Source organism: Nuphar pumila, chromosome 10 (genome assembly GCF_984573655.1).
Source record: "Nuphar pumila chromosome 10, dmNupPumi1.hap1.1, whole genome shotgun sequence".
Classification (NCBI taxonomy): Eukaryota; Viridiplantae; Streptophyta; class Magnoliopsida; order Nymphaeales; family Nymphaeaceae; genus Nuphar; species Nuphar pumila.
Genome location: NC_143258.1, coordinates 80,964,198 through 81,036,286, shown reverse-complemented (window position 1 = coordinate 81,036,286; position 72,089 = coordinate 80,964,198). Strand labels below are relative to the sequence as shown.

The 72,089-nt window shown below is 36.7% G+C and overlaps 1 protein-coding gene and 1 non-coding gene across 5 annotated transcripts; one reads left to right on the top strand and one right to left on the bottom strand.

Moving 5' to 3' along the window:
• The first annotated feature begins 24,454 nt into the window (after window positions 1-24,454).
• LOC149827011 (cyclin-T1-3-like) lies at window positions 24,455-29,965 on the top strand. Of its 4 annotated transcripts, XM_090019112.1 has the most exons (8): window positions 24,455-24,564; window positions 24,827-24,961; window positions 26,293-26,656; window positions 26,799-26,880; window positions 27,972-28,106; window positions 28,468-28,643; window positions 28,758-28,909; window positions 29,041-29,965. In XM_090019112.1, exons 3-8 carry the CDS (start codon window positions 26,421-26,423, stop codon window positions 29,634-29,636), a joined length of 1,377 nt encoding a protein of 458 aa, XP_089875238.1. In that variant the 5' UTR covers window positions 24,455-24,564; window positions 24,827-24,961; window positions 26,293-26,420; the 3' UTR covers window positions 29,637-29,965. The 4 variants fall into 4 exon arrangements, with proteins under 4 accessions (XP_089875238.1, XP_089875239.1, XP_089875240.1 ...); XM_090019113.1 differs by lacking the exon at window positions 24,827-24,961 and having other exon boundaries at window positions 24,456-24,564; XM_090019114.1 differs by lacking the exons at window positions 24,455-24,564; window positions 24,827-24,961 and having other exon boundaries at window positions 26,600-26,656; window positions 27,474-28,106.
• Window positions 29,966-37,101: 7,136 nt separating this feature from the next.
• On the bottom strand, window positions 37,102-37,173 carry TRNAH-GUG (transfer RNA histidin (anticodon GUG)). Its single transcript has one exon. It is a non-coding gene; the product is annotated as a tRNA-His (tRNA).
• Window positions 37,174-72,089: the final 34,916 nt, after the last annotated feature.

Here is a 72,089-nt window from a genome sequence, read left to right as displayed (position 1 = left end):
ATTTTAAGTATTTAGTAATTAGGTTCATTTAAACATTTAAATGGAGAATTTTCTGGCATTTAATTAAGAATTTATGAAATATTGAGATCCAGATCTTAGAAAAAATCCAGATTGATCAATCCAAGTGTTTGAGATTGGATCCAGCTGGTGGACCCAATTCGAAGTTGAATTATTTTGTTTGTACCGAGGAGAGGTTCTAAACTCAAACAAATCCTTTGTGAGTTTGGAGACTCTAGATCCATTCTATATAGATATCTGTGTGATTCAGATGAATGCAAATAAGTCGGGGTAAGGTTTAGACTCATACAAGGGTTTAAACGAGACATTGAAGGAATTTGGATTTATTTGAAACCCAAATGGATCCTACTATATAGAATTAATTTTAGATCCATATAAAAGACCCAATGGATCTTGCTAAATAAAAGGTATTTTTGTATCCAATTGAAAACTCGAATGGATCATGCTAAATAAGAAGTATTTTTAGATCCAATTGTAAACCCAAATGGATCTTGCTACATAAAAAGTATTTTTGGATCCATTTGAAAACCCAAATGGATCCTGATACATAAAAAGTATTTTTGGATCCATTTGGATCCTGCTAAATAAAGAGTGTTTGGATCCATTTGGAAACCCAAATGAATCCTACTAAATAAAAAGGTAATTTAGATCCATTTGAAACCCCAAATGGATCCCACTAAGCGGTATCTATTTGTTAGCCCAAATGGATCTCACTAATAAAACAAAATATTGGATCCACTTGGGGACCCAATTAGATCCCACTAAGTGAGTAAAGAATTTGGATCCACTCAAAGACCCAAATGGATTCTATTAAGTAAAATTTGGATTTGGATCCATTTATAATGCCTAAATGAATCCTACAAAGAAGAGTATTTTGGATCCATTTAGAAACCCAAATGGATCCCGCTAAGTAATAAGTATTTTGAATCCATTTGTAAACCCAAATGGATCCATTAAATAAAAACAATTGTTCGGATCCACCTAAGAACCAAATAGATCTTCTTATAAAGAATAAATGTTTTGGATCTATCTAGGAGATCCAAATGGATCCTATTAAAGAAATAAGAGTTTGATTCCCAAACATATCCCATTTAACAAAAATGAGATTTGGGTCCGATTAGGGCCCAAATGAACCCAATTTAGGTATATATATGCATTAATATAAAAATATATATACATATAATAATATATGTATATACGAAAGTGGGTTTGGATTTGATGAGACCCGAACAGGTCTCACCAAATCCAACCCAAAGACCCAAAACACTTGGATTAGGTTGGGATCCAACCAGACCCCAATCCAAACCCAAAAATCCATCTCCCTTTTTATTTCAAACTATAGGGGAATATCATCATTCCAATAAGTTTGATTTCTTTTTGTTTCCTCTCCTCCATAGCCACTACCGACACCCTTGCTAGCGGTGCCACCCTACCAAGAACACCCCCTTCCACTTCCCTTCCGGTGGGCACCACTGCTCGACCGGATTCTCCTTCTTATGCTCTCCTCCCACGTGAACAAGGTGGCCGGACGGCCACCCATAGTGGCCAGATGCTGCTGGCCCTTCTCCTGCCATCTTCCTTCTCTAGAGCCACTGGAGGACCTGGGGCGATGCCGCCCGATCTCCCCTCTCCTGTCACCTTCATGGTGCGTCTGTGGGACTGGGGTCACCTCTGCCCCGTTGTTCGCAACACCTCACGGGAAGGGAGGTGGGGGTTATCACCTCTCCCGCCGCTTCCCTCTTTCACGGAACGACTGAGGGGTAGGGGTCACCTCCCCCGCCAACCGTTCGCCTACCCCTCTCCCTTATAAAAAGGGCTCAACCCCATCTCTCTCTCTCACAGGTTCTCTTTCAGCTCGCTCTCCCTCTCTCAATCTCTCTTTGCTCCCTCTCTCAACCTCCTGACCCTCTGTTCCCCTCTCTCAACTCTCTCTCTCTCTCTTTAGGTGACAGCGGCATCGCACCAGCGCTGCTGCCTTCTTGGAGCAACAACACCACTCGGGAAGAAAGAAAGAAAAAAAAAAGAGCAGGAAAGAAAGAAAAGAAATAAAATAAAAGAATGGGTGGGCACTACCTCAGGATCCGTGCACCTTCTCAAGATCGGTGCATTATCTTGAGAACTGCACCGCCTCTGCTTTATGCACGTGTTGCCCCGCCATATCCATAGCCACCTTATATCACAACTTTCCCCACCGCCTCTATCACTAGATACCCACGCCAGAGTGAAACCTAGCATTTATTTGTGTACTCTTGAGTCTTGACACAAAGAATGAGGTAGGGTAAAACTATGCTAACTTTGTTTATTTTTCTAATGCATGTGAGTGTATGGTCTCCAGGTCGATCTTTTCAAATAATTATATAATATATATAATTATATTCAATCTATATATATACAAATATACACACATTTATACAAAAAATGCAAAGGTAAACATTTATGAGTTTTCCTGAGATTCATGAGCTTTTGATGTAATTATGAACTTTTAAAATGTTTAGGAGCTTTTCAAATAAATTATGAAGTTTCACAAGCTTTTAAAATATTCATGAACATTCACATATTTAGAAGAAATATTTACAAGCTTTTTTAACAAATTATGAACTTTTACAAGATTTTGAAATATTCACAAACTTTTGCATGTTTAAAAAAAATGTTTACAAGCATTTTGAATAAATTACGAGCTTTTACAAGCTTTTGGAATGTTCACGAACTTTCACATGTTTAAAAGAAATGTTTACAAACTTTTGTGAGCTTTTGAAATATTTACGAGCTCTTGCATAATCACAAACTTTGGAAATGTTTATGAGCTTTGAAATAATTATCAGCTTTAGAAATAATTATGAACTTTAGAAATAGTTACTATCTTTTTATAAGCTTTGTAAATACTCACGAACCTTGAAAATATTTATAAGCTTTTGAAATGTTACGAGCTTTTGAAATAGTTATGAGTTTTTGAAATAATTATGAACTTTTGAAATAGTTATGAGTTTTTGAAATAATTATGAACTTTTGAAATAGTTATGAGTTTTTGAAATAATTATGAACTTTTGAAATAGTTACGAGCTTTAAAATATTTATGAGCTTTTTATGAGCTCCTTGAATGATTACGAGCTTTTCACACATTTACTTGCTTTTGCATAAATACGAGATTTCACACGTCTTCAAAATCTCGAATGAACTTTCACATGTTTTTATCTTTTGTAGGTTTCACAAGCATTAATGATGCACACATAATATTTCTTATGACTGAAATTACATGTCATTTTATAAGAAAAATTATAATGTTAATGCATGTGATAATGTACTTTTTGAAATATCACATGATGATATATGCATGCAATGAATGTTCAAACTCAAATACTAGAACTATGGGTCACAAAGTCCTGTTAGCTATTCTTGCATGTGGTAATGCTAAATAATTGTATTACAATACATGTATTAATATACTTTTTGAAATGCAACATGATGATATCTACATGCAATGAATGTTTAAACTCAAATATTGGAGCTATGGGTCACATAATCTTGTTAGCTATGCTCGCATGTTGAAATGGTGAACAACTGTATTATAATGCATGTGATAATGTACTTTTTGAATAATGGTGACATATGATATATGCATGGCTCTTGATGGAGCTTGGGGTTCATATAACTTGTCAGGATAGGTGAAACATGATTTTATGTCTTTTCTTTTTGACACATGAAATGATGCATGATTTTCACGTATGTTGGCTCATGTTGGAGTTGAGGATTCAAAAACCTGTATAGTGTCATTGGGCATGTGGTGTGTATAACATGTGATATATGTGATGTTAAAATACTACATGATGCATGTGATAACTGTTTATGACTCATGATAAAGCGCAAGGTTCATAGAACCTGTCTAGACATGTGGAGCATATCCTTAGATATTTTTTTTTATTATGCCATATAAAATAACACATGATTTGCATGAATGATGGTTCATATCATAGTCTGTTGTTTAAGGAACTCTTGTGGTACCAATTGAACACGTCAGTGCGTATGACATGTGAACCGTGTTGTACTATAAAGCATGAAAAATATGCATTTACTTGTGATTGCTCATATACAAGCTTAGATTGATACAAACACATAAAGTGAAAAAGAGTCATTGTACTATGAATGACACACACACACACACACACACACACACACACACTTAATTAGTTGGTTCACCTTCACAGGTGAAGCGTTCATTTGAGCTAAAAGTTCTCGAGCAAGCATTTGAATCAGTTGGGTACCTACGAATGAATTATGATTACTTTAAAAGGGTATTGAGTTACTGAATCCTTAATTGCCTAATGATGCGAGATATATGAAATGACAAAATCTTCTAATAAGAACCCCGTCACCCATTCAAATCTGTGGACTACCTAAAAAGATATCTGATACAAACCTTGAGTGGCAATATTATTTTTATGGGAGTAAGGCATCCCAAATGGTCAGCAGTCACTCGAAGGATAGGAGACTGAGAATATCAATGTGTCCTAGGTGATAGATTTCCAACTACTACAACTAGTTCGTGATGCATCATATTTTATGTATATGTCATCGCAGGTTTCTCCCAATTACATACCATCTGCTTTGAGTTGTGCTCAATTTGACACTCGAGTAAAACACAACTGATAAATAATATACCTCCTGAATGATGCAACTGTTTAAAGTGATTCTTCCCTTGCATACACAAGGGGGTTGTAATCAAGAGAAACAAAGACCTTCTTACTCATACAATTTTGAAATGAAAATATGCCCTAATACTATACAATTATATTTTTAATAAAGTTGCATGTTTCTTCATAGTTGATAACTCTGAAACATGTTGTATTGTTCTTGAGAAACTATATTATAATTGTATTATGCTTGGGAAACTATATTAGAATTATATTATGCTTGATGAACTGTGACATCTCATATTAAAATGTACCATGCCTTGATAAATTATGTTAGAATTGTTTCATGCCTTGATAAACCGTGACATCTCATATTAAAATGTATCATGCCTTGATAAATTATGATATCTAATATTGAAATATATCATGCTTTGGTGAACTACACTGATAATGTGTCGAATGTGCATGAGCGAATTATGTTATCATTAAATGTGTTCTTAAGGTTTCATGTCCTTATCAACTATGGACCCTGGCATGAGATCATGATTAAACATATTATACATGTTAGTAAATGACACACCACACCTACTTAGTTACTTTGCGAATGAATGCACTATGTTCTCTTGATAGATGTATATCACATATATGTATCACAATTAAAGTGTATTGTGGATATCTGATTGAATGGATTATGTTATTATTATTTTGCAACTTGTATTAACTTTATACGCTCACCACATGTTATAGTATAGACCTACTAGGCTTTCATGAGTTTGACCCATTTTATGGGCATACAAGCGATTACAAGTTTAGCTGCAGAGCGTATGCAAGATGTTGCGACAACATCGATGAGCCAATCATTTTCCTTTCTCAAGCACTGAATTTAGATACATGTTACTATTATTTTGGCGTTTGTAATACTATGTCCTTTTGCAATTAAAATATCCTAAATGAGTCATGTTATCTACATTTGAATTTAGTATAATCATTTTTTGTGTGAAACATAATCCGCCTGAGGTTTTGAATCTAAGTTTAAAAAGGTTTCTACTGATGATTATTCAATAAAAGAAAAGATTTTAATTTTCACGTGCTTTTCAAAGGTTAAAAATCTCATAGCATTATAGTGCTCACATGGAGACTTGAACTTGATGTAAGGGGATAACCCCTCATTGGGCAAAGTCTAGAAGTGACGGCGAAAGAAAGGGTGGTGTGATGCTAACAAACACCCTAATGATGTTCTAAACACTAAATCCTATGAACCTAAAGGAATAGATAAACAATCCTAGGAAATTGAATAAGCTTGAACGACAAACCAATATATATGTATATACATATATATATTTACTTATTTATTTCTCAAGTTTATGAACTCAATATTAAGATATTGAAAATCTAAGATTTTTGCACCAACAAGAAACTTAAATTATTGGTTTTCGATATGAGCTTAGCTAGGGACAAACATGAGCATGACAAATTAGGAAAACACACTGCAAAAATACAAAAATTTTGTTAGATAGTGAAGACCTATCCTAGATAAATAAGAGACCCTACTAACAGTTTAATTAACATGTATTAACTGTCAACTCAATATTGTTGTTCAACATCCAAAAATAAGCATAAATAATATTTATTCTATCCCACAATAGCAAATTATTGAAATTTGAACAAGATTCATGATCATGTAGATTCAAATCTAACAAGAATCAAGATAGACTTATGCATATGAATATATTGTTGTAGTTCAGAAAATTTAGATTGGTAGATTCTCAACACATTCAGATATTAGAAAAATAATGCATAAGGTTCCTGTCCTACTATCCCATATCAGAATCTGAATGAACATGAAACACAAGCCAATTGAGTTTAGTTGTGAATGAAAACCAATTAACTCTTGAAAAAAAAACTGTCATAAAGTGACACTCCATATGTAGTTAATCACAAACAAGCCAAAATAAATAAATCTCAATGTTCAGACAAGACCCAAGGATGTCCAACTCAGAAGGCTTCCTCTGTAATCATGCCTTTAACCCCAATCAAAATCCACTTGACGTCAAACTGGTTCCAAAAGAGAATCATTTGACGCTGAATTTAGGGAGGACATCCCACTTAATTCAAACATCAATTTCAAGCCTTAATGTAGTTTTGTTTCTCATAGTTGAACACAAAAATATTTATTCACAAACAAAACCATTTAGCATAAATTCCAATTCCAATGCACTTTCAGAAACAAGTGGGCAATCAAAAGAAAGAAAACACCAATTCAGTTCTCAATCGAGTATTTTCAGATTCACAAAAAAAGAAGAAAATCACAATAGATTGTCCTTAATGGATAGAAAAACATATCAAGACTTGAATTAATACGCATTTATACTTTTCTAGAAATCTATTTAAATCCAAAACAAAAACATTTATATTCATCAATCAGACATTCTTACACTCCTTAAGGAACAAAAAACTAAATATATGTAGTTTATTTATCTTTACACAAAAATTGTTTAAGGAAACATGTAATATTCCATCAAAATAAAAAAAGAGGGGAAGAAAAATATGAATTTGGTTATATCCTGCACGATGCCGACCAATGCAACAAGGGGGTTCCTTCCTTCTCATCCTTAGCACACACACACCGACCACTTGTTGTAGGTCGACACATGACCAAAGTGTCCTCTTTCACAATGCCTATCTTGGGACGATCATGGAGGAAACAATAGAGAGAGGCGTTCACACCCTCTTGTTCTTCTTCTTTCTTTTCTTCAAAAATAACAAAAGGTGCCTTAAACCCCTTTTATGTTGGGCTTTAATATCAAGGAAAAGTGAGAGGGAGGAAGATACATTGGAAATATGGAAGAGGGAGAAAGGTGACATGGAAGGTGAGTGTAACCCTCTAATTTTTTAAACCAAAATTTAGATTTTTTTTAAAATCTCTTTACATAATTTTCAAGAAAAACAACAAAAACTCTTTTTAAACATGGTTCGAGCCTTGGGCAGCTTACAATTTCTGACTCACACATGTAAGACTAAAAATAACTGAATCAAACCATCAATTGAATTGAAATAAATCAAAATATTAGTCTTATATAATCAGAGTTTACAAATTTTAATGAAATAATCAAATCATAAAAATAATCAAGTCCTCACAGAAGTCTAAAAGAAATGTGACTTTCTTGGCACACCCCGAGCCTCTCATCATCACTAGCCAGCTTGTTATATGAAATATTAAAAGTAGGGGTATTAACAATGACCCCAGTAGGAAACACCATACAACATAGGTATGAAAAGAATATAAACACATAAAGCATACATCTTTTCCCAAACAAACAATTCATAGCATGCCATTAATATAACATATAAGCACCACAAGGATCATGATTACAACAATGGTAAGTATAAGCATACAAGATTTCATAATTAATCATTCTTACCCTCAAGTAACAAACCTGCATCCACGTCATTAGTAATCAAGATCATAACAAGACAAAGCCATATATGCCAACATATGCATGAACTCAAAATCATATATGAGATGCATAGACATTTATGCCAACATTCAATAAAATATTTAAACACTTGTGAACTTTATCTAATGCATTGTTACTCTTTTCAATCTTGTAAAGGCACTCTCAGGAACCTACTCAAAATCAATAATTAAATAAAGGCTTATTAGGCTATGTATTTTAATTACCCTATTGATTCAAAGTGTCTGAAAAACATTCACTGAAGTGGTCCGTGACTGAGAGAGACTCACAGTGGTTCAGAAAATCGATTTTTATTGTTCAATATCTCATATTAAACCTTTTATCATTATCAACATGAGTAATCATAAACATATATCTTTAATCTGGTATATTAGAATTTACTTTCAGTGTTTATCCTTAAAAATTCATCGTATCTTGAAAACATATTCTATTGTAGATCACCTGATCTTGGGAATGTATAATCTCACACGGAGTTTCCACACTAGTCGGATTACTTGATCTTGGACAATGTATTTTCTCATAGAAATTTATTGTCCTAGCGGGCTACCTGATCTTGGATAATGCACATCCTCACAGAGATTTACCACCCTAGCTGGATCACTCGATTTTGGTCATGCACACCCTCACAAATATTTTCTTGAGAATAGTTTCTCAATAGATCTATTGCCATACATATATAAAAATAATTAATTACTTATAGGGTCAATAGCCACCAATTCAAGCACAAGCATGTATACATTCGTCATGCATCATATCATAGGTTATAATCATATGACAATTCAATATGTAATCACATGTTAGCATATCAACAAGGTTTTGTGACCCAATAATTTCATCATTGAGCTTAAACTTTTATCGCATGCATTTATAATCTCAACTCATATGACATTTAAACTTTATATACTACATCATCATACACATTGACATCATAACATAGCCACACTTAACATTATATTTCATAATATTTAAAATCAACACATTCATAAATTGAACCTTAAAGCATGTGTATTTGATTCATTAAATCAATTATATCTCATAATTCAAAACATGTGTATTTCATAATATGAAACATCTAAACCTCAAGTATACGTATTTCCAACGTACGTCATTCAAGTCATTCATACATGTATTATCAAAAGCTTGTAAACATACATAACAAAATTAGACCCATCAAAATTTATGGTCATACCCTTAGGTGTTAAGACCCAAGTGGCAGATCTTAAAATTCTATTTTTATTTGATCACAATAAATCATAGACTAAAACCTATTTTTCTGCTAATAGAACAATGTAGAAATCAGTTCTTTAAAGAAACTAACATCAACCTCAATCCGTGCGAAGTTTTAATTTCTCAAATCTTTTTTATGATAGTTATATGTGTTAGCTTTGTAAATAATCTAATTTCACTGAAAAACTTCAGTATATGAATTTTGTGGATTTTCTAGACCAAATCTTGTCTGAGACAATTTCAGATCCAAATTTTCTATAAAATCTTTAATTTCACTTGACTTGTGTGAGACTCTGGGGTTCACAAAAAATAAAACTTATTCTTTTATTATTATTTTTAGATTTATCTATATAATGACTATCACATATTAAAAAATCAACTATAAACATTAAACCATTAATTTATTAATCTTTTTGCAAAAACCGATTATTGAAAACTGCTCTACACATAAGACATAATTTTTGTCTTGTATTGCAGCATGCATAACACCCAATTTTGTACCACCACTGATGCCCAAATTTTTTTTGAAACACCTCTTAGATGTCTATAAAAGGATTTAGAGCTATAATTATTTTGCCGCAATGAGTCAGTTGAGAAAATCATGACAACATGTGCATCACAATCTAAAACATGATAAATATAAGAAAAATACAAGCATCAATGTGAAATATTGATTTTCAATCATGCACCAACTATATATATTATACTTATACACCATGTAGACTCATAAAAATGTTATATGATCATAAAGCATACATCAAATCCTATACTATCAATATATTTCATTATTTATGCACATAATATCTAGTTTAAGATGTCATACGAAATCATCATAGAATAAATAAAATAAATTTGCAAGAATATGATTCATATTGTAAACACATTTAAAAAAATAAATATTCATTCAATCATGCTCGAAACAAGGATATAGCAATCTTAAATCATGTACGAACACAAAACTATGTGTTTCCCACTACCCGATTTCCCAGTTTGGCTGTTCGGGTATAGTTTTTTTGAAAATATATTTTTAATTCTATTTTAAAGCATGATATTGATTTAAAAATAATTGTAAAACTTTTTTCTAACTTGTTTCAGATTTGATCCACTATGGATAAGCTCGTAGAATCGGCAAGACACACAATCTATGCGTTTGCATTCAATCTATGCTATGAGTAAGATGAATCATATCTTAATCGTGTTCTCAGATGAATTAATGCATTCGTCTCTCATCTTAGAACCTTGAAACAACTTTAATGACTGCTGAAAAAACTCCAAGATAGAAGAAGGATGAAGAAAAAAATGGTAGAGAGAAAGATTAGAGAATTCTAATGAGAATGAGAGGAGGGTCTTATGAGTACGTCTATTTATAGACGGACTTAAACAATTGTCTTATCTCTAATATAAGAGGTTAATATCTATTAAATTTTTTATTAATAAAATATAAATAAATAAATTATAAGTCCTAATTCATTAGATTTCAAAATTAATTAAGCTAGAGAAGAAATGTGGGGACTTCTGACCCTAACTTGGGCTTCAGTGATAGGATAATCTTTTAGGAGGCTTACAAACCCAAAGACTCAACAAAATTTAATATTTAAATAGGCAATTTGATAGCCCTCAAAACTTAGATTGTTATGATAGTCTTAGATTTAATTGTACGCACACAGATTAGCAAAAAAATTTAGTCGATGTTGGAAAATGTTAAAATTTGACCTATAATTAGCCATGAACTTCAGTCGATAATAAAATGCTCAAATCAATACCAATTTAGGCACATAGATAGTCAATTTTGATGCCCTCAAAATGAGGAACATCAAGGTTGACTCTGATTTAATAGGTGATCCATCGAACAATCAAAATTTTTATCGAATAATGAGGTTGTTTGAAGCATCCCACCCTATGGGTCCAATCCTTTGAGTTTGGATCCAAATATCTTGAGTTATATCCAACCCATTTTATCCTTAATTAGATCCAAATATCATGGATTATATCCAACTTCATTGGGTTGGATCCAAATACTATTAGTTAAATCTACTACCTAATTTAAGGTTCAAATTCATATTGAATCCAAATATGAATTGAATCAAAACACTAATATTTGGATCTGAATATGACCCATCCAAGATCCATAAAAACCCTTGGCCACCTTCTGAACCCCTGTGGGCCATCATGTTGACACATGGCACCTCATTGGGCTAGGCATGACCCTCTGGGTCTCATAAAAAACCTGAGTTGAGTCCAAAACATAGCCCGATCAATTTTGAAAAATCAAATTCTTGATCCGATTCAAGTGAAAAACCCAAAATAAAGGCTGGTTTTGAAAAATATATTTTATGAACTAACTTATATCTAAAATCGCCAAATCGAATCTCCTACCAGATGTACAACTCATAGCATATCTAACCAGAGTCCTAATTTAACTTAAACTCTTAAATTTGACATGAATTCAACTCGATTTTTAATATAAATTTAACTTGAATTTTGCTCAAATATAAAAGTTAAGATAAACAAATTCGCAGGTATTAGAGTGAGGATGACTCATAGGAAAGACACAGGTTGAGGATGGGGGGACAGTGGTTCTAACAGAAAAAGAAGGACATCTCTTAGGATCTTTTGTTAAGCCAATGCCCACGAGTCCCTTCTTGGTGGGCTTCAGATTTGGTTGGAACCCAACCTGGGTGCTAGTTTGGTTTAGATCCAGCCCAATGTTCCAAGGCGGGTTCAACTCATTAAAAAAAATGAGAAAACTACCCAAGAACCCACTTACACCCATCAATTGCCCGGACAGATCATAATGGGCCATCAGAACTAAACTTTAAATTAAAAATTACAGAAATTAAAAAAAAAACTAAAATATTAAAAACTTATTTCTGGATAAAATATGCTCAAAAATAAAATTTTAAAACAGGCATTTTGGTCTTGCGGCTTTATTTATGCCAGAAGTGAGTTCGGGTGCACCATTGTTCTTTTTTCAAACGTGTCTTCATGACATTCTTCTCAAGCTTGCCCAGATGCGTTACATAAAGAAAAGATTGGAGATGTATTGGATGATTTATGAGAAAGTTTCTAAAAAATGGAAAGCTTGCTTATTTCGGTATGAAAATGAGCTTACTTGATATTGGAAAGCTCTTAGTGCACGTATATAATTTTACCTTGCGCTAACAGCTTTCCATTGTTCTTGTTTGGTAGAAGCTGTTAGTGCACGTCACCTTGTGTCAGGAGTTGCAAGTTCAAATCCCAATGGTATGATGTATAACTGGTGGGGTCTGCCTAACCCCAGCTTGCTTATAAAAAAAACTAAAAATCGAGTAAACTAGTTTTCTATAGTTAAAGGATCCAGTTAAAATGTTTAGATGGGATCCAACAAGCGCTTAGGAGACCAGTTACGTGACACTAGCCTGGCAAGCATTGCATGGGGCCCACAGCAACAGATTGAAGGCTACATGTGGAATGTTGTCATGTCATTGGCTGTGTGACATAGCCAGTTCACTTATAGGGTGCGTTTGAATGCCTCCGATTTCAGATCCACAGGCATGCTGTTGTGGTGTTGGTGCGGCAGTAAAATCTAGGGTTTTGCAAAAAACTAGGTCTCAAATCTGAGGTTACCTTGGATTTGAGATCCCCACTTTTGTAAGATATAGAAGAAAGTGCCTTGGATTTGAAATCAAGGGGAGGGGGCAGACTTCAAATAGTCAGATCTGAAATCCGAGGCATTCAAACACGCCCTCAAGCGCCACCCGGGATCCCTTCTATTAAGATGAACCCGACTGGGTTACTGGTTGATTCACCTAGGAGGTGGTTGAAAACATCTGGCAACAGGATCAAAGTTGGATCAAGTGTGGGGCCAGCACTAGATCAGGCCATAAGTTCACGATGGATTCGTGATTGAACCTGGGTATCCAAACTCAACCCTAATTTTCCTACCACGTTGATGAAAAAATCAGAATCTTTGATCAGACAAAATTGGCAACTGTATCTCGTCCTTTGCAAAAGATTCTGTGACAAATTAAGTTTCCATGCATATTTTCCCTTCCAATTCTTGCACCGAAAAATCAAATGTGTGTTAGCCCCATGGGTCTTATCGAGTTGGTTAGGGCGAGCACTCTGAAGCCCAGAGGACTTGAACGTCACGAGTTTGATTTCTTCTAGGATCAAAACCATGACAGAAATTAAGCAATCCTATGGGCCCAGTCCACTTTCACAAGGTTCCCCCCCCCCCCCCTTTGGGCTAGGTCAATTAGGGCTTGGTTTTGGTGGATTCTTCATCGTTAAAAAAAAGAAGAAAAAAAAAGAAAAAAAAGAGAGAGAAAGCAATCAAATGTAAACGTCATGTGTTCGGGTGTCATGACTTTGATAGCGTAGGGGTCTGCCTGACTGCAGTTTTTTTTTATATTTACAAAGAAAAACTGTCTCCAGAAACATAGACCTAGCCATGCTGGATCTGCCAGCCGTACTTATGGTCATTGTCCCGGCTCCGATGAGCTTACCCTTTGCCCAAAGGGAGTCATCACTCTTCAGCTTGTACAAGGGGTGACACCCATGAGATTTGAACCACAACGGAAAGGAGAGTAGGGGCTGGTGCACTGGCACGTAGGGAAGACTGTTAGAATAAAAAACAGTATCATGTTGGAAATCGGATTTTCATATAACATGATATAAAAATAAAACATTTGAATCAAATTGTAACAGGGTTCAAGCATGTCATATACGATTTTAAACCAAAATCCAGACAAGATCAACAGATCAAACATTTGTATTGAACAGAATAAAAACAACAAAGAAAGCATGTTATTATTATGCAAAAGGCTAAGGCATATAAAAATACTCCTCTTAGAGAAGATTCACTCCCACATACGGTGCAAAAATGTATAACGTCTTTCCCCGAGGCTACAATAGCCTCGACGATCTGAATCGATGCACTCCGATGGTAGATCATCCTTCGAAGGCAACCTCAGCGAACGGTTGATGCAGAATTTTCCTTTCAGGGGAACACCCACAGGGAAAACGAATAGAGAGAGAGAGAGAGCAGGAAGAGTGAAAACAAAAATGCAAGAGTCACTTGCGTCTCCATCTATGTAACCCCAATCCTCTAACCACGTTTCATAACCCCTAAATGGTTACAAAACGTAGAAGAAACCCGTTACAAATTATGAAGGAACGTGACCCAATAACAGAACGATTCATTATCTATTTTTCGTATATCTTTATTTAATCCAAATAAAAACAATAATGCGTGACAAAAAGAACATTGGACTTAGAATGGATATGGCCCTAAAGGGCCAATTACCCGAACTTGAGTCCGAGCTCGGCCTGGTGCAGCACGACACGACACGACACGATGGGCGAACGGGTGTGTGTGTGTGTGTGTGTGGTAGGCATCTCATTCCCTTGTTCTTTGAAACAAGTGTTATAATCTCCATGTAGGTTATAACACCCACAAACTTTTTGAGATTCTTCAATATAGGATTATTTCACATAATCAAAGTCCAAAAACACTCCATAAAGGAGTGGTCCCCAATTATTTTCTTTATTTGAATTACCTTCTCATCTCTTTCTAAATCCAACATTCCCCCACAGATTCAAAGAATGAAAACATGAGGAAACAAAGATGCAAGATGGAGTAATCTGCAGCAGGACATATTATGCTTTCAGTAATGGTACCTTCTGGTTTGAACCACTACCTTAGTTGACTAACTTTACCCTCACAGGAACGAAGTGAACTAAAGTCTTAAACTTGAACCTTTGGTGTAGGAGTGTCCATTAGCAACAACATGATAAAGGTTCTGGTTGTAATCTTTTGGGGCGACACATTAAAGGCCATGTGCCCAAATTCTGTTTCATGAGTGACTTCAGGAATAACTCAATTCCTTAAACTGCGGCCACACAGTCATACTCACATAGGTGGGCTTCTTCAGAAATGCACTGCTAATATCTCACCTAGAAGACTTTGAACTCATTCAGAGTTTTAACTCTTCCTTAACTTGCAGCTACAACACCTTTTTAGAGTAATCAGAAGAAAAGACACAGATACATAGTATCATATTAAGAAGGTGCTATCCAGTTCGCCCTACAGCTTGTTATTAACACATTAAACCTACTTTGTGGGATCTTCACTCAGATAGGCTGGGTTACCACTGTAGATGAACTACTGATGAGTTTCAGTCTCATCTCCTCTCTGGATTTCAGGACTAATGACTTATCTAGTCCTTTTGTTAATGGATCAATTGTGTTCTCTTTGAATCCAACATAGTCCACAACAGCCACTAACTGAGATACCAGTTTCCTTACAGATTTTATTCTGACTTGGATGCGTCTTCTTTATTTTTTATTATATTTTATGCTTTTGATCTTTACAATTGTGGTCATATTATCACAATGCACATATATTGTAGGAATTGATTTGCTCATTAAAGGAAGTTCCTCTAGAAGTCCCTTTAACCATTCAACTTCCATTCCTGTGATATCTAAAGCACAAAGCCCAACCTCAAAAGTAGACCGTGACAAGATGGTCTGCTTTACTGATCTCCAGACGATTGTGTTGCCACTTAAGGTAAATATATACCCTATTACACTATAACTTTAAGAGTTTATGTCTATCCAGCTCACATCACTATATCCCTCAAGAACGACATGAAATCTCTTGTAATAAAAACTCAAGAAAATAGTTCCTTTCAGGTACCTAAGTACCTTATCCAATGCCTTCCAATGAGTGTAATTTGGATAACTTGTGTATCTACTTAATTTTGTCACCGAAAACGAAATATTCGGTCTCGTACAATTTGCAAGATACATCAAACTTTCAATAATCTGAGAATACCTTAATTGAAACACAGGAACACCAGTCATATTCTTATAAAGAGGAGTAAAAGGATCATACGGAGTTGCTACAAATCTTCCTTGGTTATAGCCAAATTTCTCAAGTATTCTCTCAACAAAATGCGATTGAGAAATAACTATTCCATCATATCAAATTTACTACTAAGAAACGATTTTGTCTCATTCACAATTCCTATATTGGAACCAAACAATAGAATATCATCTACATACATGCATAAAATGATACATGCATTACTTTTAACTTTGCAATAAACACATTGACAATAAAGCCAAATGATAAAATAACTTTATCAAACTTCTAATGTCATTGTTTAGGGGCTTGTTTTAGTCCATATAATGACTTAACAAGTTTAAAAACTTTATTTTCATTATCAGGAGCCACAAAACCCTCAGGTTGATCCATATAGATCTCTTCTTTAAGATTGCCATGCAAAAATGCAGTTTTCACGTCCATTTGATGGACCGAGAGATCATAAATGAAGGCCAGTGGAATAAACACCCTAATTGTAGTCATCCGAGTAACCAAAGAATATGTGTCAAAATAATCTATTCATTTCTTTTATTTGAACCCCTTGGCAACCAGTATAGCTTTGTACTTATCAATGGATCCATCTGGTTTTAACTTCTTCTTAAAGATCCATTTGCACCTAATAGTGGAGCTACCACGAGAGAGGTCAACCAGTTCCCAAGTGCCATTAGAGACAATGAAGTTCATTTCACTCTTTATGGTTTCTTTCCAATGCCTTGCTTCAGGTGAAGCCATTACTTCTTGAAAAGTGAGAGGATCATCCTCGATCAGGTAAGTGATATAATTACTTCTCAAATCCTTGGTAATCCGTGGTCTCTTACTATTTCTTAGTTCAACCACTTCCTCGAACTCATTTGGTCCAGAGTGGGAACAAGATGGCTCAACCCCCACATCTGTCATCTTTTTCACATGTTCAAGAATGAAACCAGAAAAAGGTACACCTGAAGAAGAAAGATTCTGAGGCACTCTAACTTTCATGGAAAATACATCCTTAAAGAATGTAGCTTCTCGAAGCTCAACAATAGGGTTTACATCAATGTCAGATATCTCAGACTTAATTACTAAGAACTTATAGGCATATTTGTTCTCTACATAACCCAAAAAGACAATATCTACAGTTTTAAGACCCAACTTCTTCCTGTTGTGCTCTAGGATAAGTATTTTTGTAAGGCATCCCCACACTTTGAGGTATTTTTAAGCTAGATTTCCTATTTCTCCAGAGTTTAGATGGGCTACTATTCTTATGCTTCTAGGAAACTCTATTCAGAATATGACAAGTCGTATTCATAGCATCCCCCCACATATAGGTAGGTAATCCGAAACTCTCAAGTAGAGCATTTATCATATCAGTTAGGGTTCTATTCTTTTTTTTTGCAATCTCAATAGATTGAGGAGAATATGAAGCGATAAACTCATGAACTATGCCAACAAAATTGCAATATTCATCAAGTTTGTTAGACATATATTCACCCCCTCTACCAGACCTCAATCTTTTAAGATTTCTACCAGTTTGTAGTTATGCTTCATTGCTAAGAAATAAGAAACTTATCAAAAGCTTCATCTTTTAATTTTAGTAGATACACATAACAGTATTTAGTGTCATCATCTATAAAAGTGATAAATTACTTTTTATGATTTCTAGTTAACACTATTAAACTCACAGATATTTGTGTGCACCAGATCCAATATTTCAGAATCTCTAACAATCATATGGAATGGTTTCCTACATTGCTTTGCTTGCACACAGATTTCACACTTTTTAGTTTTATCTATGAAATGTTCAAGAATCATCTTTAAGTTTATCATGCGTTTTACATAATTAAAATTCACATGACCCAATCTATTATGCCACAAATAAGATGATTCTATATTATAAGCAACATTAGATAATGTATCAAAAGAAATATCATTCTCTAATTTATTACTGTAAACATGTTCGACACAAAGTTTAAACAAACCATCATTTAAATACCTCTTGCCAATAAATGTTCCAGAATGTAAAATAAGAACTTTATTACATTTAAAATTAAATTCATAACCCTCTCTAACTAGACATGAACCACTTAAAATATTTCTTCTAACTACAGGCATATGGTGCACTTTGTCTAGAGATAGAACTCGTTCTGAAGAAAACTTTAGGTCCACATGTCCAATCCCTAACACCTTTGCAGCCGTTGAATTGCCCATAATCACGAATCTGCCTGCAGCAACCTAGCAGGAGACAAAGACATACTTATCAGCACAAACGTGCACATTAGCCCTAATGTCAACCAACCACTCAGTTTGACTCATAAACATGATAGATTTGCGGGTTAACAAAAATATATTCAGTACTGGTCCCAATGACCTTAATCACCATATTGACTTGAGGCATTCCATCTGTGGTCCCATGAGACTTGGCCTTCTTGGAAGGACATTCCTTAGCCCAGAGCCCAACCTGTCCACAGTTCAAGCACAACTTGTTCTTTGCCTTATTTTGGATTTTGGCCTTAGGTTTAAATTGGTTTTTCATTGCAGGGTTCACTTTTTGTCCCTTGCCTTTAAAAGATTCAGTTATTATATTCACTTTAGGGTGTTCAGTTGGCATCACAACCTGTTTCTGACTCCTATGCTCTTCCTCAATTACTATGGTTACCATAAGATTATCCAGAGGGATCTTTCCTCTACAGTGCTTGAGAGACTTGCCAAAGTCTACCCAAGACTTTGGAAATTTTTCCACGATGGTCATGACTTGAAACTTCTCAGGAAGTTTCATATCAGCCTCAGCCAAACTATGAAGCAACAACAGAAACTCATGTGCATGTTTAGTGACCGACTTGCCCTCAACCATCTGATATTTCAAAAACTTAGCAACCGAGTACTTCTCAAGACCTTGGTCTTCGGTATTATACTTTTTGCCAAGTTGATCTCATAAGGCTTTAGCAATGGTAGATGATGAACAATATACATCAAACAAAGTATTGAATAGAGCTAACAGAATACAACCACGACATATACCATCATTCTCTTTCCACTCTACAGTCGCATTAATAGCAGCAGGATCAGTGTTAGAAACCGAAGGGCATTCAAGTTTTAGAACATATAACAAGCCTATAGTCATGAACCAGATTTTCATGCGATGTTGCCAACGCTTGAAATTCTGACCGACAAATTTTTTAGGCATACCGATCATGTCTACTTTCAGTATAAAATCTGATGCAATCGATATGCTTAGAATCTTCTCTAAGACTTTTAGAATAAAAAACAGTATCATGTTGTAAATCAGATTTTCATATAACATGATATAAAAATAAAATATTTGATTCAAATTGTAACAGGGTTCAAGCATGTCATATGCGATTTTAAACCAAAATTCAGACAAGATCAACAGATCAAACATATGCATTGAATAGAATAAAAACAACAAAGAAAGCATGTTATTATTTTGCAAAAGGCTAAAGCGTATAAAAATACTCTCCTTAAAGAAGATTCGCCCCCAAATACGATGCAAAAAGGTCTGGCGTCCTTCTCCTAGGATACAGTAGCCTCGACGATCTGAATCAGTGCACTTCAATGATAGATCATTCTTCGAAGACAACCTTAGCAAACGACTAATGCAAAATTTCTCTTTCAGGGGAACACCCATAGGGAAAACGAAACAAGAGAGAGAGAGTAAGGAGAGAGAAAACAAAAATGCGAGAGTCACTTGCATCTTTGTCTATGTAACCCCAGCCCTCTAACCATATTTTATAACCCCTGAAATGGTTATAAAACGTGGAAGAGACTTGTTACAAATTACGAATTAACGTGACCCGATAACGGAACGATCCATTATCCATTTCTCTTATCTCTTTATTTAATCTAAATAAAAACAATAATGCGGGACAAAAATAACATTGGACTTAGAATGGATATGACTCTAAAGGGCCAATTACCCAAACCCAAACCGACCGGGCACGGTGTGTGTGTGTGTGGTAGGCATCCTATTCCCTTGTTCTTTGGAACAAGTGTTAGAATCTGCACGTAGGTTATAAAGCTCACAACCTTTTTGAGATTTTTCAATATGGGACTATTCCACATCATCAAAGTCCAAAAGCAAAGAGTAGTCCCCAATTATTATTTTTTATTTGAATTACCTCCTCATCTCTTCCTAATAAAGACATTTTAATAAAGCCAAATGAATGAGCCGTTTACCCATGTATGACTTAACTGACCAAGTCCTAATGGCAACTGTTGATGGTTTGGGTTAACATTATTTTTGTTCCTGATGCACTAAACTAGGCCTGATTAGATGGATCAAAGCTATTAAGACCAAGTAGTTTATAAGCTAGGATCAGGTTCTGAACTCAGAACCAAATAAAAATTAAAATCTTTTAATTTTACATCCATATTAGAAGAGCAAAGGCTTTATCGGTTCTTGTTTTTACATCTGGACCAAGTCATGCATGAGCTAAGCTTTGTAGACATTTTAATAAAGCCAAATGAATGAGTCGTTTACCCATGTATGACTTAACTGACCAAGTCCTAATGACAATTGTTGATGGTTTGGGTTAACATTATTTTTGTTCCTGATGTACTAAACTAGGCCTGATTAGATGGATCAAAGCTATTAAGACCAAGTAGTTTATAAGCTAGGATCAGGTTCTGAACTCAGAACCAAATAAAAATTAAAATCTTTTAATTTTACATCCATATTAGAAGAGCAGAGGCTTTATCGGTTCTTGTTTTTACATCTGGACCAAGTCATGCATGAGCTAAGCTTTGTAGCATAGTTTTCTTTTTTTAAAAGCAAGCTGGGGTCATTTATACAACTATACCATTGGGTTTTGAACCTGCAACGTCCCGACACAGGGTGAAGTGCACTAGCTGCTTCTACCAGACAAGCTGAGCTCCCATTGGTTGCTTTGTAGCATAGTTGCTAGTACATGAGGGCTTTAAAAGTTTCACCTACATTTTTATTTGAAACTCTAATTGATACAATTCAGAAAACATCTATATGTGTCTCCAATAAACATTAAAACATCTTTTAAAAGAATTGGTATGTATTTCTAAAAAGTGGATACAAAGTATATATTTTTTATAAAAATACCATTAAAGTAATTAAACATGCATGTGTAATTAATCATTATTGTATAATAACTTTTTTTATAAACCATTGAGACATTTTAAAAAACACACCTAAACAACACACCTAATTTTTTGAATTATTTTTAAAAAGGTCCCTAAATTTTTTCACCGTTAATAAAAAAACAAATTATCATCCATTTAACCTAGGTTACCACTAATCCAAGATGAGTTAAAAGAGTTAATTCACTAGTTAACCCTTAAAAGGCTCCTTTCATCGTTTTTAGGTGCATTTTGAAGATACGATATTGAGGGTAAAATGATATTGAGCCAGTTCGTATCCGATCCATTGATTGCCCAAGAGGGCAAAATATTTCTTATATGGACTGTGTGACAAGGCTACCCGACCCTATAATGTGGACTATAGAAAACTTACTAAAAGGAAACGGGTAAGGCATATATCCACCTCCGAGTCCAAGCCCTTCACGTCCTTATGATGTGTTTATAGTCACAAATTTTGCCCCGTACCCGACCGGACTCGATTATTTTATACATATATATTTAATAAAAAAAATCAAAATTCCACCGCCGCAGTTTGTAAAGACTGCTGCAGAGCCCGAATCAATCAACAAGCCCATTCCGGTTAATGACCCGATGCAAGAGCAGATGAAAGAAATGAATCGGGCCATCAAAGATATCCAGTCCAAAAGCAAGGGCAAGCAAACCTACTCTGGCGAAGATTTTTATCATGGTCTGGACGGGGATGACAATCTGGAAAATCTCCCTCGCAAGTTCCTTAAATTTGACGGAACAAGCAACCCCAAGGCTCATTTGGCCACCTTTTATACCGAATGCGGCCGTTTTAGGAAAGACAATCGGGCGTTATTCATTTGCTTTCCTCGCAGCTTAGAAGGGGTAGCGGCCAGGTGGTATGCAGACCACATTAATCCTATCGAACTAAGAGAGTTCGATAAGGTCGTGAACTTGTTCATTGAGCACTTCATGTTCAATGTCGAAGCCTCACCAACCCTCAATCATCTATACAATTTAAAACAAATGGAAAATGAGAAAGCCAACGAATTTATCCACAAGTGGAGAAGCACCTGTAACAGAATGAAGGTTCCCATCCCAGAGGAGCACGCCCTACAGATTATTCTGAATAATTTTGCCCAGCCTCTGAGGAACCTCATTTCTACTTCGCTCGCCAAATCATTCATCAAGCTAATTGAGAGAGCTGAATGGCTCGAGACTGGTCTGGACAATGACCTTTACGAAGAATATCCTTTTGTCAAGGGGAATCCTGACCAAAAGAAAAAGGCGCACGTCACCTATGCCACAGAATTGTCAAATCAGGGCAGCAGCAGTTCTGGCAGCAAGAAGAGCAAGAAGAATCGTAATAAGAATGCAGGGCATTCCAGGGCCGAAAGGACAAACTCTGCAGCCCAAAAGGGGAAATTTGTCAAACAACAACCTGCTCAGTCAGCACCGCAGCCAGACACAAAGCCGTCCGAAAAGCCGAAACACGAGGGTTGGAGTTATGACCAAGAGTTCACAGCCCTGGAACAGTCCCGCGAAGACATCTTGGAATATATGATGTCTAAAGGAATGATCAAGCTCCCCAAAGTGGCGGATCCTCCGGTCACTATGGGAAAGTGGACTGACAAGTTCTGCAAGTTCCACCGGACTGTTGGACATGACACAAAGCACTGTTTTGTCCTAAAAAACATCATCCAAGATTGCATTGACAAAAACCTATTGATTGAGGATGAAGAAGAACAGCCGGAAATCTTGTCCAAGCCATTTCCCAAGCATTCAGTTTCGGTCATCACAGAGCAGACATTTTCTCTTCAGGACAGTATCCAACCATGTTCTAATCAGGATATTCAGGATCAACATCAGGTCCTAGTCCTTCGCCAAGCGCAGTCTTCCGCCAAGAGGGTGGATATCACTGCATTTTCCAGCAAACCCACAAAAACAACGGCAGAAATTGCCAAAATAGTCCCGAGAATCCCGAAGCGCTTTATCAAGGCAACTTCAAAGAAAGAAGAAGCTTCAGGGTCAGTTCAGAAGCCAATCACTGCTTTATCCAACATTTCCATCCTGGACCTGACCCACGCTTCACTTGAGCACCAGCAAGTGCTAGAAGATCTTCTCAGAAAGATCAAAGTCAAGCGTAGCACCACTCTGCAAGATATGGCTCAGATCGTCAATCAAGCAATGACGAATGCACCGATTACATTCTCGGATGAGGATTTGCCAAAACCTCATTCCTTTCACAATAACGCTCTCTATATAGTGGTGCGAACCAGGGGCATGACGGTCCCTCATGTGCTCGTCGATGGAGGCAGCAGCCTCAATATCTGTTCTGAGATGACGACTAAGGCATTGGGTCTAAAAGAAGAGGAATATACCCCGGATCCGATCACGATCTACGGTTTTGATAACCATGAGCAGACAGCCAAGGAGAAGACATTTCTCGAAATCTTCATCAACTATTCGGTGCATACTGTACTCTTCCACGTGGTCAATGTGCCACCCACGTACAATCTGTTGCTTGGACGTACTTGGATTCACAACGCCAACGTTGTTCCATCAACCTTGCACCAATGCATCAAGTGGTCGAAGGGAAGGCATGATCACTACGGTCCTAGGAGAGGACCCGGAAGAGCGACTCCCACAGTGTAAACACCCCAAATTTTCACTCACCTTCTTGACATTTCCACCAATCATCATATTTCGGTTCTCTGGAACCAATGAAGGGCAAAATGGTCATTTTCCAAGATTGAACCTTGCAAAATTCGAACCTGGTTATTGGTTATTAGTTAAATGATCGGGTCTACCAACGGAGGGCTCCAGGAGGTTGGTAGGAGCTGCAAGTGTGGTGGGATGTTGCAGGTTCAAAACCCCAGTGGCACGTTTAATAATAACTGGTGCCCGGTGGGGTCTGCCTAACCACAACTCGCCTTTTAAAAAAAAATGATCGGGTCTGGGTCAACCCTGACCATGAACTGACCCGACGCGACCCATTTACGGCCCTATGTCAACCCCATCTTCCTCCCTCTTTCCAACCACCAACGCGATTTCTTCTCGCTCCTTTCCTGGATTTTCCGCGAAGTCGCCGGCAGGTGAGTTCTCCATCCCTTCCCTATTTGGATTTTTATCTTATCATGTTTTTCTTTTATATGCTTGTCTGGTTCTTCTCAACTCTCAATCTTTCCCCTCCGATTCCGTCGATTCCCCTTGAAAATCCCGCTCCAGAAATCCCTCTTTTTTCTTTACGGAGTAGGGTTTCTTCTGCGTGTTCCAAGTAGGGTTTTCTTTCTTCTCGCGTTTCCTTTTTTTTATTTCCGAAAAGTTTCCTTTTGTTTCTTATAATTTAGAAACTATTTCCCGTGGTTTTTTCATTATCTCGAAACTGTGGAATTTGGTTTTTGTTTGTTGTATCTCGTTTTTATTAGGTTCGGATATTTGGGATTCATGTTCTTGTAGTATTTGAAATTCCTTCTCATGGAATCTGTTGGTGTTCAGTAATTTGATTGGTTTCTTTCTCCCCGCTTCTTCTCTTGCAGTTGAGCGGTGTAATATTATTGAGAAAAGTGGTAGTTGGTTTTCAATAAAATTTTGCCTGTGGAGAAAGAATAGCTCGGAAGAATCGTCTGTCCGTGGAATTTGAAGTCCTCGTCCCCTTTTCGTGGGTTGTTCTGGTGCGTGAGTGATTGTGTTTTTGAGGATGACGTTGTTCAATCATTTATTTGTGTATTGAAGTTGCTAAGATTATGTGATCCAATTGTTTCAATTTGAATGATTTTTGACTACTTGCTACGGATTGGATTACGTATCATTCTCTAGCATGACGTATTTACATTCAAAAATTCATTCAGAAGAATTGCTTGTTGCCTGATGAGGCCATGAATCGAGCTTATTCATATGAATTATATGTTCACATTCTGTTATGTTGTCCGGAGTGATATCGTTTAATGGTTGATTTGTGCACTGCATTTGGTAATATGAAATGTTTCTTGGTGAGGGATTGTTTGTTATGGGTTTTGAATTTTGATTGAAGATTGGTTTTACATGTTATCCTAGCATAGCAGATTGCCAGATTCGTTTTCAGCAAATGTCAAGTATGGTGTGGTTCTAATTGATGATTGCTGATTGTCATTGTTTTCATCCTTTTCTGGGTCAGTGAGTGTGTTTTCCTGATGTAACGATGAAGGATGTTGGTAAGGGTGCTTTCTGTTCAAGGAGCTCGACGATTGGAAAAAGATATTTGAATTATTTTCTTATTTGTTAGTATTATGATACCTAAAATGTCTGAAATCCATGTGTAAAATCTAACATAAACTAAATGTAAGACGTAGATGATATCAGGCTGGCTAAAATACTAAAATGATTAATTTGAAAATACTAAATGATTTCTTGCATTGGCAGTGTTCCAGAATATGAAGTCAATATAAATTGGGTCATTATATCCAACTAATCTGTGATCTTCTCATCGGTGTATGGATGTTGTTGGACAATAAACCATGTAGTGGGGTTTAGTATCATTGTCATCTCCATAATGTTGACTTGTCCTATCTATCCAGGGTTAATTTTATGGGTCCTATTGCTTCATTGGTTCCTATTGAAAGCTAAAATCTGACTCTCCATGTTCGTTCATATATGTACTAAATGCCTCTTTAACCTGTATAAGATGGACATTATTTTGTGTTTGTGTTAAGATGCATTAAAAGTATGTAGCCAAATTGTAGATGCTCAAAACATGCTAGTAACTGTGTATCGTGATGTAGGCCAAGCTCTAGATAATCAGTTGAATATGTCAATCTTTCAGACTGAGTGGACACATGATTAGTTGTATTATTTCATTGTTATGTGTCTGTGTAAGATGTAAAGTGAATAGCATGTTTAAGCAAACTATTTTCTTGATCATCTTAGTTATTTTTCCTTTTATTTTTGTTCTTGCAGCCTGCCACTTTCCCCTCTTTGTATTGGTTTTCTGATCAAGTTTTCCATATGGTTCCTATTTTTTTTACAGGACAAATTAATGTTTTTCTGAATTACATTTTAAAAAGAGAATTGTTGGAACACTATCTGGAAAGCATTCTGATAACAAAAAAAAGAGATGGTGACCATCTGGAAAGCATTCTGATAAGAAAAAAAGAGATGGTGACCATGGCAGGATGGTTGCCTGATGTTCAACCTGGGGTAGCTGGATCATTCAGACTTCCTCAAAACAAGTTAGAGGAGCCACACTACTCTAGCTCTAGTTGGTACTATAGTAGAAAAGAGATTGATGAGAGGTCCCCTTCTAGAAGTGATGGCATTGATTTGAGGAAAGAGACATGTTTGAGGAAATTGTATTGTGGCTTTCTTCAGGATTTGGGCATGACACTAAAAGTGTATGTTTCTACATCATTATTTGCTTCTTAAGTTTTCATACTTCAATGTGTGATCCTTATGTAGTATGCCTGTTTCTTGTTATGATGATCTGATATATCATCCTCATCTAGCTGACAAAAATGCCTTGACCTTTACTTGCAGACCTCAAGTTACTATAGCAACAGCAATCATGTTTTGTCACCGGTTTTTCCTTGGCCAGTCTCACGCTAAGAATGATTGGCAGGTATGTCCGTTATAGATAATAAATGTAATGTGTGTGGTCTTGAAGAGAACTTGTGCTGCCCTATCGATTCATCATCTGTTTTTACACTGAAACAGGTTGATCATTCTGGTTTACTTCAAACTTCACCCATATGATAACATTAAGATCTATTTGAATATATGATTTACATGTCCACCTGCATTTTCTTCATTTAGAGAAAAATACTAGTTGGCTGATAGCCTGGTGTAGGCATAGATCATGGTTGGTATTGCTGGTAATATGCTTACTTTTGTCTATATGGGTTCCAATCTTTTCTTTTTTTCTTAATTTCTTTTTATGGATTGACCATATTGGAAGTTGTACAAATCAATAGGCTCTCAATTATGTGATGAGCATAGTTAATAGCTTGAACTTATCATGCTATTTTAACATTAAATTTAAAATAAGTGAATAAATCCAAAAATAATGCAATAGCTATCATTGATCAAAAGTTCTTCACTCTAACATGATATTTCAAACAAACAATCTGTATACTTTTAGTTATTAAATATTTTCCAATTTAATTTTCAAGCCTTTGACTTTCCAACTGATCCTCTCTTGTTTTCAAAATTCAGATGGAGATGCTGTATCTGATTTAGACTGCTTGTCATTCTTTGTGCATTATGTATGGAAATATAATGTGATTATGGTTGACATCTGAAAGAACCAACTCAAAAAGGACCCCAAAGTATGGAAAACATCAAACTGTAGCACCCCGTATAGGAGACAAAATTCTATCCTAAGTAAGAAAAGGAGCTTTTTGCAAATTCAAATTTTGGTAAGTGCGATTTCCCATCTGAGGTTTCTATTTATGCTACTCCTTTTGGTTTGGAAAACATGAAATCCTAATGTACCTGATGTGAACTGCTAGCACATCAAACCATGAAACCAACCGTCCACTATTTAGCACAGTGTATGCTATTATATTCTGTTGATCATGTCATCCTTCTTTTGCAAGGTATGCGATGAACATAGGATGCATTGTGTGATGATCGAGTTATGAAACATACATGAAGTCTTTGCTATTGTGTTTCATTTTGGAAATCTTCCAATTTAATGGCGCATATTTGCAGACCGTTGCAAGCACTTGCATGTTTCTTGCTGGAAAGGTGGAAGAGACTCCTGTTCCACTTAGAGATCTCATTTTTGTAGCCCATCGGTTGATTTATAAACAAGATCCTGTTGCTGCTGAAAGGATCAAACAATGGGTATGTGAGACGACTTTGTTGCTTGTTTTGTTTTGTTCTCGTTCTCTCATAAAAAATGAACTAATGATGATGATGACCTGAAGACTTGGATAAGCAACCCAAATGAGCTTTGCTTCGAGGCAAAATGATTCATGGATTAGGTCTGAGCCTTCTATTGTGCTATTGCTCTAGTCAGTGCTGAATGCCACCAATGTCAGTCTTGCTTCATGTGCAAATCATCATGGATGTGGGTGACATACTGACTCATGAGTTCAGTCACTGTCTCGCAAATTTGACACAACATATGACTGATCAGGGTCCTGAATTGGCTCTTCGTTTTCTAAGAAATACCTAATTCTTCTGGATTATGTTCCCTTTACAGGATGTCCATCAGAAGCAAAAAGAACTCATTTTAGTTGCAGAAAGACTTCTACTATCAACAATTGGATTTGATTTTAACATTATCCACCCCTATACGCCACTTGTCACAGCAATAAAGAGCTTGAAGCTTGGCCAAAGTGAACTGATCAAATTGGCCTGGAACACTGTAAATGATTGGTAAGCATACACAAGCTTTTCTAGGTTAGATAATGATGTCCAATGGGTTGATTTAAATTTTTCTTTAGTCCTTGAAATTCAAGAACATGACATTTTTGTCAACTGGGCTTCCAGCCTGCAGACCACACTTTGCTTGCAGTTCAAGCCCCACTACATAGCAGCTGGTGCCATGTACCTTGCTGCAAAGTTGACAAATGTTAAGCTTCCTTCTGGTGGGGGTAAAGTCTGGTGGCAAGAATTTGATGTCTCTCCATATCAGTTAGAAGGTTAGTTTCTTGTTTCTTCTTTGAAAGTATTGTTATTATCCATTAAATTTATGATCCATGTTCTATTGTCATGTTCTTATTATGTAGCCATGCTTGTGTTTTTATTCTTGTATATATTTTTATCTACGCAGAGGTTATCAAGCAGATGTTCGAATTGCTTGTTCCTAAAGGAGTAGCCTTGGCACCCCCTCATCCCCAGGCAAATTTTAGACCAGTTTCTAGATTCAACACAGGAGGTGGAAGAGAGGGCTTCAGCAATTCATCTGCCAAAAGTTTACATCAATGGCAAAATCCAGTTTGTGTTGAAGTTCATGTTGAAAGCATGCAGTCTGATAATAGGGCTTGTGAAAGCGTGCTTGTGGAAACCAATAGCAGCTGTGTGAAAATTTTCGAAGATGGTTCACACCAAAAGCAAGATGTCCACCAGCATAGATTCAGCGAAGGCAGTGCGATGTGGATTGGAGTGGAGATATCCGGTGATAAGAAGGCACTTCAGAAAATTTCCGTCAACGTGATCAGTGATGTTGATAAGGAGAGAATCAGAGCTGCTCTGAAGAGGCGAAGAGAAGGACATGCTATTAAGCAAACTGCTGTTATTGCCGATGAACAAGACTCTTATGATGCTTGGGTTGAGAAAGAATTGGAAGATGGTATTGAGTTAACAGTTCTTCCTCCAAAGCAAAAACTGAGGCATGATGGGCCCATCTTCAATGTTCAAACTGTCTGAGAAGATGTAGGTGAATATTGTGTCATTATATACCTGATTGTTTCTGCTTTAGAAACGAAACTGTTCATATATAGCCAGGTAGTTCCATTTCAAGTCGGCGCAGAAGCTACAGACAGCTCTAATCTGAATAAACTATTTGTAATCATAGAATATGTTTCAGTAATTTAGTCACATTGAGTTCCCCAACTTTTGTACATATTATCATTATCATGGAGATGGTGGTGATTGACGTCATCATTCTTTTCAATTTTGTCATATTTTGAATTGTTTCAAATGTAAAACAGTTCATAATTTTTATCAATGACTTTCTTTTTCCCTCTTTGGCTCAATCTTGATTTGCCTTGTGGACCTCCTATTATGTTCATGACTGTTACTTTCCTTCATTTGCTTCTTTTTTGTCACATGTTTGCTGAATTGCAATAATATATTGATAATATCAACAAAATATCAAAAATTATAGAAAATATTTATGATCTTCATGGCCGTCCAACTCGCGAGCCTTGGTGAAGAGGAAACAATTACAACTCTTATTTTGGGATTGCGAATTCATATGTACTTTGCTAAAACAGGCCTGGGGCGATCTGAATTTGACTTGGGACAAATTGATCTTCCCTAGCCACTTGGATTCAAAGGAGAAGTGCTGGAAATTTATTTTGGGTGTCTGGGTCCTAACGACATGGAAATTGATCTGGCTAGAGCGCAATCATCCAATTTTCACCTTAGTGTTCATGGCAGCCTGGTGGGTATTCTTCTTCTCCAGATCAAGTGGGAAGTCACGGAGAAAGCGTGCAGGAAATGGCCAGGCCAATCAATCGAGTGGATTGGAAACAACAGATCCATTATCTAACTATAGCAGTATGGTGATCCGTGTTAGATTCCTCATTACACCCTGCGCACTCAAAGCTCAAGCATCGTCATCTTCACGCTTCCAACTGTACAAAAAGGTTTATCAGGGCCAACCTGATAAATTAAAATTTTTTGGGAAAAATAATTGCAGAGTGCAACCCTTCAATACAAGAAATCCACTTTTCACTAAACCCCATATTTTCAAACATATCAAAAATTTTAAATCAAAAGAATCAAACTTCTTTAAGGTCAATCTTCAAAATAAAAATTGTTTACATGAGAGCTTGATTGAATGTATCGTTTCGTGAGCTACTACTACTATACACGTTTCATGCATCCTCTTCCCTAGAATGAAAGCACTTTGTGAATATGAGATTAGTGGGTTGACTATCTGCTTCAATCTGGTGGCTAGGGTCTTCGTAATGATCTTTAAGATTGTGCCAACCAATGAGATGAGCTTGAATCTACCGTTGTCCTTGGCCTGTGCATCTTTTGGTAGTAGAATGATAACCGATTTGATTTACCCATGACCCCCAACACCTTCGCATTAGAGTGAAATTCGTCCAACAATTGAAGCAGGTCCCCTTTTATGTAGTCCCAATTTTCTCTAAAAATTTCGATAGGGAACCCGTCAAAGCCCGGGGATTTCCTATTCGGAAAGGACCATACCATCTGTTTGATTTTCCTCCAACAAGAATTTTCCATCAATGCTTGACTGACCAGCTATGCTAAGAGTTTTGAAATCCATAGCCGACGACATGTCATAATTCGCCGTTACAAAGAAAGAAAAACAACTTTCAAAGTAGTTCGAGGTCCTAAGAAGGATAGAAGGACCTTCAATTCTTTGACCCTCGATCACCATGACCATAATGTTGTTCATCCTCCTCCTAGTGGCAGCACACATATGAAAATACCTCGTATTGAGTTCCTCGAATGCGAACCAATACGCCTTGGCTCACTAAGTTGAAGAGCAATCTATGAGTAATTGTTTTTGTTTTATCAAGTTCCTTTTTTCTTTCTTTTAATATGCAAGTAGGGACATAAATGGATCGGATTAGGACTGGATGTGGCTAATCCCATATTCGACTAATCAAACTAATGTTGGCTAAATGCATTCTAAGGTGAAAAATCCATACCATATCCATTTTTTTTTTTTACATGAAAAGGGTTTCAAATATTTGTCAAATTTGGATATATGATGAATTCAGTCACAAAAAAAAAAACAAAACCATATGGTTATAATCGGATACATATATGTTTTTTTTTTAATAATCCAAGGTGGATCCATGACCGACCACACATTGGCTGGCTTGTGTTTGGTAAAACCCTTGAGGTCCCCCCTGCTTCGGCCTTGCAGCAAGGGATGCCACCCGTAAATTTTGAACTTGTGATGTGTGATATTCGTGGCCCAGTCCGGCGTTTGTTGGCTGGTATAGTTTTGGCTGACTAAATGCGACTAAACATAATTGAATTCAGTGTAAAATCTAATTCATTGACATTCCTATCTCCAAGGAAAGAAAAAGTAACCAAGCATGTGCAAATTGTGATGAGAATTTGCAAGTTCAGTCTCAGCTGCTATATAATATGCAAGTGGTTGCACAACTGCTGGTAGTATGAATAGGCCTCTAGCTTGTTTGGGTTGGCCATATTGTAAAAGAAAAGGGAGCTCTAATTCTCTTAGCTCTGTTATGAAAAAAAAAAAGTAAAAGGGAGGCAAAAAAGTTGAAAAAACATCCAAGTGAATAATAACTGGTGGGAGCTATTAGTGCACGTCTCCTTGTGGTGGGACTGGTGGGACGTGGCAGGTTCAAACCCCAGTGGTATGTTGAATAATAACTGGTGCCTCAACTTACCTTTCAAAAAAAAAAGACATCCAAGTGTATCGAACATAATGGGATGGTGTGAAGAGGCAATTTAGTAATTTAATTCACAGTTAACTCAAGTTATATATATTGGAAGTTACTTTGATTCTGGTAACTTACTATTTCGCGTTAACAGTGAAATCTGGTAAGTTACCAGATCACATTTGCAGATAAATGAAATCTTGTGAAATCTGGTAATTAGGGATGGCAGTGGACCGAGGGAAGAAGGCCCCCCTCCTCGCTCCATTTAGACCGGGGATGAAGGGCATTAAATGGAGATGGAGGCAGGGATGAAGGTTAAAATCCATCCCCCTGCGGGGGATGGACTTATGCTTTTTCCCGCCCCACCCCGCCCTATCCCCAATCCTTTTAAGGGATGACAATAGACCCAGGGAAATGGGGCCCCGCCCTGCCTCACCCCCATTTGGACCGGGGATGGAGGACATGAAACAAGGATGGAGGCGGGGGTGGAGATTAAAATTCATCCCCATGCGGAGATGGAGGCGGGGGCGTTGGTGGAGACCTTGTCCCCCACCCCCGCCCTGGTCCATTGCCATCCCTAACTATAACAGTCACGTGAAATCTGAAAATACGTTTTAACGTTATCTTCCATAATCACTACCCGATTTACAGTTGTAACTATGTAAAGATAACCTATAACTGATTATCGTGAGTGTATATCTATCAACTGTTTCATTTTTTACCATTAACAACTCAACGAGAATACAATTAACTTCTTCACGTCAATACCATTTTATCATGGTATTGGAGCTTAGGTGTTAGTATATGATAGCAGCAATGATGGTGCCAGCAACATTGGGAGTGAATCGATGTTCAATACCGACGTTGAATCCATTCTTTCTTCATCACTCTGACAACTCAGGTATATCGCTGGTCTCACAACAATTAACGGAAGATAATTTTTCTATGTGGAAGAGAGCCATGAGTGCCAAGAACAAACTTGGATTTGTAGATGGATCGATCACCAAGCCTGAGTCGACATCATCATTCGCCGCATGGGAGCGATGTAACAACATGGTTTTGTCCTGACTTCTTAACTAAGGATCTTGCATTGAGTGTCACTTATATAGAATTAGCAGCAGAAATTTGGTTAGAGTTTCAAGAAAGATTTTTTCAATAGAATGCTCCCAAAATCTATCATATCCAACAAGAAATCATTAACATGAGGCAAACACACTCTTCAGTGGCTGCATATTTTACCAAATTAAAGGGAATGTGGGATCATATATCCACATATGTCATCGTCCCACCGTGTTCATGTGGGGTCATGAAAATAATCCAGAAGATGCGACAACGTGAGAGGCTTACCCAGTTCTTAATGGGCCTCGACGATAGCTATAATGTCATTTGTAGTCAGAGATACTCCTCATGAGCCCATTATCGAGTGTTTCTAAGGCATATGCACTCATAATCCAAGAAGAAAGACAACGAGACCTCCAAGCCACCCCTACTCATGACCCAATTGCCGCCACTGTAGAGAAAATTGGCCATGCTATGAAATCTCTATGGAAGCAACCCTTCACATCATAAGGTACATCAAAACCACCTTGGGGCAAGGCGTACTCATGAGCTTATCCAGCTCCATGGACGTCATTAGACCGATTGGGCCTTATGCCTAATGACAAGAAGGTCCACTTCTGATTATTGTGTCATGATTGGATCCAGTCCAATATCCGAAAAAACAAAGAAGCAGTCAACGATCGCCTATTCATCTGCGGAAGCTAAATACTGGACAATGGCATTAGCCAGCTGCGATCTCACTTGGATTAAATATTTTTATTGGCTGATCTTGGCATCCACCAAGACCATCCCATGACCCTGTTATGCCACAACCACCTTATTCGAGAGAAGAATCAAAGTGGACTCATCCATACCAAATGCATCTCCACAGACTCTCAGTACGCGGATACCTTCACTAAGGCATTAAGGCAGCAACCAGCTATCCATTTTGAAGGCCAAGTTCGACATGATTGATCCACATGCTCCAACTTGAGGGGGGCGTATTCTAAGTTACCTTGATTCTGGTAACTTACCTTTTCACATTAACAATGAAATCTGGTAAGTAATCATGTCACATTTGCAGATCAATTAAAAGTGAAATCTGCAAATACGTACGTTTTAACCTGATCTCCCATAATCACTACCTGATTTACTGTTGTAACTATGTAAAGATAACTGTAACTGATTATGGTGAGTGTATATGTGGGCTGGGTTTGGTTATGATTTTTGCCAAGTACCAACCGAACCCAAGTGTTTGATATGTGTTTTTAATAAATGTAAACTTCTGAAATTATACAGATCTGGGTTTAGAATTTCATTTTTGTGATCTGGCAAAATCTGAACCTGACAAATCTTTATTTGGGCGGGTTCGGGTACACCCTGATGCATTAGTAAGGGTTCTAACAGGTCGGGTTTACCCGGACCCGACTTGGACCAAAAGATATGGTGGCAAATAAGAAGACCCAGGTCGGGACCTGAAGGTCCCATTAATACATGGATCTGGGTATAGTTTGTGAAATTTTATACTAGACCTGGGCCGGACCAGAGTTCCGATTAAGACCTGCAAATTTTCAAAGTAAAAATGATAAAAAATATTATTTTATTGGGTATGGTCCTGGTCTGGTATCTCGGTTATGGTTTCTCTAATATCTTATCCAATTAGATCCAGGTCCGGACCCAATACCATACACGAAAATCTGGTTCAAGTTTGGTTCCACCTGGATCTGAACCAAACCCAACCCGTTGACACCCCTATGCATTAGATAACCAACCAGCTGACAGCCCTAGGTGTAACTAGTCCCAAACCAGCAGTTTATATTTGCGATATGCAAGTTGGTCGTGATGAGCCCATATTTAAGATGAGTAATCTGGATCCACTAAAATTATTAGATTAATAATTATAGATTCACCTTTCTAGTAGTCAATGTTGCTGTAGTTTAGTGGTAAGAATTCCACGTTGTGGCCGTGGATACCTGGGCTCGAATCCCAGCAGCCACATTTTTATTTTCTCACAAATCTCTCTCTCCATTTTATGACAATTTTTATCAACGGGCTGGCTGAAGATCAAGAAAATATTTACGATCCAACTTGATTGTGGCCCAAATTAATCAGATCCAAGTACACTTTTATATCATATCGACCTAAACAAATATGGACTTAGGTATTTAACAGATAAAATGGTAGTGTATAATCTATAGTCTATGGTTTTTCAAATGAAATCACTAGACGTGTTTGTATATCAATTTCTCGAGTGTGTCATACACTAATCAAAATGATTCATTCAAGTAAGATAGTTCTCTAATAAAAAGGGATCATGATGCATCTGGATGCTTAGGATTGGATGTAAGATAGATCCCATTATATGTCAAATGATGGGATCCGTTCTCTTCTCTTGTTGAACTGCTATACATCGACCCATACAGATTAGGGGTGTCAACAGTTTACCCGGACCCGTACCAAACCCTATAGGGTCCGGGTATGGTGATAAATAAGAAGACCCAAGTCCGGACCTGAAAATCTGATTAATATATGAATCTGGATATAGTTTGTAAAATTTTATACCAGACCCAGGCCCAACCCGAGTTTCCATTAAGACCTGCAACTTTTGCGATTTTACAAATAAATTCTTGGGTTAGCGAAATAGCTCTGGAGCACCCGTTTCCCTTAATTGACAAAGGTTTACCATGGTTAGTTTTAGTGAACTTACCTGATCACTCTTCTCTTTCTTTAGTCAGTAACCATCATTTTTCTTTACATTATATAATCTAGCTAGGAATAGTCCATAACTGGCAGGACCATGGTTGCACATATGAGCCGACCGTGCCTGAGCCTAGGCTGTTCAAGCTCGGGAATGTGCAGCCCGAACTAGATTTGAGCTTGGCTGTAGCTCGATCCTAGCTTTAAATTTATTAATGGGAAATTCTATTTAGAGTCTCAACCTTTTATATGATATTCCAAAAAGAGTCCCACATTATTTAAAGAGAACATTTCAAGACCTAACTTTCCATTGAAACTATCAGACAAAACCTCTATCCCCACAAGGGCTCGGCTAATGTGGTACGATCTACTTGTTAATGCCACCAAGTTAACTAAACATCACGAGTTCGAAACCCATGGGAGTTATTCTTTGTTGCAATGCCGAAGCTGGGTGTACTCTTCAATGAGCAGGGAGGACCTTCAGGGTTTTACCAATCAAAGATCTGCCAATAAGCAGTTGGTAATTGGGGTTTTCCCTTAGCTTAGCCAAGAAAACCTCTATTTGAGTTAAATTACTAAATTGCCCCCCTTTTGATTATCCAGTTCTGTTATATTCACTTGGATATTTGTTTCTTGCATGTATTTGGCCCTCTTTACTTTTTCTTTTCTTTATTTTTGAGGTGAAATGAAAGAAAAAAATGTAATAAAACAAAAGAAATTTGCTCATAGTCTTGCTTTTCAATTCAACATTTAATTGGCAACACCGGTGATATAACGACCCTTTGCAGTTTCGCGCACTAAAAGCTCAAGCATCGTCATCTTCACACTGCCAATTGTACAAAAAAAAAAATTGAGTTGCCCAAAAAAAATGAAGAGATCCTTAACCGTACACGTGTCAGTAGATGCGATCAGTACTTGCTTTTTAAACTAGAATCAGGACTGGTGAGAACGGAACCAGAAAATGAAAAAAGAACTTGAACATAATTAGAAAACTTCTTATTATATATAATTATCAGATTGGGGGTAAAAAATATATAATCTGTGGCTGCTGGGATTCGAGCCCAGGTCTCCACGGCCACAACGTGGAATTCTTACCACTAAACTACAGCCACTGTTGTTGACATAATTTTACTGCAAACATTTTATAAAATAACTTTTCTACCAAATTGGTCATTCCCAACCCTTGGTTTGGTTGGGCGATCCACTTTGACCCCACATCGTGTTATTATGTCTATCGTCAACTGAGCTCGTGTGGATCGTGGACTCATAGTGGTGGTCCAAAGATGTCAAAAGCATACTAGCTTTATGAGTGCATATGACACTTTGTTTAGCCAGGCAACAAAAATGCTTGGCATCTTGTTGAAGTGTCCAGACCAAGTTTCAACCTGACCCAGTTCGCTCAACATGCATTCAAGTATGATCAATTAGGGCTACCAATGGGTCAGGCATAGCCAGCACGATGTCCACAAACCTAATAATGTTAGACCACGGGCCACTATTGTAGGTCCGAATAGTTAATCAGGACGGACCCTTTTGAACATGGTAGTAAACAGACACTATTGTGGCTAGTCTGGCTTAGATGTATATAAACAAGGCCTAAAATGCAACCAGAGATCCAATTACATCTGATAATTTTGCACGTACATCCGCAAAGAACCAAGGGTTTTATTTGATTAATGTACAGCCTGGTTCCCACCAATTGGGTTGGACCTGAGCGTCATTTTGTCTAGGCCATGTGCAATTGGATTTGGACCTTGACCCAGACCCTATAGCAACAAATCATTGTCGGATTTTAATCTGGATCCAGTCGTTCCTAGCCCAGATCCAACCCATACAAGTCATTATGGGCCAGTGTGAACCGCAAGCACGTGAAGAGAGAAGAAGTTTCTTTATCAAAAGACACGTGATTTATTCATATTTGAATTGGAAAAAGTCTTCCATGTGGATGTCATTTTCTATGGAAAATTTCCATCTCTTGGAAACAAAATCTTCCAATCGGATATACTTTTGCATGTAACTAGAGTTGGGATTAGAGTCTGACTAGATACTAAAATTGAATCCTATCTTTTTATTAATTGGATATGATGTCTTTTGTCGAATCTAACTAAACAAGTTTTCAAACAAATATCGAGGGGTTTCCCTCGATAAATATATATATATATATATATATATATATATATATATATATATATATATATATATATATATATATATATATATATATATATATATATATATATATATATATATTCTTTTTTCTTCAATCTAAACTTGGTTTATGTATTTTTTAATATCAATTTCATGATTGAGATTCGAGAAGACATGCAAAATATCATGATGATAGTTGCATATACTTTTCACAAATTCTTACAAGAAACAACCTTTATAGAAGCAATTTAATTGGTATGAACCACAGATTAATCATATATTGATAATAAATGGAACAAATTCTGGTAAGAATCAAGGATCCAGATTTGATATAATACGATTTAACATTTGTTAATTCATTCTCATCTAATAGAAATATAACTCTTTTTGCTTTGTCTAGATTTCTTGATGAATTCTACTATAAAGGTCTTTTTTATTGGTCCTAATCTTAGTAGTTTTATTTTCATTGGTGAAAGTTTTTATATCCGTGTTGGTTCTAGTCTCAATATAGTTTCTAGGGTCATCATTGATAATTTTCAGTTCAAAATAATTCTTTATCTAAATTTTGATCTGTATCAATTGTATATTTATCTTCTAGGAAATCATTAATAATTATAACATAAAATTATTTGTATTTATTTGTATTGTAATTAGATAGAGATAAAAATCTCTTTATGCATGTTTACTTGTAATAGTGATCCATAAATATTGGAGTCTTTCACATATACATAATTAATATATTTTGATCATATATTAGTTTGAGATTGTTTTATATTTTTTGTTTATTGTCTTAAAACATTTTGTTTTCAATATTTTGCTTTTACATGTAGTTTGAAACATTGGCTCATTGCTATAGCTAATTAGATATACATAGTAAAATTATGTGATATTTTGATTTTCAATGCTTATGCTTTTTTAGTATTTTTTATCATAGTATATATGCTGTCATTATTTTTATAACATAAATGATGAGATATAATTTTTAGAAACTTTACCATCATCAATATCAATGTCTATTGAAAACTTGTACCAAAATTTTTAGATACATGTTTCAAAAAAAATGTAACCGAAACTTTTGAGGGTCTCGAGTGCATCTCACATGTTCGTCTTTGAAAACTATGATAAACTTGTATCAAAATTTTTAGATACATGTTTCAATAAAAATGTACCCGAAACTTTTGAGGGTCTTGCCTACCCATACCTGCATCTCATACATGTCCCTCTCTTTGGCAACTATGACAATGACAACAGTAACTGAAACCCACTACGGTTCTGTCTGGGATATGGGTATTAAAGGAGTTTGGAGGACAGCAGATCAGGTTACATGACATGGTAGGGTCGAAACAAATTTGGATTGTGTTTGGGAGAGGAAAGTAAAGGAACGTGTGAATGTCAATTGGCAGCTAACTCCAAATAACAGAAATTTCAAATTTCAGCTTCTCTATTAAAAAAAAGGTTTACAATTCCTTGAATCACAAGGATTTGTGGTTCTTAAATTTCTGGTGGTTCAAAATTTTTACCTCATTTACTTCAATAAATATTTTATTCATCTATTTTACTTTATTATTGCATACAATAATGATGCAATCAAGAGACTTACAACTACACTCACCTACAACCAAGCATGGTGAAGAATAAGGAGTTGATATCCTGAATCCTTGAAAGAGTTACTTATACTTTCAAACAATAGAAAGAATCCACAACTCTTTTGAAATCCATTTTACTTGAATTTCAGTTTTTGTATTTTCCCAGACTCCTTTCCAATCCCTCCGATTCCCAAACATAGCTAAATAAGATTCGGATTTGATCAGACATTCGACCCAAACCTGATCCATTGACATCCCCAATAGCTAACACCATGGAATACGAGACCAGAACGGGTATGGCCCCATTGAGATCCATATCCAATTAAAGAAGTGTTGTATATGAATCGGATATCCGATAAAAAAGTGTGGTATATGAATCGGATATCCGATTGAACCCGATCCATTTACACCCCTCAATGCCGTCAATGGCGGTTAGGGCACAGAGTCCATCTCACTGAATTTTAGGGCTTCAAAGGAGAGGGAGAGAGCAGAAGAAGGCCTTCACTCTGAGAACCTCCTACAGTAGTGCTTCCCCTTTATTGGGTTTCCCTTAATTTTTGTAGTTTTAGTTTCGCAATTATATTCGAGATCTTTAGGGAAGAAGAAAATTCTTGGGTTTTTTTCCTGCTTTTGGGTAATGCGAGACCGTTAATATCATGATTCTGCGGCACAACTGAAGGGTCTCTGAGTAGGAATTAATCAAAATCTTGAAAATAATACACGACACGACATGTGAGCGCACCACATGACACGTTATGATAAGTGCAAACATTATTTTATAATATATATTTTCATATAATGTATTTATAAATATCAATACATCAAGAATATTACCTTTGTCAATTAGATAACAAAGAGATATGTGTCCTCATGTCCCAGTTTTCAAAAAAGTTTGCATTTTCGTGCCTATGTGTCCATCTAGTTTGGGGCTATGTGTGTGCTGATCATGCATACATTTTACATGTTTATTCATCTTATTTTCTACATGATCCAGTGTAAAATCGCATTAAAAGGCCGTCTTTATTGTTGTTTTTGAGAAATTGCATCAAAACCCAATTTTTTGGAAAAAAATCATATTTTTTTATTCGGCCCTGTGTTTTTTGATATTTTTATTAGATAGAATTTTTCTAATTCATAATTTAGTTAGATTAGAACTTACTTTATTACTTTGAATTAGTTTTAGAAAATACCCCTTTGAAAAACACGTTTTTAAGAGGAGACCTGTTTGTAAATTGAAAAAATATTTTGGACTACTTTTGAAAACTTTGTTTTTAACCTAATTAGGCTTATAAATAGTAGTTTTGAGGGCTGAAAAAACATTTTTTCCAGCAGCCCTCTTACTTCCCTTGCCTCTTGCCTTTATCTTCCCTTCTTCTTCTTCATTCTTGACCGATTTCTTTTCTCCTTCTATTTCGCCTTCTTCTTCCTCTTCTTATTCTTTATTTCATCGATCCTCTAAACCCCGTCTTCATCGGCTTTTCTTACCTTCTTTGTCGAGGAGGCATGTATGCAGCTGAGATCAATCACTTTTTTCTCTCAACCAGTCCGTCGAAGGCGATCTGTGATAGGTTGTTTCTTTCTCTCTCTTTTTCACCGTAGTTTAGGTTTTGCATCTCATAAAGCATAGCATCGCATTTAGTTTTAGTTGATCGTCACAACATCTACAGATTTAGTTTAGTTTATTTTAGTTTTATTGCATCTAAAAAATAAAAAGAATAAAAATATGTTTCATTTTGATAGTTAAGTCATTTTCTGGATTTAATCATTGAAAAGTCTTGATTTAGGTAGATCGTAGTTTTAATATAGGATTTATATTTTGTTTTCTTGTTTCTTGATTAATTCTAGATTAGTTTAGGATTAGATTTAGTTTATAATAGTTTGCAGCACGTTTTCTTTTATGCAGTTTATTTCTAGATCATATAAATAGAATTTTTGTTATTAGCCGATTAGTTTTTTTTCCTTATCGTTTTCCTGAAATTCGATTTTGACGCCAAGTAGTTTGTTGTTTAGTTTTAATACCAGGTTGGTTAGCTATTGTTACTCTATGTGCTTAATGTTTTAGTTAGTTAGTTTAATTGTTGGTAGCTTTTGTTTATTTAAATAAAGTGCTTGAGCCAATTCGATAGTTGTAGTTTAATTTTTTTTTTACAAAGTGATTAGTCGTAGGTTACTTGTAGCCTCAATTTCTTTACAGCAATGTCTTTTATAGTTTTGTCAATTAGTACAACAATGTTTTAGTTTTTTATTATTAGTTATTTTCAATCAACGGTTAGCCTTAGTTGTAATTATTTTTTTAGTTACATGCTTTCATTAGAATTATATTTTAGGTAGTTTTTATTTCAGTCGAGTCCTTGTTTTTTTACTTTTAGCAGATTTGTTTTTTGTTTTATAGTTATGTGAGTTAGTGTTGTACATTGGTTAGCATATTGCATTAGTTAGGTATACTAGTTCAGATTTTTGTTATTTCTCATGCATAGTTAGATTGGTTAAAACATCAATAGTCGATTGCTTTGTGATTTTGGTAATTTTAATTTCTTATGAATAGGTTAGATTATTTAATTGCATAATTCTATCTTTTAGTGGGTATTAGGTCCAACATGTTTGTGTGATTCATGTTAAGCTAATTTAGTCTTTATTTTATTATCCATTTTCATATGGTTAGCATCAGCCGTAGTTGTTGATTCGGATTAACCGATTGTGAGCTATGTGCTAGCCCTGCACACTTTATTTCTGAGTGACCGACAACACCACTCTATCCTGAATTCATTCAAGAGCAAGTGAATGTTGCCCAAGGTTTCGTCAAATCGGTGCATGATCCTTATGCACCCACCTATAACCCAAGATGGCAAAAGCATCCCAACTTCACGTGGAGAGATCCACACGATCCTCCTCATCTGCCCTCCCAGACACAACACAGACAGGGTAACCTTCCACAAGGTTACTTACGTCCCACATTGCCACCGGCCCACCCTATGCTTAGCTTGCCTTCTCCTCAGAAGCCCACATTGAGTTCATCTTTTCAGTAAAAGTTGTTAGAGGCCTTTTCTGACATTAAGGTCACCCTTTGTTCCCACACGCACTCAATAGCGAAGCTAGAGACTCAAATAGGACAGTTGGTTGAGGCCTTAAGCAGGCGAAATGAATGAAGCCTCCCGAGTTGGTATGTTTTCAACCCGAAGGGTAAGGACCCATGTATCACGACCTGCACCTCACAGAGTCTCACTATGAGCAGGTGAACTCTATTATGACCCTTTAGAGTGGGAAGGCATTTCATCCTACTTAGGAGTCGACTGGCGAACCCACCACCACACCCATTGCTCAGTCGATCTCCTCCACCAGGCCATAGAGAACGGGCATGACCCATGGCCTGTGCCTTCTTCGTATATTCCCGTAGCCCCCTTTCCTCAGGCCTTGGCCAAATCGGATGATTTTGACAAACAAGGGGCATGCCTGTAGGAAATGCTTGATATATTCAAGCAATATCACATCAACTCTCCCTTGTCTGTCGTTGCTTATATTGATAGATATTCGGTTCTTAACTCTCCACCATTTGAGAATAGTCTCCACGTGGAGACTAAACTCCTTCCTTCCAGTCTAGAGAGTCACCGTAGGGTGCATAGGGGTAGAGTTGGAGGAAACACAGTGCACAGTGTCACAGATGACAATCTTTTCCTCAGAGCCTTCGATTGAACACGACTTTATGTTCATTGATCTCATGGACGATAAAGGGTCACCAGAGATCCGTCTAACTAAGGATGTAAAACTTAGCACTTTATGGGAGACAACCTATATTTGTGATGTACTATTAGTAGTCTTAATAGTTTTCTGTTTTTAGGTAGTTTTCTTCTTTCATGAGTTTGATGTTTAGAGCATGTATGCATTGCAATTTTTTGTATATTTTTATAAATTGCATAATAGGTAGACAGATGAAACCTTTGCAGAGCAATTCACATACCGTATTCGGTAAGGTTCCACAGTGTGAATCACGTTACTTCTACTCTTTTCTTCCATTTATTTTGTTTTCATATGCATTCACTCAGTTTCATGCAAGCTTGAGAGAGTGTTACTGAGGACAGTGTCATTTAAGCATGGGGGAGGGTGTAGTTGCATACCCAGATTTTTGTGTCTTTGTACTTTCACTTTTGATGACAACTCATAAAAATTGGGCATTTAAAGAACGAGTTTAAACCTATATGAATGTTTTACATAATGTAATGTTTTTGGAGAATTTTTAAACCCCATAATTTTTTTTTTCTGACATTAATCTAGAAAACCGTGATTGTTTATATGGATTTCAAAGAAATGGTGATAGATACATGTTAAAGTTTATTTTGAATCACAAGTATGAATATGCACAAATTTATTTTTAAAAAACTAAGCAAATGAACAACATTGCATTCAAGAGCTCAAAAAATGAAAAGAACATACGTCTAGTTGTTTGATATCTTCCTATTCTCCAATAGCTGGGCTCAGACATAAGTTGAAGTGTTTGATTCTCATGTCAAAAAGGATAATGAAGAAAATCACTTCTTTGTCTAGTTGATATCTGTGGTCTATTTGGTTCGAGCAAGTAAAGCCTGAGGGGTGTTTACACTTGGTGCCCTAAAGCCATCTGGTTTGGGAGCCACTAACTCAAAAGCTCATTATATAGACTTTATAGAAAGCCTAATGGATGTTGATATTGCACATGACAGAGAAGTAGACTATATGTAAAACTATGAAAAATTTAGGATAGTGACTTGAGCAATTAAGTCTGAGGGATACTTTGTATAATGCCCCAAAATTCCAACTTAGAAAATCCTTGGATTTTTAGAGATTTTTTTTTGAAAAATATTACGCAAGCGGAAAAAACATAAGGGAAATCAGTTGGAAAATTTGAGCGAGTTACAGAATGAACAACAAAAAGCAACATTTCATTCCACAGTTGATTTACAAAATGATCCAAAAGATATACATCAACTCATTTACAAAAGGGTCTCTCAAAACAAAATTGAGAATTTTCCAAAACCAACTGTCAAGACCGCGTATGTCCAAAGTGTGGGTCCAAAGTCTCTGCCACACATCTGTCGTGATCGCACCTCTAGCAATCATCACCTGTATCCCCACGAAATGGGGTTAGTGCTCTTGCGAGTTGGTAAGGTAATATCTACAACCATCCACTTATGAAAGCACAAGCAGTAATAGCATGAATGCAAATATCAACAGGGCTAACAATTGTAACAACACAAGTAATTTCAGCATGATGGAATAGTAAGATACATTTGCAAATATTTAAACAATGCAACTGTAACATTTAAAGAACAATAAGCAAGACAATGAATTTAAGCATCTAAACAACTAAGCAGTTAAACAACTAAGAACTGAACTACGACATAAGCATTAATTCATAAGTCAGTAGTTAGCAAGTTAGTTTAATTGTTTTGTCTCGATAACTACTTTGAGTACGTGAAGAAACCTCTCATTCCGTAAAAAATACCGCTGACGTTTATTATTCTATGTTATGTGATAACCGGGGTACCTACAGACTGAGTAAACCTCATGCAGGCAGCTCGTAGCTGAGAGAAAACCTCGTATAGGTGACAGTTTGCAATCCACACTACTGCAGTAACTGAGGCACCTCAATAGGTCACCTCGACCTCCCTAACTCTGAGTGACTGGAGGTCAAAGGACGCCTTTGCTCCTTAAAACGTGTCATGAAATCGACCGATCACTCAGGGTTGTACCATCCACCCTCTCCAAGGTGAATCATTTTGTGAATGGGCGACTGGGCGGTTTATCTTTTTAGGGATTTAGTTAGTAAACATTTCCTCATTTCGAGGTACTTAGGCTCATCTGACCTTATATTCCCCGTAGGGCAACACGAACAACACTCAAAGGTCTAACCCGCCCATTCACATGCTTGAGCCTCACTCGGCCACAAAAGAGCTTTTCGCCTGTGAAGGTGACCATCACACATTCATTATTTAGTGAATTATGACACAACGAGCACAAGTAAGCTCTACTCACAAAAAGGGACCAATGCCCAACACAACTTGCCATGGAGTTTCAAAGTGCACAAGATTTACAAACACGTGTCATAGCCCTACTGTGATGTCCATGTCCCCTTGTCATTTGGGACGAGTCAAGTGTCAAATGTGCATATACATCCACGTGATGTAAAACATACAAGAGTTCATTCGAGACATTTATACACGTAGTAACATTGTACATTCATAGCTCAACCATAGGCATAGGCACTTGACTATAAGCACGATTCAATCAATCCATTTGAGTTCAGTGACATGATGTGCAAGTGGCAAGTTTTCATTCGTGCTAAACATTGATACTATCATGTCATATCATGCTCATAACGTAAAATTCATAACCATGCCAAATAGTATGCTTTATTAAGCCTAGTGCGAGACATCACAACGCTTGAATATCATGCATATGATAGGAAATTCGCAGTCACGTCAAGTAGTGCACGTGTGATATGACAGAGTCAAGTGTGTTGCGAAGAGTGTGCTAATCCATTTTCACCATCCTGCTATCCTTGAATGAGCCATGTGCTTATGGAAGTATTTTGATTCCATCAAGCATACTTTTGACAATTTCTTATACATACCAAAGTGTGAATTGTGCCAACTAAGCATGTCACATATGTTTCATATCAAGATCGTGCCAATATGTGGAAGTGTGGAGTGTACCTTACCAACAAAATTCATTGCACAAACAACCATAACTTTTACGTATGATTCTTGAATCATCCCACAACATGTTATCACATTGATGTTTTCATGTCATATTATGCTCATTTGCATACTTGCAACTGTGTCAAGATGTGCGACAAGTGCACGTGACATAAGTCATTTATCATGCATATTATGAAAAGGTACAACATTGAATATTAAGTTTAAAATTAGAAAGTTCACAATTGTGCATAGAAATGAGCGTGATACATCGTATTCAAGCTGCAACAACCTTCATTTGGCTCGAATTATACTATTTAATGTGAATGCATCCAAATGATGTTGTAGGTGCGGTGAATTTGCAGCACACGTACAAGTGCATATATATAGTCCAAGCGGTGATCTAACTACCGCAACATCAACAACCTAGGTGATGCCCAAAAGCGCCCACGCTGTAGGAACAACTGCAACAACTATGTGCTGCCAAACGAATGCCAAATGCATAGAAAATTGACAGCAAACTGTTTGCTGCCAAATGTGTGCAAAACGCATACGGAAAATTATAGCAACCCAATCGGCCATGCACTCAAGGTATGCAGGGAAACGCAGCCCGCTAAGTGTTTTCAGCAAGCGCACTGCTACAAGGAGTTTGTTGTGCACGAGGTGCTACCAGCAAGCACCAATGTGCAAGAAAATTATAGCAAGTATGTTGTTGCAAAGGATCCCACACTCTGGGCCATGATGTAGCAGCGAGGTGTTGTCAAAGGTCCACTAGCACAGGTTCGTTGTAGCAAATCTTACGCTACCACACCATAAATTTCAGAATGCTAAAATGCGAACCACATCAATTGAGCAAGTCACAAACGGTTATATACATGCATTTCGTGCCCGTGACAAGGTGTGTTAGAGGTGCATGTGTTATGTGACAATTCTCGTAGCATGCTGCGTTATTATTTTAGCAGCCCAATTTGTTGCACAAATAATCGTACTTTTCGCATAAAATTCTTGGATCATACCGTAATGTACCATCACGTTTGCTATCGTAATTTGTCGAGGAATGGCAGCAAGCATGGTGCTGCCACCCAAACCACTCTAGTTGCAACACGCGCCCAGGACATGGGCAGCACGCATCTCTCGCAAGCTGATGCCCCGGTGGCTTGGAGGATGGCCATACTATCACTCATACTTCAAGCTCGCAAGGAGTCCAAGGAGATGTTGTACCATCCCCTTTTTGCCATCGCAAGGAGGGGCTGTAGCCCGACTACCGAGGTGGGATGCCCACTGGGGCACCCTGCTGCAGGCCACACCTACCACACCCTACTGCCAAATGTAGCCAAAGGGTGCAACCAGCAGAAATGCTGCCAGCTTGCTGCACTATATGTGGCAGCAAGGGACCGATCCTTGCCAAGTGTAGGGAAACGCAAAAGAAAGGCCCAGGTTTGATCTGACAGGTCCAGACCTAGACCAACTATGTTCAGACCCCTAACAGGGTCTGAACGAGATGAGCCAGAACCCGGTGTGGCTCAACTACACCCACCACGCAACGTAGACCTGTTGCATAAGTGCAGAGGCTGCTACCAAAAAAGAAACTCAAATGGGTAGGAGGTTCGACCACCGCGGGTTGCAAGCCTTGTGGCTAGGCCAGGGAAAACCAGGCTGCTGCCACCACCGGGCAAACCTTCAGCTTGGTCAGCTCGCTGACCAACTGGTCCAGTCTCGCCTCGTTCAGCCAAGGCAACAAAAGACATACAACCCTATGTGTGCATAAAAAGAAATCGATTGACTTAGGTAGCTTAGCAACTGAGCATACCCTTGAGTGTTGGGCTGCTAGGGGTCTCAGCTGGGCTGCACCCAACTCGGTCTCAGCAGTAATAAACATTAAACAAAATTTAATAAGTCAATCATACTTACAGTGCGATGGATGATGCACGCAGAGTCTTGAACCACACTTTAAACACTGCTCTGATATCAAGATCTGTAACGCCCCAAAATCCCAACTTGAAAAATCCTTAGATTTCTAGAGAATTTTTTTTAAAAAAACATTACGTAAGCGGAAAAACCATAAGGGAAATCAGTTAGAAAATTTGATCGAGTTACATAATGAACAACAAAAAGAAATATTTCATTCCACAGTTGATTTACAAAATGAGACAAAAAGACATACATCAACTCATTTATAAAAGGGTCTCCCAAAACAAAATTGAGGATTTCCCAAACTAACTGCGAAGACCGCGTATGTCCAAAGTGTGGGTCCAAAGTCTCTACCACACATCTATCGTGATCGCACCTCTAGTAATCATCACATGTATCCCCATGAAACGGGGTTAGTACTCTTGCGAGTTGGTGAGGTAATATCTACAACCATCCACTTATGAAAGCACAAGCAGTAATAGCATGAATGCAAATATCAACAGAGCTAACTATTATAACAACAAAAGTAATTTCAGTATGATAAAACAATAAGATACATTTGCAAATATTTAAATAATGCAACTATAACAAGTAAAGAACAATAAGCAAGACATTGAATTTAAGCATCTAAACAACTAAGCAGTTAAACAACTAAGAAATAAACTATTAATTCATAAGTCAGTAGTTAGCAAGTTAGTTTAATTATTATGTCTCAATTGCTCCTTTGGGTACACAAAGGAACCTCACATTCTGTGAAAAATACCGCTGACATTTATTATTTTATGTTATGTGATAACCGGGGTACCTATAGAACGAGTAAACCTCATGCAGGCGGCTCGTAGCTAAGAAAAAACCTCGCATAAGTGATAGATTGCAATCCATACTACTGCAGTAGCTGAGGCACCTCAATAGGTCACCTCAACCTTCCTAACTTTGAGTGACTGGAGGTCAAAGGACGCCTTTTCTCCTTAAAATGTGTCATAAAATCGTCTGGTTACTCAGGGTTGTATCATTCATCCTCTCCAAGGTGAATCATTTTGTGAATGGGCAATTAGGCGATTTATCTTTTTAGGGCTTTAGTTAGTAAACATTCTCTCATTTTGAGGTACTTAGGCCCATCTGACCTTGTGTTTCCCGTTGGGCAACACAAACAAGACTCAAAGGTCTAGCCCCGCCCATTCACGTGCTTGAGTCTCACTCGGCCACAAAAGAGATCTTCGCCCGTGAAGGCGACCATCACACATTCATTATTTAGCGGTTTATGACACAACAAGCACAAGTGAGCTCTACTCACGAAAAGGGACCAATGCCCAAAACAACTCGCCATGGAGTTTCAAAGTGCACAAGATTTACAAACACGTGTCATATCCCTACTTTGATGTCCATGTCCCCTTGTGATTCGGGATGAGTCAAGTGACAAATGTGCATATACATCCACGTGATGTAAAGCATACAAGAGTTCATTCGAGACATTTATACAAGTAGTAACATTGTACATTCATAGCTCAACCATAGGTATAGGCACTTGACTATAAGCACGATTCAATCAATCCATTTGAGTTCAGTGACATGATGTGCAAGTAGCAAGTTTCCATTTGTCTTAAACATTGATACTTTCATATCATATCATGCTCATAACGTAAAATTCATAACCATGCCAAATAGTATGTTTTATTAAGCCTAGTGCGAGACATCACAACGCTTGAATATCATGCATATGATAGGAAATTCACAGTCATGTCAAGTAGTGCACGTGTGATATGACAGAGTCAAGTGTGTTGCGAAGAGTGTGCTGATCCATTTACACCATCCTGTTGTCCTTGCATGAGCCATGTGCTTATGGAAGTATTTTGATTCTATCAAGCATACTTTCGATAATTTCTTATACATACTAAGTGTGAATTGTGCCAACTAAGCATGTCACATATGTTTCATATCAAGATCGTGCCAATATGTGCAAGTGTGGAGTGTACCTTAGCAACAAAATTTATTACACAAACAACCATAATTTTTACGTATGATTCTTGAATCATCCCACAACATGTTATCACATTGATGTTTTCATGTCATTCCATGCTCATTTGCATACTTGCAATTGTGTCAAGATGTGCGACAAGTGCACGTGACATAAGTCATTTATCATGCATATTATGAAAAGGTACAACATTGAATATTAAGTTTAAAATTAGAAAGTTCACAATTGTGCATAGAAATGAGCGTGATACATCGTATTCAAGTTGCAACAACCTTCATTTGGCTCGAATTATACTATTTAATGTGAATGCATCCAAATGATGTTGTAGGTGCGGTGAATTTGCAGCACACGTACAAGTGCATATATATAGTCTAAGCGGTGATCTAACTACTGCAACATCGACAGCCTAGGTGTTGCCCAAAAGTGCCCACGTTGTAGGAACAATTGCAGCAGCTATGTGTTGCCAAACGAATGCCAAATGCATACAAAATTGGCAGCAAACTGTTTGCTGCCAAACATCTGCCAAACTTATAGGAAAAAGTGTAGCAACCCAATTGACCATGCACTCAAGGTGTGCAGAGAAACACAACCCGCTAAGTGCGGCCAGCAAGTGCACTGCTACAAAGAGTTTGTTGTGCATGAGGTGCTACCAGCAAGCACCAATGTGCAGGAAAATTATAGCAAGTATGTTATTGCAAAGGAGCCCGCACTCTGGGCCACGATGTAGCAGCGAGGTGCAGCCAAAAGGTCCACTACTGCGGGTTCGTTGTAGCAAATCTTACAACGAATGAGCCAGACCATGGGTTTGCTGGTCTAGGCAGACTGGCCAGGTCTGAACCACATGGTTCAGGCCCTGGTCAGTGTCCCCAAACAGAAAACAAATCTGGAACAAAATAAAAGAAGAACCGTTGTGAAACATATTTCTATATCTTTTTTTTCTAAGATAGGTTGCTGGAATGACAACCCTCGTACCAATGGCTGAGAGGGTGCATTCCACCCACCCTACTGGGATTTATTTCATGAGCTTAGGGTCCACCCGACCATGGAGAGGTTGTGGGGTACCCAACCAAGGAGTGGGTCGAAAAGAGGATAAACAAGTATAAGGAAATATATATATATATATATATATATATATATATATATATATATATATATATATATATTTGTGTGTGTGTGTGTTAACGCAATGTGCATCACATACATGAAAAAAGAGAAATACTACCAACATTAGTTCTAATCTGCCTAGCCCCATGCATTTCATAAAATGTATTGGGGATGCTTGGCTTCATACTCGCATGTTGAAACACACTTTTTCAAAACAAAATAGAAGTTGTAACATATTCTCACCTTAACGTTGGAGTGGAGAAAGAAGGAGATGAAGACCTTCGAAGGCTTGCCATGTAGAGGAGAGTCCCACGAGCACGGTACCCTCCGCTACACACTCAAGCACAAGGAAGAAGTATGAAATGGAGGTACGGTTAGGAGAGAGAGAGAGCTCAAAAAAAGAAAATTGCCCCTTACAATGGCTCTCTCTCTTTTCCTTCAAAACCTTTATATGTTAGGATTAAATCAACGGGTGGCTGGGATTAAATCTCAAAAAAATGAATGACTAGGGGTTGTTTCATGCCCATCTAGGCCATGACAAGGTTGTAGTATCCCAAGCTTGCCTCCCACGCTCCCAATGGGAATCTTCCATTCGAAATCTCTTAAAAATCTTTCAAAAATGCCATTGACAAAAGCCTTTTATGCCCTTTTGTTTTAGAAAGATTTCAAAACATGTCACAGGGCTACCGCCCCTTGTGACCAATAGGCTCTTAGCCTACTTTTACTTTTGAAAAACTTTTAAATGTGCCATAGGGTTGCCCCCTCTATGGCCAATGAACACTTGCTCCTTTGTAAAGATTTAAAAAAAATACAACTGGGCCACCACCTAATTGGTCAAACCCTCCCAGCTGGTCAAACACGCCCAACTGGGTCTATGTTTGAGCTCTCCAAGTCAAGCCCAAACACCCCACAAATCCGACTTTTGGCTTCATACAAAATTACACTTTAAAATTAGTATATCTATACATTTTTTTTGGAATGCTTAATTTCAATTTCGATAAAACTCATAATTCTTTTAGAAACACACTCATTGCCAAATTACGTAAATGAAAGGGTTTTAAATCATTTAAACTTTTTGAATTAAAAATTGATTAATTTTATGCCATTTGAATGAAATTTAGGGTTTCGATGAAAGATGCACCACGATATATATATATATATATATATATATATATATATATATGTGTGTGTGTGTGTGTGTGTGTGTGTGTGTGTGTGTGTGTGTGTGCGCGCACAAAGATTCGCGTAGGTTTACAAAAATATTTTTAAAAGAATTCTCATCATGTATTGAATTCTTTCAAAAAATCTGCAGGCCTTACACTTTATATTTGGTGCCCTGAGGTCGTCTGGCCTGGGAGTCACTCACCTAAAACTCGTTACATGGGTCACAAAACTGAAAATTTAAAATAGTGCTCAAAAGAAAGAAAGAAAAAGTGTGAAAATTTGAAAATCAAGAAAAAGAAAAGAGTGTAAAAGAGAAAAGTTCACTGCTTAGAAGAAAATATTGAGAAAACCTGTGTAGAAAATATATGAGTGAGGATTAGTAAATAATAACATGTACTTATTTGAATTTCTGAGAATAAAACATAAATAATTATGCTATTTAGAAAAGTGAAAGAAAATATTTTATTCTGTGGTGGCAGGTTAAAGACTCTAATCATGTTTTGATGATGTAATGACATGAAATATTTATGAAAACAAACTCCATGACTGCTTAATGATTTTTGAAGTTGAATTTTATGCATACATGATAGAGATGTTTGTGGGTAGCATCACTGCAAACCCCTACAAGACCTTACTCATCCACTGGGGTAACCCAGGGGTTGAAAGAGCTTGCTGCATATGTTAAATGTAACTGTGATTCTTACGAAAGTAAGTTAGCATTTGTTTTGAGTAATTTAGTATATTTTACTTTTTGCTTCAGTTTGCTTGAAGACTAGCAAACAATAAGCATGAGGGTATTTGATCATGCATACATTTTACATGTTTATTCATCTTATTTTATGCATGATCCAGTGTAAAATCGCATTAAAACCCGTCTTTATCGTTGTTGTCGAAAAATTGCTTTAAAACTCAATTTTAAAAAAAAAAATATATTTTTCAATTTGGCCCTATGTTTTTCGGTATTTTTATTAGATAGAATTTTTCTACTTCATAATTTAGTTAGATTAAGACTTACTTTATTACTTTGAATTAGTTTTGGAAAATACCCCTTTGAAAAAAACGTTTTTAAGAAAAGACTTCTTTTGAAAATTGAAAAAATATTTTGGACTCTTTTTGAAAACTTTGTTTTTAACCTAATTAGGCTTATAAATAGTACTTTTGAGGGCTGAAAAAATGTTTTTTCCATCAGCCCTCTTGCCTCCCTTGCCTCTTGTCTCCATCTTCCCTTCTTCTTTATTCTTGGTTGATTTCTTTTCTTCTTCGTCTTCCTCTTCTTATTCTTTATTTCATTGATCCTCTAAACCCCGTATTCATCGGCTTTTCTTACCTTCTTCGTCGAGGAGGCGTGTATTCAGCTGGGATCAACCACTTTCTTCTCTCAACCAATTCGTTGAAGGCAATCCGTAACAGGTCATTTCTTTCTCTCTTTTTCATCGTAGTTTAGGTTTTGCATCTCATAAAGCATAGCATCGCAGTTAGTTTTAGTTGATCTTCACAACATCTACAGATTTAGTTTAGTTTATTTTAGTTTTATTGCATCTAAAAAATAAAAAGAATAAAAATATGTTTCATTTTGATAGTTTAGCCGTTTTCTGGATTTAATCATTGAAAAGTCTTGATTTAGGTAGATCGTAGTTTTAATATAGGATTTATATTTTGTTTTCTTGTTTCTTGATTAATTCTAGATTAGTTTAGGATTAGATTTAGATTATAATAGTTTGCAACATGTTTTCTTTTATGCAGTTTACTTCTAGATCATATAAATAGAATTTTTGTTATTAGCCAATTAGTTGTTTTTTCCTTCTTATCGTTTTCTTGAAATTCGGTTTTGACGCCAAGTAGTTTGTTGTTTAGTTTCAATACCAGGTTGGTTAGCTATTGTTACTATATGTGCTTAATGTTTTAGTTAGTTAGTTTAATTGTTGGTAGCTTTTGTTTATTTAAATAAAGTGCTTCAGCCAATTCGATAGTGGTAGTTTAATTTTTTTTTTACAAAGTGATTAGTAGTAGGTTACTTTCAACCTTAATTTCTTTGCAGCAGAGTCTTTTGTAGTTTTGTCAATTAGTGCAACAATGTTTTAGTTTTTTATTATTAGCTGTTTTCAATCAACGGTTAGCCTTAGCTGTAATTATTTTTTTAGTTACATGCTTTCATTAGAATTATATCTTAGGTAGTTTTTATTTCAGCCGAATCCTTGTTTTTCGACTTTTAGTAGATTTTATTTCTATTTGTTTTATAGTTATGTGAATTAGTCTTCTACGCTGGTTAGTGTATTGCATTAGTTAGTTATAGTAGTTCAGATTTTTATTATTTCTCATGCATAGTTAGATTGGTTAACCAACATAAACTCACCAAAAATGAGAACACCAACAGCAACGTGGCAATCTTTAACGGCCAGATATGATATAACGGCAAGATCCCTGGCTCGCCGCTATAATGGATCTTGCCGTTCAGATCCATTATAAGGGTTTTCGTCATTATAAGCTATCAACCAGCGAAAAAAAACAAATTGCCGTTCAGATCCAAGAAGCTTTCCTACCCAACCCTTGAGGGTAGGAAGCTTTTTTCAGTTTGAATATTAAGCTTTGGTTCTGGCAATAATGCATCAATAAATGTTGGTTTTCTTTGACTGAACGGTTCCGGCAAAGTTTCCTCTCGTATTTCAGTGCCCTGAAATGCAGAAAAGATTTTTAATAACCAGATCCTACGAGTAAGAATCAATGGGCTATGAACTTTAATAATTTGAAAGAAAAAGGGCGTTGACAAAAGAGCAACGATTAAGAAGAGGTTCCAAAGTAATTTTTCACATGGCAATTTATGCTTTCAACCAGTAGATGAAGATTAACCAAATAAACCTATAGTTTCTAAAGATGCTTCCTACAATCATACAATAAATAAGTGAAAGGCTCCAACTGCATATAAACATTTTCTTTTGTTTATGTCCGGCAGTTTTTTCAAATCAAGGTCAGTTGATTCCCTGTAGGTTATGCTACATACCTTTTTGATGAAACAGAAACGGAAAAACCCCGATCGTTGATGCTCGTTTTGCTCAACGGATGCGTGCCCTCACTTGGAGAGAACGACAAATCCACAGTCCAAATGCCCTCCGATTCTCAAATGTCACCGTCTTCTACTTGTTTCTTTCCACTGTGCACATTCACAGCCAACGTACACAGCCTCTCTCTCTCTTCTAATGCTCTGTATTTTTTCTGCTACTCTTTTCTTTTTTCTATGTTACGCCCAAATGAGAGAGAGCCTCAGAAAATTGGGGAGTGGGCGGTTTCCAAAACCGTCCCGTCCTCAAATGGTGGGCCGGGTCCGGATCTCACCCATCATGGGCGGACCTGGTACCCAACCCAACATTCTCCCACTCGCACATGATGGGAAGAGATCTTAGAAGAAGGAACACCAAACGTGTTCATATGGTGAATAACATCGGGTATTCATACTAGCAAATGGACCGTGCGACCCGTGAGCTTAGGGAGTGGAGACATATTATGTACCGGTTAGTGTAACATAATAGCCTAAACCTGCAAACAATAAGATAACACAAAGTATACCTACACAAGCCAAGTAAGAAGCTCACTGTGTCCTAGATTAAATACATTTTTCATATTCTAGCATACTGAATCCCTCTGCACATATTATAGTGCTAAGTTATGCTAGACAAGGCCTTTCATTATGCCACATGTTTCATCATAAACCCAAGCATACCCAGGATGCGGTAAAATAAGCTAGCTTTTAACATGTGTATAATCTGAAAATGTCAAATGATCTTCCTTTCCAATTAGTATTCTTTGAATCAAGATAAGTTGCTTTCCCAGACATATTTTTTTAGACCGAATCATACATGGTCTTAAGCAGCATGCTAAAGTAGCAACACTCATCTTTCTCCTTAAAATAAGGTTAAAAGTCAATAAGGACATCAATATATATATATATATATATATATATATATATATTAAGGACTTACACAATGAAGAAGCAGGGATCATTCTTCATTTTCTTTTATGGTTGACTTATATTCATTGTGCGACATACGTGGTATAACTCACGTATTACGGCAAGACTTTCTCACTCCAGTGAATATATGCATACACCATAAATTCTTTGCCGTACAGATCTTTACTAGTTCAGTTCCTCCCCGAGAAACTAACTTGAGTCTTTCAGGATGCGAATTCTCATGCAATGTCTATCCAAATCCTCAGATCTGGTCAACCAGGTTACCCTTGACATTTAGATATCAAGGTCGGTCTCTTCATATAGTTAAATATACACAAGACCTCATCCTAACCCGGTTAGGGCGATGTATCACATATACGTATATATGGCGGATATCATAACTCATTGTACTCCCACTCTTTTGAGTTATTATCACATGATATCCCCAAAATCCGACATGCTTCTTAATTCAGCAATCCTGGATTTTGTTACATCTCATCTCAGCCCGCCCACAAGCAGCGTCTGAGGCGATAAATCCATGTAAGAAGATTTATCTCAAACCTGGTAGCATACTCATATAGATGTGCAACATGCTATACAATGATCATAGAAAGAAAATATGAATAACATTAGCATATCAAATCTTACAAATACCCATAGATTTTACATGTTTAACATAAGAATCCCTATTGATTGACTTAGTAAAGGGATCTGCCACCATATCTTGGGTATTAACATATGCCAAGGCAACCTTGCCTTTAGATACAATATCGCGCACATACTTGCATCTCGTATCAATATTTTGGTTCTATTATGAAACTTGGGATCCTTAGCAAACACAATTGTCGCTTGATTATCACACAGAATAAAGTCACTGACAATTTTGCTTCAGAAGAGAGTCTCAAATGTTTGATGAAGCTCCTTAACCAAACGCATTCCTGCACTGCGAATGAGGCTGCAACAAATTCAACTTCCATTGTGGACAAGGCTACACACATCTGCTTCTTGCTACACCAAGATATAACACCATTGTTCATCAAGAACACATGGCCAGACGTAGACTTACGCTCATCACGGTCCCCGCCCCAATCTGCGTCAGTATAGCCTACCACACGCATGTTACCACCATGGTAACAAAGAACTGGATCTGATGTGCCTTTAAGATATCTCATAATCCTCTTGATAGCCTTCCAATGGGCTTGTCCTGGATTAGCTTGATATCTACTCACCAACCCTACTGCATAACATATGTCAGGTCGGGTGCACATCATAAGGTACATAGGGCTGTCTATTGCACTGGAGTAAGGGACTTTGGACATAGCTTCTATTTCTTTAGATTCCTTTGGACACATCTTAAGACTTAAATCATTCCCTTTTGCAACATGAGTATCTATGGGTTTACTATCTTGCATATGAAATTGTTCTAAGACATTCTTTATATATGACTCTTGTGAAAAATAAAAAAGTCTTTTTGAACGATCTCTTTTTATCTTTATGCCCAGCATAAAGCATGCTTCACCCATGTCTTTCATTTCAAAATGAATAGACAACCATTCTTTAATGGTTTTTAGAAACTCCAAATGATTACTAGTCAATAAAATATCATCCACATATAGAGTTAGAATTACAAATTTTGGATCTTGACGCTTAAGATAAACACAGTGGTCCTCATCAATCATAGCAAAATTATTGTTCGTGATGGTCTCATGAAATCTTAAATACCACTGTCTGGATGACTGCTTTAATCCATAAATAGATCGTTTGAGCTTGCACACTTTGCACTCAAAACCAGCAGTAACAAACCCCTCAGGTTGTTCCATATATATTTCTTCATCCAGTTTTCCATTAAGGAATGCAGTTTTAACGTCCATCTGATGTAATTCTAAATCCATATGTGACACTATGACTAACAAAAGGCGAATAGAGGTCAATTTGACCACAGGTGAGAATGTTTCACCATAGTCTATCCCTGCCATATGTGTGTATCCTTTAGCAACCAAACGAGCTTTATATCGTTCGATAGATCCATCAGCATTTCTTTTAATATTGAGAACCCAATTGCTCCCAATAGGTTTTCTTCATTTTGGAAGATTAACAAGATCCCAGACCTCGTTGGATGCCATGGATTTCATTTCATCTTCCATCGCATTGTGTCATCCATTCATTTTAGGACAAGATAGAGCATCTCTAACACTCTTAGGTATCTTATCATCTTGGGGCAAAACCACAAAGGCTTCCCCTTCGATTTGGAATCTCCGACGAGAAATTCTATTCCTCAGACTCTTTCGAGTTGTCAGATCTTCATCAAAATCAATATCCACTTGAGTGTTACTCCCACTATCCAATAGTGGTATAGACACATCCTCTTGTGTCTCTAAAACATGATGATCAATCTCTTTAGATTGATCTTCATCATCCAATTCATAAAACTGGAAGTGACGCTCTATCTCTCCCCTTTTAGGAAAGTCACTTTTAATAAATGTGGCATCTCTAGAATCTATTTCAGAAACACTCCCATCAGTATTCTCTCCTAAGAATACATATCATTTTGAATGTTCACAGTATCTAATAAAGATACACTTCTTTCTCCTAGGACCCAATTTTCCATATTGATGGAAAAGATTATGGACATATGCAGTAGACCCCCAGGGTCTGAGATAAGCCAAATCTGGCTTTCTGCCTTTCCACAATTCATAGGAAGTTGAAGAAATAGATTTAGATGGTACACGCTTTAATACATGAGCGGCAGTCAATAAGAAATCACCCGAAAAGGAAATAGGTAAATTTGTTTGCGCCATCATGGACCTGACCATCTCTAAGAGGGTCTTATTCCTCCTTTCTGCAACACCATTTTGTTGCGGAGTTCGAGGAGTATTTAATTGTCTATCTATCCCTTTATCATCACACAATTCCTTGAATTGTTCAGATAGATATTCACGTCCACGATCTGTTCTCAAAGTCTTGATCCTACGATCAAGTTGATTCTCCACCATGTTCATAAACGATCTAAAGCAATCCAATGCTTCAGATTTATGCGTAATTAAATACACATGGCTAAATCGTGTATAATCATCAATAAAAGTGATGAAATATGAAGCTCCATGCCTTGTTGCCACATTCATTGGCTCACATATATCTGAATGAATTAATTGAAGAGGATAGGTTGCTCTAATTGCCTTTCCAAAAGGTAATTGAGTTGCCTTTCCAGCAAGGCAATGCTCACATATAGGCATTTCAATCTTCGCATGGGATCCCAAAAGACCCTCTCGTGCGAGCCTATCCATTCTCTTTTGCCCTATATGTCCAAGCCGAGCATGCCATACAGATACATCCACATCCACATTATTAGCAGTTGAAACAAGTGAAAAACATTCATCATTAACATTCAAATTAATAAGTTTTGTGTCCAACACATAGAAACCATTCATCAAGAAACCAGAAGCAACTAAAGTTTGTCCACAAATGATGTCAACATTGACATCCCCAAACACAAGTTTATAGTTTAACTTAGACAAAGCGGAAACTGAAATCAAATTTCGTCGAATCTCTGGAACATGCAGAACATCATATAATAATAGAGATCGTCCTCCTCGCAAATCCAATTTGCAAGTCCAGATCCCTTTGACTTTTGCTCTAGTATTATTCCCCATGAACAACCAATTCGAACCAAACGGCATCTTCCTATATTCGACGAAGTTTGTGCGATCATTGGTCACATGGTCAGTGGCTCCTGAGTCTACAATCCACATAGGATTAGATTCAATAATTAGTGCACAACTACAAACATTTGCACAAAAAACAGGAGTCATAAGAGAATGTACCTTCTCCTGCTCATGACATTCATGAGCATAGTGACCCAAATTGCCACACTTAAAGCATTTTGCATTTGCCTTATTTTTCTTGCTTCCACGCTTCTCAAAGCGTTGATAAGGCTTCTTTTCTTTTTCTTTGTCTTGTCCCTTCTTGTCACCCTTCTTGAACCTCCTTGGTCCATAGTATTTCTTCTTAAAAGAATTTGGCCTTTTAGAGCTTTTTGCTATATATGCCCTCATGCTAGATGATTGAGTCGCCTCAAGGCGATCATTTTTCAGCTCTACATGACGGGCGATATCATCGAAAGTCTTAATACTTTCGTTATGAGTCATTAATTTTCATATGTTCTCAACTATGTGGCAGAGAACGAATCACAGTTTGGACCTGTTGTTCATCTGTAAGGGTATGCCTTGCACTATTGAGCTCTTTAATCATGTTTGTCATCTCCTTGAGATGCTGACTCATGGTGTGCTGAGGGGACTTTCTGTATGAATCGAACCTGATGGTCAACCTCCTTAGTTTTGTGGCTGATGTTCCCCCAAACTTATCTTTAAGGGTCATCCACATCTGTTGAGCAGTCTTATAATGCTCAAATTGGCACATGATGTCATCCTGCATAGAACATAGCATGGTGACACACGCAACAGTATTCATGCGCTTCCATTTCTCATAGGTTTCCATGTCTTTACGAGATTGTGCCCCAGTACCAATTTCAGGTTGTTCCACAGTATGGTTGAGAGCCTCCAAGGCTTCAGCCTCCTCCAGTGTAAACTGAATCTTTCTATGCCATATATCATAGTTATCACCATTCAGTTTTTCAATTCGTGGCAAGTCCATTATTGATTTACTTGGTGCAGCCATGTCCTTTTAGATAAGAGTAAAGCAATGCGCAAAAAATAATGTTATTCAAGCATGTTATGATCTAATCATTAGCACATCTATATGCAATTATAACCACACGATTAGGTAACATATAATTTCATAGGGCGTGGAATCGAAAGATCACTACGTTCACAATCATCTTCCACTTTCCCTAAGATGATTATATTTACCTAAACTGTATTATGACTGTTTGAATCAAATATTAACTCATGGAATAAATACTTCCAAAGTACTTAAAAAAAATCTATCTTATAATCAATATGATTATATCATATTCATACACATTCATGAATAAACTATATAATAAAATGAATTCATGAATGCCCGGCTCATCCATGGCTAAATAAACATTATGGCTCCAACCATTAACCAAAATGCCTCGACCCACATGGACCCTGGCCCTGCCAGGGTTCAGCGAAAAAAAATTCTGCAGCCTGTGCCGCAGTGCCAGGAACTCGACCTGCGGCCTGTGCCGCAAGGTAGGGACAGGCCAGCTTGAGCCTGCGGCCTATGCCGCATGGCTAGGAGCAATCAAGCTTGTGGCTTGAGTCGCAGAATCGGGTCAGGCCAGATAACAAAGTCTGCGGTGTATGCCGCAGGATGGAAACAGGAGAGCCTACAGCCAATGCCGCAGAGCTGTGTCAAGCCAGACAGAGCCTGCGGCCTATGCCGCAGGCAGGGAGCATAAAATGCGGGCAGCACCGCTGCATGACCTGATCAGACCTGCGGCCTATGCCGCATGGTCTGGCCCATGGTCAGGCCTGCTCCGCAATAGGGCTGGCTGCAGCCCAGGTCTGCAACCTAGTTGTAGAATCTGCGGTTGTAGCAAACCGCCTGGCCGGAGGCCAGACCGCCGTCCGAGCCGCGGGGCCAGCGCCGACTAAGCATCGCGGTCTCTCTATAGCGGGGCCGGCAAACTAAACAAAAAAACTTGTTCTGGTCTGGGCATTAACACCAGACGGTCCCATGCCAACGCAGTCAATAAAAAAAAAATTATCATATGATGCCCTATTTTCAAACGTCCACCATGAACGCCTTCCGTTCCGGCCATGAAACAACAAATCACAAGGAAAATGGCATCAAATAAAACTCAATACTCTGATACCAATGTAGGTTATGCTACATACCTTTTTGATGAAACAGAAACGGAAAAAACCCGATCGTTGATGCTTGTTTTGCTCAACGAATGCGTGCCCTCACTTGGAGAAAACGACAAATCCACAGTCCAAATGCCCTCCGATTCTCAAATGTCACCGTCTTCTACTTGTTTCTTTCCACGGTGCACATTCACAGCCAACGTACACAGCCCCTCTCTCTCCTCTAATGCTCTGTATTTTTTTTGCTACTCTTTTCTTTTTTCTATGTTACGCCCAAATGAGAGAGAGCCTCAGAAAATTGGGGAGTGGGCGGTTTCCAAAACCGTCCCCTCCTCAAATGGTGGGCCGGGTCCGGATCTCGCCCATCATGGGCAGACCCAGTACCCAACCCAACATTCCCTATAAAACAAAATTTTTGAATTCTTCCAAGAAGCTCCTGAATTGTCAAAACTTCCATTCACAGGCTAACCTGCAATTCATAGCAAATGAAAACGTAGACAATTAAAGAGAAGTGCATGTAGTTCTGAATGCTACAACATGGTTCATTTTCTCTTTCACATTATCAAGTATTCTTAAAATGGCTTTTATAAACACTATCATCTGTAAAAGAAAAAGGGGATACCTCTGGCTTTGTTTCTATGAATGACAATAACCGAGACCGGAGCACCTTGCTCAAGACTAAATAGATGTCCCCATCCACCTTCAATGTACCATCCTTTAGTGCCTCTGGTCTCAATGCAACAAGAAACTCTGGCTTCATACAGCTGGTCGTCTCGTCTTGTAAAAGGGTGGTCCTAAGGCCTATCACCTCTGGCATTAAATATTTCAACTGTGCCAGATGACTGCGAGAACCTCTTGAAAACATTGCCAAATAAGTGTCAATTCACAATACAAGATTTCAAAACAATGGCCAATTCACATATGCAGAAAATTGAACTCGCCTATTAGTCAATGCCTGGAAAGAGGAACAAATATTGACAAATGTTGACGCGTAACCTTTTAGCTTGAGCAATCGGATTGAACTGACCATTGAATCAAATTGACCACACAAGCTCTCATCTGAACATCAAAATAGGGAGACCAGATTTCAGACCAAGACCAACAATCTACATTCGTTATTATGAATCAACACTTTAACAATTTCAACAAAATGGCATGTATAAAGACTGGCATCAGGAGTTCAAAATCACATGAAAGATGGGTGGTTTTAATGTATAAGAAACGCAGCTTCAAAACACAATAGGCTTTTGAGGCTGAATAAATTGATGCACTCAAAATTGCCAAGAAACTCCATCAACCCTCATCCAAAATAAGATAAAAAAAGCTTCAAATGATGGAAATAATGCTACTTATTGAGATTAACAACTGCATGAATAAATCGAATCTATTCACCAAAAAATGTTGACAAAAAACCCAAAAAAGAATTACTTTGGTGGGAGCTTGGCAATCGGTTTACTCTTCGTGGCTTTCTCAGAGGATTTGCATTTGGGATCGGAACCTTTGTTCTTCGTGCACATTTCCTTGGCCACACGCTTCAACTCATCCACAGATCGCACGTACCACGGGAACGGAAAAGAACCCTAATATCAACCAACAATCGTCTCAAACAATCGATAACATCAATAAATAATAAACGATTCGACTATCACAGAGACCGTTTTGCAAGATAAAGAGAAGGGCAGAGGAAATAAGAAACGAAATTCGGGGGGATCGACAAGATTCGGAGCCCAAGAAATGGCGATCGGAGCGTAAGAAAACAAGGCGGCGAAGATGATCGGAGAAGACGAACCCAGGGGATCAAGGTGGGTGAGGACGCTGCTGTAGAGGGTGCAGACAAGGTCGTCGCATATGGGATGGGCGAGGGTCTCCGGAGCGACGTTAGCGATCTGGACGTTCTCCAGGTTGATCGCGATATCCCTCAGGCTCAGAATGGGTTATTCTTCTATTTACGCGCCAAAAATAAAAGAAAGAAATAGGCGGAAAAATAGAAATAGAGAAACATAAAAAAAAGGCCGGTCGGACGAACAACGGTGATATAATACAGAGTAAAACCCTATAAGTTAACAGTATTTTTTATCGATAAAGTGTTTTAATGAACAAATATCTAACGGTTAGAAAATCTCTTTTAAGGATGAGATGTGTGCAGGGCAAGGCATTCCAAGGGCTATCCAACTCGCCGTTATTAATTAATCGGCAAAATTTATGATCATTGTAAAGTAATAGCAGCGAGATTCATGATTCATTGATGACTGAAACAAAAATTCATCCTTATTAATAACGGTGATATTTTTTGGCACTTAATAAGAGTTGTGGCTATTGACCCTCATCTTAAGATTGCTCATTTTGGAAGATGATTGCAACCTTTTTGGCAACTCTGTTATCAAACATGTAAAGCCTCTCTCTGCACTTGCACATGATATTTGTGCACCTTAGGAGCTATGTTAATTGTCTATAGGTTATTCACATCAATTTTTGTGCAGTTTTCTAAATTTACAATGGTTTTTTGAGTGGGCCTTTTGCATATGAGATTTCATGGTCGTTGACAATTAATGTTGCTCTCCTTCTCTTATTCAGCGCCAAATTGAGCGGTTTGGTCGCGCCCATACCAAGCCGGGTCGAAAAAGAAGAGGAGACTAGGACAATGAGCATTTGATGACCAATTTGGTCTGGGCTTCTCAAACCGAGTCTGGTCATTGTTTGTCGAGACAGAGAACTCGATCTCTGTCTCATCTCGAGGAGTAAACCAACTGGTATGGGTGAGTTTCAAACCAATTATAGTTTTTAAGTAATAATATATATAGATTGTTTTAGAGGAAATTGAGACAATGATTGTCTCGATTTTCTACCATAAACTGGATCCAGTAGGACCAAGTCAAACTAGATTGAGTTTGGATCCCATTAGACCAATTCAAGGCCAGGTCAGGTTTGGATCAAGTTATCAGATTTGGATCCAATAGACCGAACCAGAATAGAACATGTTTGAATTATGTTTGGACCCAAACCCAGACTAGATTAGTCTGGTTTCATTTTGTACCAAACTCAGAGTGAACTAGGGTTCAGATCAGTAATATCGGATCTAGATCTAGTATACAAAATAGAGACTGAATCTCTATCTGGTTTGGGATCCATAGTAGAGTGGATTTGGATCTGGATCCAAGTTGAAGAATCCGGAACTAAATCAAAAAGTTCAGTTTGGATTAAAACAATACCAAACTAGTTTTGGGTTAGGTTCAGTAAGAAGTTTAGATTTTGCCCTTGTTCTACCTATTTCAGTAAAACGGGGATAACCCTTCACTCTAAGCTCGAAATCAGATGAAATTTGGTATGCTGGATTCAGGACACAGAGAGAAATCTAACTGTCTTGTTTTCATAATCAAATACACACACCACAAAAAAATGAGTATCGAAAGACCATTCATGGGAATGGTAGTTCGATAATTTTACAAAATATGAGAAATATTTGTTTAACAATTAATTGAGTCTTTTTGTATTGAACATATCCTAATACCGTAACAAGTGACTTGATTGCATGTTAGAAGTTCAGTGCTTGTATCCAAGGTAAGGGATGTTATAAGCATGTTTAGTTAATAATACACAGTCTGTTTGTACTTGTATGATTTAGCTTATATGAAATCATGTATGTTTGATAACATAGTTGTATATGGTATTTGATACAATTGCATTCTAGGAATGTATTTTATGCTACATAAGAGATAAAATGAATGCATATAAGTTTGTTGTAATGCCAAGAATAATTTCAAGTATCTATTAGTTCTCATTATAATTTGCATGTTAAAGAGATGTTGTATTTTAGACAAAAATGCATTACAGAGAATGTATAACTACATGTATGAGAACATAATTGAGTATTTAAGTAAAGTTCTTTGAGTCCCTTCTTTGAGTTAGTTTACTAAAAGTTTAAGTCAAGTAAGCATGCTAGACTTAACCCCAAAAATTCTGGAGGAGGCGACAGATAGAAAGGGCTACCTAATGGTCGTAAGAGTGAGAGTTGTCATAAGCATGGGTCACTGATAATTTATTGATGTAGTGACATTACATCTTTTGCATGCTTAGATCTTTTGGTGAATATCAAAACCCTAAGAAAAACTTGATAAACTTAGTTGAGTTACAGAGAAAACAATGAACTTGAGAAAACAATGAGTTGCTTAATGCATCCTAGGAATTATATTTCACACAACAATTGGTACTCTACGCAAACCAAGATGTAGCATGAACCACAAACCTTGGAGAGTAGGTATAACTCTCTATTATAACTCTCCGGCTAGCTATCGGTGAGTCTTCTTTCATTGCAGTGCCTCATGACTCCCGTAAGATCATAAAGAGTGGTTCATAGTTTGGTCAACATTATAGAATTGAGGTATTTACATGGGTTTCTCTGTTTAAAGTAGGTTATTACCAGTATAGCCAATTTAGTACAGTAGTTAGCATCGAGTGGATGCAAGCTTATGAATTTTGAGAAGATTAATAAGAGAATTTAAAAGAAACAAACATGTGTGTTATGTGGTATAAAAACTAAACTAAGATTAGGGGCTTAGAGACCACTGTAGTTGTAAGTCAAAGTCTTTTGTTGCTTTTAAATAATTTTTACTAAGTTGTAGACTCACCCCTTTTTTAATAATTACAATTGTAGTTTCCATGTGATCCACTAGAGACTGATCAGAGTCGCCATTGATCCAGCAAGTATCTTTAGACGGCTAGATCGAGATGAAACTTTCATTTATGTTTTGATTTTATTGAACTATTTACATGTGTGAATAATGTAGCTTGTGAAGGCTTGTGATTATGAAGCTATGATGTTGTTTTAAAAAAAAAATGCCCTAGTTTTGCATGCTCACATTGAATTATTCCGTTTGAAAAGTAATACTTATAAACCCATACTCGAGAGGTCCCAGATCAGGGTGTTATAGTGGCCTTACAATACATGTTATTTTCTCTTGCCTCGAGCATGCCTAACATTGGAATTCAAGCTTTTTTCGGACCTATATTATGATTTTTTTATGAGAAGGTTGAAGAAGTTGATATTGTTGCACTAAGAAGGCATTGACTGGTTTGAATATCTGTAAAACACCCCAAATTTTTCACCTTCGCTCACAAACCCTTTTTTCTTATCACTAAGGTTCTCCCACCCTCTCTCTCTAAAATTTGTGGCCCTCTCTCCCTCAAGCCTTCCTCCTTTCTCCATTGTTGTAGCCCCCAAGGTGAGTCATCTTCTTTTTCTTCTTTTTATTTTATTTATTTTTTATATATTTTTGTCATTGTCGCCCTGTTTAGCATGCTTTTTCCTTATTTTTATTTCAAAAAAATCATGTGAGGGCTTCAATATGATGATCAACTGATGTTTAATGGTCCCTTATATATTTTTGATCCATTAATAATAATAAATTTTTATTTATTATGTTAAACGCTCGAAAAAGATCGAGATTCGACCGTTCAATGGATTGAATCCCTCTTTTAATGAATAAATCAAATTTCAACCATGTTTTCCCTATATTTTTATTTATTTTATCATGTTAATGTTTATTTCATGTGTTCAAGCAACAAAACTTGATTCATTACATTATTTGCATTTTTTAATGGTTTTTACATGCTTAAATTAGATTTATTCATGTGATTTATTGATAATATGTGTTCTTGATTTTGGGCATGAGGGAACAACAATAATTCATGTTTGTTTTTCTGTCATTAAATTCTGATTTTTTTAGGGTTAAATTGTGCATGTGATATTGATTTTTTATAAAAAAATTTGGATTATTTTGAGTTCTGTAACTTTGCTAAAAAAATAAAAAACCGAACTCTAATTCTGGTACTGTGAGAGCATTGTATAGAATCAGGTATGGATTGTCAAAGTGATATCTCTCTCATCGGAGATTTGATTGATGATTTGTAAGTTACAGTGTATTTTTTATGATGTTTAGTATATCTCATGAATTTTTTAGATTTTTTTATGGTTGTTTGCTATTTTTCCTTTGTCAGAAACCAGAATCTATTTCACAATGACTGTTATATATCATTTAAACCTTAGTTCAACTTGTGTGAATCATATTTTCCTAACTAGAGATTTGATTGATGATCCGTAAAAAGTTACAGATTAAGCAACATGTCTAGTTTTATCAGCGTAATTTTTTAACACTGTCTACTATTTTTAATTAAGTCAAAATCAAAATTGTATTTTTTGGACCATTACGTATTTGCCATAATCAAGCGTATATTGCCAAAATAATATCTCCCTAACTAGAGATGATTTTTTTGATATGTAAAAAATAATATTTTTGTTCATTTGTCTAGTTTCTCCATGTGAAATTTTACTATTTTTCATTACTATTTGATGCCTGATTCGAGTCTAACACTGTGACAGATACGTGCCCATGGGCAGAATTGTATATTTTTAGGTTTTTATTTAATTTTCATATCAAAATAATGCCCAAATTTTTATTTTTCAATTAACGTTTAATTTTAGAGTTATCATAAGCATACATGTCGATTTTTGTTAATTTTTAAATTTATTTGGTAGGTTATTTAGTTAAATCATAAAAACAGGATTTTAGTGGAGTCCTGATTCAACTGAAACATAGGCAAAATTGATATTTTTATGATATTTTGATTTTTTTAAGAAAAGTTATATATGTTTAGGGTTTGATCATGTTTATAATCATGCTAGGGTACTCCACACCCAATTTGGTATTGATTTGAATTTGTTTGATCCCTGAATTAAAATTTTTACAAAAAAATGTTTTTGAAAACCCTGGTTTCAAGGCTATAGTCTTGTTTTTAGGGGCATTTTGGTCATTTTTATCAAAATTTTGAATTTCAAATTTATTTATTTTTATTATTTATTTAATTTTGCATCATATTTTATTATGTTTATCTCAGAAAAATATGGAAAAAGGTTTATATTCAGATAAATCCAGCAATGTTGAGATATTGTTGGATAAATCCTAAAAACTTGCATTTGTCAACTAGTGAGTTTGCTAGTTTTGCATGGATACTCAAGACTGTATTTTCTTTATTTTTTTCTTTATTTTAATTTATTATTGATGTAAATTATAAAAATTTGGAATAAGAATTTAATTTCTTGCTTAGAATAGGGTTGCATTGCATATAGTTTACTCGTTTATAATATGATTCGTGTGATGAATGATGATTCATGCATATTCAAATTCATGATGGTCTACATAAATGACACGTGCACTAGCTTCTAAGGAGTTGATAAATTCGATGGGTTTCATATTTGTGGTCATAGTCAGAATACGAACAAAACCCATTTTTTTATCTTTTTCTAAGTCACAAATAGCCTACATTCTTAGGCATTTTAAAAAATCATAGCATATTTTCCAAACTTTTCTAAGTATTTACCCCTTTTAGAATCAAATGAGATATATTCAATACGTATTTATGGTCATAGTCAGGGATATGTAAAGAATTTATTTCATCTAAATTTTATAAGGCAAAAAAAAACTCTTTTTCAAAGATTTTCCTTAAATTCTTCTGAAAATATTTTTGCAAATTGCATTCATTCATTTATCTAAGTTAGATTGTGTCATGAAAAGACTTTCACGGGGCCACACGCCCATACCTTTTGATGTTTTCCAATTCAATATCAACAAAAATCGATTTTCCCTAAGTCTTTCTCTAGAATTTGATTTTCTCAAAAAGATTTCTTTCTTCAAAAATCAATTTTCCTTTTCTTCAGAAATATTTTTCCAATACAAATCATGATTTTCAAGGTGTTCTCTTTTCTAAGTATTTTCCAATATTTGAAGCATATATCATGTTTTCAATCAAGTTTTTTCTAAGTCATAACATATGCATGATTCTTTGTGCACTTAGGAATAGAACATCGATTTAGATAAGTTGAGCAAAGCAAAGCATATGATTGATCCTTGGTTCGATTACCCCTGGTTATGGCGTCAGTTACGGTTGAACCTCATACTGACAGGCGAGTCCTATTCTTCGAAATTATCCTGCATTTTAAAAAGAAGAGTTATTTTCAAAATCTTTTTCAAAGGTCAGTTCAAAAGTAAAATTTTCTAATGATAACAGGTTTGGCAACCGAGATGGGACATGTCTTCATCTGATCAATCTTGTGCTTTGCTCTATTTAACTTGTCAAAATCATGTTCTACAATGTCAACTCTATATCTTGTGAACTTAGGAGCCTAGAATCAAACCCAGCTAACATGGATTGCATATAGACTTAGGTATGGTTTGGTAGGACCGATTGAGGAGGCATTATTCATGTTCACATAGACTTAGATCAAATACAATCCTCCTTAATTTAGGAATTGCTTGGAAACAGTGTTTGCTTCTCATAAATTTTTCAAAATTCTACTTCTTTAGGTCATTAGAGCCTTTTGTTTTCTTCCATGTTGATCATATTTCAAAAACAACTCCACCTACTTTTACCTGGCCACCACGTTGCTAGGCTTTCTTCCAAAACCATAGTTCGAGACAAAGCCTCACAACTGAGCTACCTATTTGGGTTGATCCCCCCTTGCCACGTACCGAGGGTCATAGTCCAAAGTATATCAGCGGACGCTCAAAGATGTTGGAAAACATGAGCCTAGAACCGGAGAAATTATTTTATGCCACGTACATCGGGTCTCGGTTCGAGTATATCAACATAGCATGATTGGACACAGATGATCTGAGCCTTAGAGTTAGGATTATGGTTCTATAGCTATTTCAAAATTTGTGCATTCAGAGTCAACTTTTTAGGGAATGCTATATGAGCATACTTGGTTGTGCAGGATGTGATTGAATGCATTTTTAGTTTTTTCTTTTCTTTATTTCATTGTATCATTTCCATAATTTTTCTGAAAATACTAGACGATTTTCAAAACCTTTTATTTTTCATGTATTTTATAATCTCTTTATAGGAATTTCACAAAATCCAGTGTTCGTACTGGTACTTTTTCAAAATCTACTGTTCGTGCTGGTACTTTTTCAAAATTCAGTATTTGTGCTGGTAGTTTTTTAAAATCTTATGTTCGTGCTGGTACTCTTTCAAAATCCAATGTTCTTGTTGGTGCTTCTTCAAAATCCGATTTTCATACTGGTCGCTCTTTCAAAATTCAATCCAAACACTAGTCTCTCATTAGGGTTCAGGCTCAATGCCAATCTTCAGACCTGCGAGCCAATCAATCTTTATCAGACCTTCGGGTCACTCCAGTCTATCAAACCGACCTTCGGGTCACCAATTTTTAACAATCAGATCTCTGGGTTGTCATTTTGTCAAATCGATCTTTGGGTCACCAATTTTGTCACTACAGGAGTTAGGAGAGGCTTACAGCTTTTTATTCTTATTTTGACAAGGTTATATATATATATATATATATATATATATATATATATATATATATATATATATATATATATATTCTTTGAATGAACAAAAATCTTGAGTCATTCTTAATGACTAATATTCTCAAGAAAAAGGATAGAGTACCTAAGTCCTTAATAGAGAACTTTGAGTCGAAAGACTTGATGAGTTGTTAAACCATGCCTTGTGAACTTCACTGTTATAATAATATCATCTACATAAGCCAACACATACAAGGTTACTTCATGAGTAATCTTTATGAACAAAGATGTGTCATCCTTAGAACTAATAAAACCCAACTTTTCTAGATATTGACTGAGCATGTCAAACCAATCTCTTGGGGTTTGTAAACTATATAGAGCATAATTTAGTTTGAAAATGTAGTGAGGAGTTTGTTT

What these genes read in the sequence shown, in the direction of transcription:
- LOC149827011 (XM_090019112.1), top strand. Translation starts at nt 26,421, where the DNA reads ATGGTGACCATGGCAGGATGGTTGCCTGATGTTCAACCTGGGGTAGCT. An exon ending in TTGGGCATGACACTAAAAGT is followed by an intron (nt 26,657 to 26,798) that starts GTATGTTTCTAC and finishes CTTTACTTGCAG; the next exon opens with ACCTCAAGTTACTATAGCAA. An exon ending in ACGCTAAGAATGATTGGCAG is followed by an intron (nt 26,881 to 27,971) that starts GTATGTCCGTTA and finishes GCATATTTGCAG; the next exon opens with ACCGTTGCAAGCACTTGCAT.